This window comes from Cupressus sempervirens, chromosome 8 (assembly GCF_028749045.1).
Source record: "Cupressus sempervirens isolate cs-2001-9-10 chromosome 8, ASM2874904v1, whole genome shotgun sequence".
Lineage (NCBI taxonomy): Eukaryota > Viridiplantae > Streptophyta > Pinopsida > Cupressales > Cupressaceae > Cupressus > Cupressus sempervirens.
In genome coordinates, this window is record NC_143125.1 from 363,035,130 (window position 1) to 363,107,218 (window position 72,089).

Below are 72,089 nucleotides of genomic sequence, written 5' to 3' on the forward strand. Positions count from 1 at the left end.
TCGTGTGTGGCGCACCACCATCATGGAGATCATAACACAAGGATTGGATGAGAACACAAGAAAAAAATATCACTCAACCGAAAGCAACTCAGGAGGACGGATTATACACGAATCTCAAAAGCAATAAAACCATACATTATGAAATCACTCAACCAGCCTCAATCCGGGAGTATGGATTTTACAAGAATCCTAATGATGCAACAAGACCAAACATCATGGACTCGCTCAACTGGCCTTAATCCGGGAGTATGGATTCTACACGAATCCTAGTGTCCATGAAACAACAATAAAGGTCCAAAAGAAACAATAACAATAAGTATAAAATCACAACCGAACATGACGTCAAAAGTACAAATGCAGCACGCATCCCAATGCAAACATAAAAGTGAAACAATGGTCTAACTAACATCCTACGGATAATCCAACTTCATGACCAACATCATACCAAGAAAATTCCAAAAAACTGTGTGGCACGCAAACCGAGACAAAAAAAATTTAAAACTCTAAAACTTCAAAATTAAAACCCATTTGGTCTTAGGGCACAAAAGTCCCAAAAATCAAATAAAATTTGAGTTTGGAGCCTATATGCAAAAATGGCCAGCATAACAGTGCAAAACCCCAAACCCTCAACTTGAAAAATAGGGAAATGCTCATACCCACCGCACCGAGTAGAGACAACATACAGAAACAAAGGGGAACACTAGTTCTCAGCCTCCTAACAAATGGCTACCAAAAACAGAAACTGAAACGAAGTAGAAACAATAAAACGAGAGAGCCCTACCTCGCAATCAAAAGGGCAAAACGGAAATCTGAACTATAAAATAAAAAGCTCGCAGAAGTATCCAAAAATTGCAGCAATTTATGGTCTCCCTGAGCTGGATCCAACAAGCTCGATCTCATGACGATCCCACAGCCGTAGCTCCCACAACGAACAAAACAATCAATCCTCATGAAAAAAAATTTGAGTTTTACTCTCAAACTTTCTAATTTAAAAGTGAGAAGTGAGGAATTAAATTCCTTTTTGGATACTCATTCACTTTTCGAGTGAATAATCGATTAAGGCAATTAACCAGCCAACCTAGTTAAACCCCGAATCGACCCAAAGGAAAACAGGTTATTCTTAGAAATAGGAATTCATCTATGGCATAGCTGCTAGAAATTAAATTCAATAAAATTAAAAGTTCGAAAACCCAAAAACATAGAAATTTCCTTAACAACTTTCGTGACAATGCGAAACTCTAAATGCACAAACACGCACTAGTCTAATCACATAATGCAAATGAGTTTGGATTTAATAGTCATCGAAATGATTAATAAAATAATTAAAATAAAGATACATCGACCATACAGAGACGACATTGGTAAAATATGAATAGTTGAATCACTAACTCCATGTGTCACTGCTAGGGATATAAATCCTGCACACTAAACAACACAATCAAGTACAATTACATATAATAACATAGTCGAAGCAATACATGTATTAAATGACTAATTTAACCATTTATTTAATTATACCGAAATAGTCCATTTACATCACTCGCGTTTGCATATAACATAATGAAGCAAGAATGAAATAAATAACCATAGCATTAAATCCATCACATAACATAATCAAAGATATATCCAAATACCGGATAACTAGATATCATCATAAAACACACTGTCATCTCAAAATGGCATCATCATGCAATATGATCAACTGAACAACATATTAATCTAACATCTATGATACTGAAATCAACGTATAACATTTGACCCTCGAGTCATCTCAAATGTAAAACATAACATGAGTAACAAATATCTCTCAGATCAAAATATAACAAGGTAAATATCTGCAACACAAAACTATAGAATCCAACATGGACAATCCATTTCTAATTATTTAAGCATTTAATAATGGTAGTTTACACAACATGAAAAGGCACTTAAAACATATAAGTGAACACAATCATAAACATGACTAACCACTGCTACAAGAACCTAATCCAATGTAGCATGGTAACAATACACAGTGCAATCTCTGCACACATCTCACAGTAATCATGGAAAAACATCATGATACCACATCGATCCTGGTAACCACTGGCACAAACCTCAGTGAACCATAAATCACATCATAATCTCATAATCAACAATAAGCATAATCAAAGCAACTAAAACAGTAACATAAATCCAATCACCTCAACGGTGTAGACCACTCACGATCCCAATCACGATCCATCACAACAAAAGATCAACAAGGTTACATCCATCAGGATGACTTACAAAAGTCAAATGGGAGAGGCACTACATAGCATATGCTTCACATAAAGCATATGTGGAAGGTGCTTATCTATGACCTCTCTAAAAAATGACATTGTTCTCCTCGTTGATTCTAGACAAATAGGTAAATAGGGGTATCCATAGCTCCAAGTTTTATTTGCTCCAGCTTCCATACAGTGACTCACCTCTACCCCAAGCTAATATTATATAACCTTATCCCATATCATTAACCCCAAATCTAACTCTATATCACCGCACAATGTTTATTGAATATTAATTATAACATAAGTAAATAATAATACAATGTATAATACACCCTAAAAAGCGTAATAATATAATATTAGTAAATAATAATATAATGCTTATTCTAATTAAATATTAATTCTAAACATAAGTGACTATCATATCCTATTGAATCTTGAAACTATAATTTATTATATTTTAATTTTATATAATTTATATTTATATGAATTACAAAATACCAATTATTAATTGTAATATGCTTTTTGTTTTTTATTCGTATTATGTGCTATACAAATATGTTACTATTGATTTTTTAATATTATGATTTTAATTATAGATTAATCTTTAAAAAAACTAAAATATATTCACTAGTTATTTAAATCAGTACGAACATTATACAGTATATTAGCCATCCTAAAATTATTGTCTTGTTTCTACGTTGCAAATGACACTATATAAAAGGTTATTATTAGTAGGTAACGACTCCGCGGGCGTGCAAAGGTAACGGGCAATTTCTACAATGTCTTACTTGTATTCATAAAAAAGGCCTTCTCGCTCCATCAGATACAGTAATTTTAACTCGGTGGGACTAAAATACGTTCTGTAAAGATGATTTTAACAGGGAGAAATTGCAGATGAAGATGCGTATGTGGGTCAAAGCACAGCTGGATGAGTAAGATCATCATGGCCCCTGCTCCCATTTACATCTTCGACTGTCACACACATTCACAGCCCATGTTTCTTTCCATCATCATCCTTCACATTTCCATGCCTTTTCTCAACTTCAATGTAATTTGTTAATCTGTTTCTACATGCACGCTGCAAGTGGGTCCAGACTCCACAGTCACATCAACTTCTCTCGCACAACAAATTTCAAGGACATACATTGGATCCTATATTTCCCCTCGGGTGCTTGTCAGTACAATTTTAACTCTTTCAAAATAAGTCTAATCACTGTATAGAGTAGGATACCCCACCAACATTAACAGAACCAAAGTCATATATTCTGTTTGTGTAATAAGGATGTTCACTGTTTTCGGACTTGGAAAAAGAAAACCTACACTCCAGTATATCAAGGGAAAAAACACTTTGTTCAAGGGTTATGTTAAAAAACTCTTGAAACTTATATGACATGGGAATCACATTCTGATTCATCTTAATGATTGAAAATAACAATGGCAATAAAAAGTCTTAGGAAAAATACCTTGTTTTCTCCGATTGCAGTTTGGTAAAAGCGAGTTTCTTTGTTATGTAAAAACTTTTCTGAAAGTAAATGTCAAATTTTTATATCAACATTTAGAATCACTCTCTGATCTGTTATCACAACGAGAAGGACCAGTGAAAATCTTAAAAGAAATTTATATTTAAAAAGAAAAAATCTCTTGTTTTGCTGAAGGCACCCTCGTGGTTAATGTTTAAAGCTTGTGGAAACAAATGTGGAAGTAAACTAGATCTTTAACATCCCCGTATTCTCTGACCCATTTTTTAATCTTGCCAAAGGCAAATATATTGTTGCAAACGGAGAATAATATTGGAAGTGATAGATATGTTAACTCGAGTTAGAACAGAATGTATTTCTTTGAAATGGTCAGAGCACTCTAGAAGAGAAAACATAAGGGACTAAAAGCTAAATAACAATATGTAAGAAGAAAATGAATTTGAAGTAATGGGCAAAATCTAAGGCAGAGAATAAGGAGACATAATCTATTCAAGCTAAGAATTTAAAACTAATGAAAATCGCTGCAAAATGACAGAGGAGATAAGTGGATATCTTCAAAGAATCATTTCACATTGTACACCATAACTGCAATAGAAAAACTGTCACAAACCGAGGGCAGAAGACATAAGGTTTGAGTCAAATATAGCATGCCATATAAGATGGAATAAACATTAGTTAAGAAGACGAAGAGATCATGCTTGGAGAATGGGGTTTTGACAGATTTGTAACAACAATGGCTAACGAAAGGTGGGATCTGTTCGGAGAGGCACAAGTGAAGGAATTTTGAGGATAACACAAAGGTGTTGGTGCCACCCCGTACAAACAACAGAAAGCATATAGATATAACAATACGCCCATAAGGGCAATTATGCTTTTGCATCCCTGCAAATTCCATAGAAGGTAAAATTCAAAACTGAATGTAAAATAAGTGTTCATTGTTTATCAATCTTGACGGTGCACCACAGATTAAAGAATTGATGTAAGAAACAGTATACACCTTCCTGTACAGTAGATTCCTAGAGAAGTTTTGAAAACAGAAACACATTTAACAACGTCGATTACATATAGGAAACCTTATACAATGAGATGGCTTTAATTACATGGTGAACAGGAAAGCAAAATCTATCATTCTGCGTGTCAATTTGTAGCCGAGTCCAAGAACTGTCACTCCACCCCATAAGGGTACACATATTCTAAAGTGACACGCTGCTATATTGGAGAAAACTACAAATTGTTGCAAGCAAATAAAATAAGTTTGTTCTGGAGGCAGCAGAACTAACAAGAAATCACATAACAAGCCAGGCAGCTTAGAGCATACTATCAGAGCGAGTGGGTAGTCTCCTGAAGAAATTGAGAGGAACAGAAGGGAGCTTGTGCCGAAATCTTGGATGACGAAGAACATAGATGCCAAAAAGTACTGCAATCACCTGGAAGGGTGTGACATACAGAACTATGGCAGCTAATAAACAGAAAATAACAAATATTGCTGTAGCTCGGGGGTCTCTCCAGCTTAAGAGTGCTTGAAACCTTTCTCCCTGAGTAGCCATGTCTCCCACCAGGGTCTGCAGCCTCCCAGCAACACTCCTCAACCGATCATATCTCATCCTCACAACATCAGAGCTTTTTGAAGTAGGAAATGTATCAAACTCTTCATCAAGCTCATCAGGGTGAACAGCGTCTGCATGAGAAATCCGGGTGTCCATGTGGGGGGGATGTCGGGGGCGGAAGCGGTAATGCCATATGCCAATCAGGAACATGTAGAGAAAGATTGTTGGAAGTATCAACTCTGGATACCACACTAGAATGAGATACAGGATATGCACTAGGATGGTAGTGACAGGATTGTTCCACATGCATATATCTCCAAACCAGTTCCCTACTGCCACCAAGCCAGACAACACATTCATGATGCGAAAGAAGTTAGCTTTACTGCGGCGCATGCTCCAAATGTGAGAGCCCACATCAAGCATATACTCCACAACTTCTTTCCTGAGAGGCGGCTCGGCCCGGCTAAGCCGCATTGCCACTATTTGCATGGCATGGTGCCTAAGTGTTTCAAGCTGGTTGACTGATAGAGGATGTAAGTAGTGCATCTTGGGTAGCAAGGGTTGTGTATAGATATGCATCACATTGATCAAAGATGAACATGAGAAGCGAACAGCCAGTTGGATTTCACCCATCTTTTTAACTCCTGAAGGGTGTAGCACCAGCAAGGGATAAGAATGGGTGTACACACGATCCATCTCAAGAGTGGACAGCCGTATACGTACCTTGCCAATCCTTGAGTCTTTAGCTGCCGATGCCTTGTCACTAGCCCCTCCTTGAAGATGGCAATTATCAAAAACTCCAACAGTGATAACCGTGCAGGGATCAAAAACTTCCCAAGTATACTGCTCGTTCCACTTTGGATTCAAGCTATCGATTACTGTCCTTGTCCTAATCCACTTCTGCCCATATTTTGCAACACAGTAGGCATCTGTTGTCCCTCTCCCATCTTTGGTCTTCATAGGAAGCAGGTTATAAGCACTCAAAATCCCAACCTCCAACACACCTATAGAGGATTTCCATAGTTGTTTGGCAGTTGGCCTCAGATCACTACTGTAGTGTGTAGACTCGTCAAGGACATGATAACCCCCGTCTAAACACACTCTCAAATGAATCCTGCTGGCGAATTTCACTTCCTTCTTCTTTTCCCCTTCAGCTGAACTATGCTTTTCAAGATTATACCACCTACAAGTGACGGGTTTATGATCCAGTCTCTTTGTCACGGTAGAGAGAGGAATTGTGGTCTTCCCCAATATGTCATCTTTGTTAGGAGACACCCGTTCCTCGATCATAAGAACTATATGATCTTCAAAAGGATCTGCTGCAACAAACACTAAATCCTCATTCCAGAGAGGGCACAGAGACCTATTTGATGCTGGCCTTGTCTTCAACATCTGATTTCCGAGCTGAACCTTAACCTGGACATCAGGACATCTAATCCTATCGCTAGGCATCAAATCTTGAGCCTCAATCACGTTTACCCTGACATACCACAATTTGGGGGAAAGATAAACCTTGGAACGGGTATTTGTCAATCCCTCCAAATTCACAGCGGCAGCATCCGAATGCCATGCTTCGGAGAATGCCTCATCTGCCTGTGTGCCCATCCATACTGCCAACATCAATTCACCCTTAACCTTCCGCTCTCCCTTCTTGTCCTCCAACTTATACCACTGCGGTGCAAGGGGACTATCAGGTGGAACCCTTGTAGGCACTTCATTCAGATCAAACTCCACCCTCCCAATAAAATCATCTTTCACAAAATCCTTATCCTTCACCACAGCCTCCAAGAAGTTACTCTGGATGCGTTCCCTGGCGAAGGCAAACACTTGATTCCACTCTGGATTCAACTTCTTCTCGAAGTGCTTGGTAGTCCCTTTGTAATTCCCCACCTTCACCTCAACATAAGGGTCACAACTCCCACTGATGTCCTTGGCAGGAAGATCGCGGGCCTTGACAACACGAACATACAGATACTGCATATGCTCCACCAGATCGTAAGTGCTGCCGGCCTTCTCCCTCATCAGAAACCCCCCTCCTCCTCCACTGCCAACCCCCAAATGGGGTCTGGTCTCCTTCAATGCATAATCCACTGGCTGATTGTGAGTCATGTGCATTACCACCGGCCTCACAACCTCCACTTTCTTCTCCTCCCCTGACTTCCCCTGCTTCTGCTGGTGTTGCACATTGGTAGTGGTAGAAGTAACCACATTGGCTTTAGGTTTGGGCATGTGAGGGGACTTAGCCTTACCCTCATCGGATTTTGACGAGGGTATAGATTGAAACTTTCTCTCCTCGGAAACCACTTTCTTCTTCTCCTCCTTACCCTCATTTTGATTCTTCTCCTCCTTACCCTCATGTTGATTCTTCTCCTTAACCTTATCCTCCTTGCCCTCCTTTTCCTTGCCCTCTTTTACCCCATTAACGGGTTTGGCCTTCTTCTCTTCCTCATTGACAGTATAGACCTTAAGGGCAATCTCCCCCTTTATGTGAGAGAAGAGACTCCTCTTTTCGAGAGGGAACCGCAGAAGAGTCTCCTCTCCTTGACGCACAATGCTACTGCCATGAATCCTGACCTTGCCCAGGAAATTCCTGGGTCGATTGTCCTTCCTCTCGTTATAAACATAAACATCAAGAGTACGATTAGAGAGGGAAAGAGGGTCATCAAGAGAAAATACCAGCTTCTCGTTCCAGCAAGGGTTGAGGTCTTTGTCTCTGGTGCGTGTACGCTTCCTCTGCGTGTCGTAGACCACCTCCACAAACGCACTGGTGGAACCCTGACCATCCTTGGGCATCAGATTGCTCGCCTCCGCCACATCCACCACCAGCTTGCTCATCCTCTCTCTCCTCTTCTTCCCCTTCCCCTTCCCCTTCCCCTTACAGCGCAATGTACCTAGACAGATGCCTTTTACACATCTTATTTTTGGCTCGCAGACGAGCTGTGAAGCAATTATACAGGACAATAATAGGAGGGGCAGAATGATAGCGGAATTGGGAGCGCCATCGTGGATAGCGACGGCACTGCGAAATAAAAAAAATTTAAATTTCGCATATTCACCTAGTGCCAAATTAGCCAATTATTTTATAGGAATAAAAATACACGACAAGATACAGTAGGTAGGGAAACCTCGGGAGATACTGACGCTCAACACAAAATGAATATCCGTAGTTCGTAGTTCTGCATTACTTTTCGTTTGACACGAGTGCGATCCATGTAGACGGCTTCTTGCGGGCATTTCAAGATTCAGCCTCCACCGTTTCCTTGTAATTTGCTAATGCTCTGAGTTTGCAGTGGTACCCATGTTTACGTGGCAGCATCAATTTGTCATCTGCTTTTTGAACTTCGTGCGCGGGATAATTTGGTACTCCTCTCTAGCGAGCTTTAGGGCCCGCCGTTATCAGTTGAAGTCTTCAGGGGCACTTCTCTGAAACAAGCCGGGGGCCCGGCCTTAGCGGTTTAATTCAGTCTTCGTGGGTGAAATTTCTGTGTGAGAAACGAAAGGCATTTATCTTCCTTGGCGGTTAAGTGAATGAGGTTTCTGCGCGAGAGCATTTGGGGATTTGTGGGGAGTGCTCTGTACTGTGTACTCTCTGTCAATGGCGAAGGTGGGGCTGTCCCTGCAATTAGTGGGTGATTAAAATACTAAAACACGTTTGGTATCGGAGTTAGGGATCGGGGCTGCAGCGAGTAGTAGCGTATGGAGGTACAGCGCATTATGCCTTCTTCCATGGCAACGGCTACCCAGCCAGTTATTTCGACTGGCTGGGTATGCCATCACCCATCCTTATGCCATCCCCAAATTTTAAATAAGTTTTAAGGAAGTTTTAAGTTAGTGATAACTATTCAAATTTAAATTTATATATTTTAAAATATTTAAATATTATCATATTTCTTTCCAATTGTAATTCACACTTAATTGGATGATATTTACTTATTAGATTATTGTTTAGAAACATTTAACTTCTATAAAATTTATTACTTCTAATATAAAATTATCAAAATTAAATTACAAGATATGTAATACTTGACATTAAAAAAAATAATTACAATATTTTCATAAATGTTCTAGAAAAATCTTTTCATACTATTTCTAAATATATAAATATCCTTGATACAATTACATACACTAAAAACATTTACTAAAAACTTTTTTTTCAAAGTCAACTTATATTTAAAAATATAATATAATATATATTTATAATTTTTTAATAAAAAAATCTACATATTAAATTTCAAAAATAAATTCCACTAAACTAAACACAAGATATTAATCACCAATGAAAAATCATTTAATACAATATAATTTATACGATGAGTTATGAACACAATGCTGGAAGGACAGAAGAACAGGTCAGTTGGATTGTCAATATCCGTCAGAGTACAGCATTGTCGTACGCACCTGGAGTCAAATGGGGGATGGCATAAGGATGGGTGATGGCATACCCAGCCAGTCGAAATAACTGGCTGGGTAGCCATTGCCTTCTTCCATGGTTGTCCCTCTCGTCAGGCACCGGCTACGGTGCAACATATTGCCCGTGGAGGATTTGCACCAAACGTGATAGTTTTTCGAATTAATTAATTAATTTATAAATTACATAACTGTCACGTTTGGTGCAAATCCTTTGCTAGATAGACATCTCCCAACATATTTGCACCAAGTCGTTGCCCGTCCAAACCCCTAGGCTGCCCGCACTGTGATGTCTTATGCTGACAATACAGTCAGATGTCGTCAGCCAAATATATTCATTGCGCTGCAAAACATTTTAATTGGGTTCAAAATATATTCTTTGTCTCTGATTCTCTAAGGTGAGGCTTGGCCTCCTTGTTTTCTCTCGTGGTGACCTTTTTGGTTCTCCTCCTTTTTGTAACTCTTATATCTAATAGAAAAAAAAAAAAAAATTCATAGTTGTAGTTTAATGTGTAAAAATTATGAATTTTTATTAATCAAATCTCTTCATAGTTTTAGTTTAATGTGTAAAAATTATGGATAATATTTTTTTATTTCAATATTTAGAATCATGAGTAAAAATAAATAAATAAATAAATTTTAAAATAGTTTTAAATAAAAAATATTAAAAGAATTAAAAATAATTATTATCTTCTAGAAATAATTAAATAATTTTTAAAATGATAATAATTTTTTTTATCGAAAACTTATTTGTAAGTATTATTTCATAATTGTGTAGTTAACTAAAATAGGTAATATAAAATTAGTATTTAAATGATGCATTATAAGATTGTGAATTAAATTATTATTGGATAAAAATTAAACAAAGTAATTATAAAAGATCGAAAATTTAATTTTTTTTAAAGATTATGTTATACTAATATGTTTAATTATGATTTAAATAAAACTTCTTCTTAGTGCACATCAAAATTAAAAGAACTAATTCTTGTAATTTTTTTATTGAATTCATAATCAAAACTAATTTTTGCATCAATATGTACAAAGCTCGTATTCAAGTCAAAATCCACTTTTTGTGTGAATTTATATTTTAGTTTGAAATGTAGGTTGAAAGGTGCTACAACGTGGCAATAATATGGTCATAGAATGTAAAAAATTAAACCTAATCTAAAAATTTAAAAAAGAGATTAAAATATTTTAATAATATTTTGTTGGACGATTCATGTATCATTTCTTTTAAATTTTAGTTTTAAGTTATAATTTAGAAAAAAAAAATATTTAGTTTTCATAAATCTTAAGATTTTTGTTTTATTTATAAAGTTCTTAAGATTTTTTTGGTTATTTCCATGTTTTAATTATTTTTTAGCTTTAATTTGATTTGTCAACCATTTGACAAAATGTTATAATATAAAGATTTAAAAAATATTCCATCATCTCCTTAAGGGTCCAACAAATGTTATAATACTACCTAACAATCACACTTACATCATAACATACTTAAATCCCCCACATCCATATTCCATTTACCTTATCTAAACACTAAATAAGTAACCTTCATATAGTTGGATATTAACCAATTGGTTTAGTTTACTACACACACTCACATTCCTTTCTACAACATCATCCCACATCTTAAACTCTTGAGAACATCATTTCAACACTCTTAGTTGACTAAGTGAGGTAGTTAGAAGGGAATTATGTACATTGATTTGACACTTTAACTTGTCTTTAGGGGGTGCATTATTTTTTCCTCCACAATAATATATAATTTTACATGTTTGTTTGTTTTTTATGGTTGTAAGTCTTGTCTATGTTTTTTAAGTTATGAACTTATATCAACGATACCTTATTCTATTATGCCTCCCATTACCATTTTTGAATTCTTTTTGTTGATCTACATGCTTTGGAAGCTTGTTGGAAGTTCTATGCATTTAGGATGAGTGAAGGAAAAACACATGTCATGAATTTTGTCCTCATTATTATTATTTAAATGATATTGTAGGTAAAAATTGTCATAGGATGTTATTAAAAATGACTTTTATTCTTTCCTAAGAAATGCATAGCCATGCAAATATAACTCTTAAATAGAGAGAGAGAGAGAGAGAGAGAGAGAGAGAGAGAGATAACAAAAGGTTTGATTAGATATAGTTAATAACATAGATCCAAACACATTAATAATTACAAAAATATTGTAAAAATTATTAAACAGGCTAGCCTACACCAAATGTACTAAGCATAGAAAATGAACACTATTGACAATTAAAAGATGTGAAGGAAAAACACAAAAAAAAGACTCTTCTTGAAACCAAAATATAGAGCTCCAACAGTATAAAAATTAAATACTTTTTGGTGATACTTTAAATCTAGAAAATAATTGAATGATGAGACAAGAAATGAGGAGCCAAAAAATATAGCATATTTATGAACATCTAGCTGGAGCCAAATATTGGTGCGGGGGGGGGGGGGGGGGGGAGCGGTGGTGAATTTGTTATAGCCAATTATCCATTAGACCTTAAAAACACTTTTCATCAATTCAATACACTTTGATCTTTTAGATCATTAATTCGGTAACTAGATCTAGCATCAAAATCTATATTGATATAAAATTTATAATAAATTGTCACTTAATATATACTGAGTATCAAAGTTATCATTTAGCTTATACCAAGTTGCAACGATTAAAAAAGAGAGGAAATAAACTTGCAACTGAAATAGCCCCTACAGGTTATTGCCTCTTTTAACACCAAAAAACTCAAACTTTAAGGGTTAGACATTTCGTCAAACACTTTGTTGACAAGCTCTGATACCACTGAAATAGCCCCTACAGGTTATTGCCTCTTTTAACACCAAAAAACTCAAACTTTAAGGGTTAGACATTTCGTCAAACACTTCGTTGACAAGCTCTGATACCACTGAAATAACCCTTAGTGTGATAATCACTAATGAAACAATACTAATTTTCACAAATAATAAACTATTTAACAGATGAGCTAGCTGCCCACGGTCTAGTACAGATGGTTACTCAATGTCTTTGGACATGCCTACGCATGAATACCTCTAATTGGCACTCTTTCCCTTGTTTTGGAATACGATGAATCAATACTTTGAATTAATACGACTTCACCCTCCCCTCTGCGACTTGCAAATTTGTTTCCCTTCACACTTCATTGAAATGCTGCTGTAGGGGAAACGGGCCCAGAACTCACCACTTGCACACCAAACAGAAAAATACTGTCCTCCTGATATAATTCGGCAGTGATAAATATAGAATCAATTGTTGGCTTGCCCGCCTGCCAGTCCTCTGCCTGGTCTGGAAAGATCGTCTTAATCACTTGCGGAGAAGTTATTCTCACCCCTGCAGAATTATCTAGATCTGCGATTCTCTAAACACCAACAAGTGATGGACGTTGATGGTCTGGATTGGGTCTCAGATATTTGCCTGCCAATTTCGCTAGTCTTGTGCAAATGAAAAATGACTTCTATACAAAATATCTCCTATAACATGATCTTGCTGATCGGCCCAGGCTTCGGCCCTAACAATATACGAAAATGCTGGCTGAAAAGATGGTGTGGAAATTCGTTCTTTACCTCCGATTTGCTCACACTGCGACTTGGACTTGATAGTCTTTCCTGATCACAAACTGAACCCCGGTGTAAATGACCAACTGCCGCATGGATAGAATTTACTCTAGTTATTATGGTGATTAATACCACTCTTGCTGATCCAACAATGAACAGTGATGCAAGAACCAGAAAATTGGCCTTAAGCCACAAATAATCGTCTTGATGAAATGACTGAATGTCACTTCCAATCTGCAATAATTCGGATGATATTTCACACCCTCAAAATTGCGTACCAATTGAGAGTTATCGTTCTCAATGGCCAACTGTGACAATTGTAGAAACCCTAGGTTCCACAATGCACCTGTGATTAAATCACAATCTGAAATCAAAGAGATAAAACAACTGCTTGATTCGAATGGAGCCCCGGGGTGCCTATTTATTCTTTTCTCTCCACCTTCTCCAGAGACTTCTAGAACAATTTTGATCTTATCTCTTAAGTGACTTTATTAAATATTTTATAATCCAAGTCACTTTATTAAATTAATTAAATATAAAGTTATCTTTTAATATTTATTTATTTGATAACTTTATAAGTAATTAACTTAATATCATTTATTTATTTAATTAAAATAATTAATTAGTCGTCTTCATAAAATATTCATTATTTTGGACAACCAAGTTAATCAAATTAATTAATCAGACTGCCACCGAAAATTGGGGACATGATAGCAACATCATAAGCATTCACACAATTTGACACACATATCTAATGTGGAAACACTATAAATAGAAAAACCACCTGGGAACCGGTAACCTCAAATTTTCACTCTTCTGAAGTGAGCTATATTAAGAGACAACCTTTTTAAAGGTTATATACACATTGTTAATGTGACCTTGTTAGAGGGTTTTCACCAAAGATCATCTAGATCTTGTTCATTCTATGAAACTTCTAAAGAATGACCTACTCTAAAGGACTTACAACCATGCATAAGATTTCAAAAGGCTTTTAGGTCCACTATATTAAGAGATTTTTCTATTACAATGATTGGAAAGTAATAGTGAAATGATCTGTTAGGTTTAGCACTACCTTGCTTGTTCAAATCTTTGTTTTGCTCAAACTATATCATTTGATCTCTTATTGGCTGATTTGCACACTTTACACTTCAACTTAGTGTTGGTTCTCATAATTGTTGGTTAAATTCCTACGAGCCTTGTATGCTTGATGGTGGTAATCTCAACACAATCTTGGCCAACTTCGAAGATAAAAAATGAATATCTCAATCTCCACACTTTAGGCTCTGTGGACCTAGGTGGGTTTACCTTCTATCTCAACCTTTGTAATGGGGAGAAAATCAAAAAACATGGATTTTATAATAGACGCTCTTGAGTTGGCAAGTTTCTTCTCAAGGGGAAATAAATTGTTGGAAGATAAGTTTCTTACAATATTTACTGCAAATGTCAAATAGTTTGAAGATAAGTGCACTACCATCAATTTTTGGAAAGAGAACTTAGAGTCATGGAACCCTAGTAAATTGAATTTAACTTCAAAAGATGAAGACAAATTAAGCAAAATATTCACATGCATATGAGTTTTTGCTTACTCAAGGTTTGCCCCAATTTCAATCTATCAACAACAATATAGTTCCAAATGGACAATTTATAAACATCAATATTAATGATCAATTCTCAATCTTTGGAGTAAAACTCAAGATATTTTTTATTAATTCCAAAAAATAAGTACAATTGGGTTGTGACTGGTTGTAATGTCTATCATATACTGCATATACTATTTATTTGTATCTTTTTTGTTCGAATTTCTTGATACTATATGCTATATCCTATAAGGTCCTAGTAGCCTATCTTATAGAAAATGAAAGGGTGCAAAAATCTTCAGACCTTTACAAAAGAAACTTACTAATAGCTAATTATAACCATTCACCAAGATTTACAAAAAAAAATTTAGAAAATTTTAAAGAAAACTATAATTCTTGCATCATGTTGAGAATTTCTTCAAAATGCTTATTTCCCTGAAGATCTTGGAACTCAAAAAGAATGGCTCAAACATCATCCCTATCTTCCTCAAGCTCTAACTTGTGGGTATCACTACCATAACTTGCATAACTTGTCCATAACTCCTAGGCAACTGCATACATGCTATTGAAAATGTTCAACTAGTATTTTTCCATTAGGACTAAATCTAGTTGCATTATGTCATCTTCTTCATTGAAGGCTTGAGTTAGTAATCTCATAGTGAAATATCTTGTAAAACTTGTACATAGAAAACACAAAAATCTTGCATTGTAATAATGTTGCTAGTGAATGACCTCACAATGTCCTTTTAACAATGATAATAAGGAGATACATTAAATTCAAACAACTATCCACAAATGCACCTATAAAGAAATTGTCACATCTTATAATTCAATGAGAGTTTAAGACATGTGAAATATACTCAGCTATCTTGTGTACTTATCTTGTCATGAAGTTGAAGAAATAATTCCATATTTCTTTTAACATCAATTTTCACATTTACATCTTTGAAGAATTCTCCCTTACTCGAAGTCATGAAATTGAGACAATACATCTTCTTATTTCAAGAAATTGTGAAATTGAGATGTCAGTATATTTTGAGCTGCGAATTCATGAAATTGGACTAGTGAGATTATATTTGATGTGAAACTGTGAAATTGGAAGGTTATCATTTGATACACCATATCTCCAACCTCAAAAGTTCATTCAGTCCTCTTCTAGTCTGCATACTGCTTTTGCTAATTCTGTGCATTGGTTATATTATCCTTGAGAGTCTTAACAATGTCTTGACTCTCTTGTACCAAATCACCTGCACTAGGCACTCTACTGTCACTCAAAAGTAGATCCATAAAATTGGGTGCCTCATAGCCATACAGGTCCATAAAGGGTGACATCTAAATAGACATGTGATAAGTGGTATTGTAGCAATACTCACAGAGATAAATCCACTTTACTCATGCCTTCTATTGCCCTACTATATAATTTTTGAGATATCCCTCCACCCATTTATTCACTATCTCCATCTGAACATTTGTTTGAGGGTGGTAGCTAGTACTTAGAGTGAGCTCTATCACACACAACCTGAATAGCTCCTACCAAAAGTGACTCATAAACTTGATATCTTTGTCACTCACAATGCTCCAAGGTAAGCCATTTAATCTGGATATCTCCTTGAAGAACATCTCTACCACCTGTGTAACAGTGTATGTAGTAGTGATCAAAAAGAAGTGTGCAAACTTCGTAAGGCAATCCCCAACCACATATATGTAGTCTATGCCTTGGGCTCTAGGAAATCCTATGATGAAGTCCATAGATAAACACTCCCACTTCCTATCAGGAATTGGAAGTGTTTGAAGTAAACCAACTGTTCTTGCTTATTCTACTGGCAGATGGGACACTCCCTAACATACTAAAGTACCTCTGCTTTGAGCTCTTTCCATGTGAAGTGGTCTCTAATATGTCGATATGTCTTGTAGAAACTAGGATGTACTACCATAGGTGAATCATGAAAAGATTTCAGAACCATCCTCCTCACTGTTGAGCCTGGAACAAAAAATATTCATCCTTTGTAAATGATGAGCTCATTCACAAGGGTGTATCTGCTATCCTGAATAGTTCCATCTACGAATCTAGTTGTCCACACATCCTTTGCATACTCTACAAGGATCAAGTGTCTCCAATCCTACAATATGTCTATCAATAAGCTCAAATGGGGCCTATGTGATAAGGCATCAACAACTACATTATGTGTCCCCTTAAAATATGTAATATCAAAGTCATAGGACTGTAACTTGCTCACCCACTTCTACTGCCTATCATTGAGATCATGCTGCCCCAAAAAGTGTTTTAGGCTATTATGGTCAATTTTGATACAAAATTTGCAACCTACCAAATATTGCCTAAATTTAGCCAACACATGCATAATGGTTAACATCTCCTTATCATATATGCTGAAGCTCCACTCTGGCCCTCTTCCTGCTCTCACAAGCAATAGGGTGCTTCTCCTACATAAGCACCACTCCAATGCCCTCTCCAGAAGCATCACAATGTAGCTCAAAAGGTTTGCTAAATTCTAGTAACACCAACACTAGAAAGGAAGTCATCAACTCCTTAAATTTCTCAAAACACTCTTGTGCCTTAGGAGTCCACAAGAAAGCTCCCTTTTTCATCAAATCTGTCAAAGGTGTTGCATGCTTGGAATATCCATCCACAAACCTCTTGTAGAAATCACATAATCCCATAAAGTTCCTCAACTATGTAAGGTTCACCAATGAAGGCCACTCCACAATGGCACAAATCTTTTCAAGATCCAGGCATATGCCTTCGACACTAATAATATGACCCAAATAAAACAACTTTATCATCATACCCAAATCACATTTTGACTCCTTTTCATACAAGGACTCTCTGCCCAATATATCCAATACTATGTCAAGGTGAACCAAGTACTCCTCCCAAGATCTACTATACACCAAGATATCATTGAAGAAGACAAGTACAAATCTCCTCAACTAAGGATGGAAAATCCTATTCATTGTTGCTTGAAAAATAGCAGGTGCATTAGTTAGCCCAAATGGCATAACTACAAACTCAAAATAGCCACAATGACATCTAAAGGTTTCCTTCTTGATGTCTTGCTCTCTAACTCTGATCTGGTGATAACTTGATCTCAAATCTATCTTTGAGAAGAAGCGAGCTCCATGAAGCTCATCTATCAACTCATCAATCTTGGGAATGGGGTATTTTTTTTTAATTGTCTTCCTGTTAAGCACCTTGTAATCAATTCACATCCTCAATGTCCCATCCTTCCTCTTCATCAATACCACTGAAAAAGTGAAATGAGGCTTACTTAGTCTAATGTGCCCGATAGCAAGTAACTTCTTTATGGTTTTTTCAATTTCATCCTTCAACCTCTTTAGATGCTTGTAACGTGTAATCATGATGGGCTTAGCCCCTTTCACTAACCCAATGATGTGCTCAATGCCCCTATCTGGTGGTCTACCTAGTGGAATGTCACTGAACACCTTAGAGTGTTTAAATATAAGCTCTTGAATATTAGGAGGATATTCAATCTTCTATTGTCCCCCCTATGATGGCATTAACATGCACTCTGCTGCCTAATAATTTCAAATCCATCTAGCCATCCTCCAAAAAGAGACCATTCTAAAATCATTCTTTGATTGCCTTAAGAATCTGTGTCTTCCCATTCACTTTAAACCTCATCTTCATCTCCTTGAGATTAAGAGTGAACTCACCAATATCATGCAACCAACTCATCCCAAGGACCATATCTGCATCTACCATAGGCACAACATAGAAATCTACCTTAAAGGTATAATTATTAACTTCCAATGGGAGTCCAATGATCTTATGATCACAATTGAGGACATAGCCATCAACTACCCTCACTCTAATTCCCCCAAACTCCTCTATTTGTATGCCACACTTCTCCACCAACCTAGCATCAATGAAGTTATGAGTGGCACTAGTATCAACCAAAGTTATAACTCATTGTCCAGCAAGTACTCCTCTCATTCAAAATGATCCATCCTACTTAATACTTGTGAGAGGAGCTTCCCTAAGTTGCTCATCTCCTTCCCCATCCATAGACTCCATTTTAGACAAGTTTTCAGACCTACCTTCCTTTTTTGCACCATCTATTTCCTCTATATTAGACTACTGGTCTAAATTATCTTATTTTAATTCCTCATAGTATGCCCACATAATTCTATTAGCTTTGCCCTTTGGTCTAGGAGGACAGTCATGGTTTGCATCAGAGGGTCCCTTATAGTAGAAGCATAATTTTTTCTTCCTCAAATCATTTAATGTTTCCCTGTCAAAATGTAATTGAGTTTTATCTATATAATCATTTTTAAAATCAGTCCTCTATGTTTTTTTTATAAAATGGTTTGTTATCCTTACAAAAAGATACTCTTTTGGACTGAAATTTATTTGTTGGGACTACATGTTCCATACTTCTTGCCTTATTCATAGCTTCTTGTAAAGAAATGCCCGATCAAATGTCTTTATCCAACCTCTTAGTGGTTTGGATAGGCCCTCAATGAAAAGAACTATCAATCTACACTCTGAAATATTTGGCACCAAACTCACCAATGAAATACTCCAAGTTGCCTGTTTGTTTTAGCTATGCTAATCTTGAAAGTAAACTTCTGGATCTTTCTTGTCAAATCTTTCAACCAACCTATCCATGAAGTCCTGGTACTCTGTCACCTGATTATACTGAAGTATTACCATACCATGATACCACTAATCATGTGCTACTCCCTCCAAATGCAAAATGGCATATTTGATAGCTTCAATATCTGTCATTAGCCTCAATGCCAAGAATGTGTTGAGCTTATGAATCCAAGCTTGAGCTGTCATCTTACCACTCCCATCAAATGTAGGCATAGTAAGCTTGCCTGTAGCCCTCTTTAGCTCACTATTTTGACCCTAGGCCTTCTATCTTGTCTGAGTGACCTTAATGTTCTCTCTTCTGATTTACGAAGTGTTCAAAGGTCATCCTCTCATGAACCTATGGTGCCAATAACTCCCATTCATGATTTGTAGCCATAAGGATATCTGCAAATGTCTCATCCTCAACTTCCTTTGTTGGTTCCTATACTAGTTCCTCTCTAACAAAAGTAGGACGTGTGGGCTTGTCTGTTGTTATGGAAAGAGTTCTATGAGCTCTAGGTGATTCCATGCACTCCTATTATCCCCTTGTTCTAGATTCTGTTTGTCCTATGGGTTCATGCATTCAACCATGGTGGTGAGTGCCTACAAATCTTGAGTCATTTTCTCTTGTTCTATAACCATTTCTCTAAAAATCCCCTTATTTTCTGATCCTCATTCCTATTGTCGCTTGGTTGGCTATGCTCTTGCCTGTCACCCATGGTGTCTGGCTGCTTGATGAAATCTTGTTCCCTATCAAACAAAGCTCACCTGATAGTGAAAAATCTATGAGAGCCAACCCCAAGTAGCTTGTGATTGCTAAATGCTCAAGATGGCAGGAACTTGGCTCTGATACCAATGTAATATCCTTTGCCCAAACTGACTGATTTTAGCTCAAGGAATATTGTCAAACACTTGTAATTCTGCCTTTTAATGCTAAGAAATTTAGAATGTTCACAAATGATATTACAATGAACTAATATGCAAGTGCAGTTCTTTTGGTACTTTCAATGCTTATACATGAAAACTAGATATGGAATGCATACCTACAACCAACTAACATTTTGACAAACAATTGACATACAACTATTATGTTGATCATATATGCTATTAGATGGACATTTCATCAAACAAATGGTATACAACATGTATCTCCTTTATCAAATTCATTCTCATGTACAATGTTGCTATGAGTTTGCCAAGACAAATGGCTTACAATAATTACTACAGTAATGCCAAAATCTAATTTTGAATTATCACAACAAAAACATATGCCCTAAAAAATTACAATGTTAACTACTAATAGTTGCAAGAGGAACCTGATAATAGTGATTCCCAAGGATGGAGATGAATCAAGCATAAGTACTAAAGCACAACATCGTTCTTGTGTACTGTAGAATCCAACAATAAATGTATGCTCCAATTTAAGCACGAATAGAACTCCTGAGTTGAAGCTCTCTTGAATACCAAATTCAGTGGATATTTCACCACCTCAAATAGTTGCAACACTGAAGAGTTAACGTTCTCCAATGGCTGACTAAAATTAGAAACCTTGGTTTCTTCTCCCAAGTTCTTATCAAATGCAATTCACAATAATCAGATGATTAACAATGAAGCTCTCACCTCTATTTATTCTTTTCCTTCACCCTTCTAGAAGGAAGTACAATATTATTTAAATGCATTCTCTAGAAGCTTCCCCCTTTCCAATACAATAATTAATTGTCTTTCTAGAAAATGCACTTTCTAGAAGCTTCTCCCTTGTAATACAATAATTAATTGTACTTCTAAAAAAATAATTTAATTAAATATAAAGTCACCTTTTAATTATATATTTTAATGAGTTTATAAGAAATTAATTTAATCAATTTCTCCTTATTTCTTCACTTAGCCTTTGAAGAATGTAAAGGCTAAGAACTCCACTGACTTGCTAAAAAGATGGGGATATTACAGTGGCACCTAAGGGTAGGGTTAAGCAAACACTCGACATGGTTAGTAGTGGGAGTGATATTAGCACTAGGGCCTTATTGAAGGAAAATATTGTGGGGAGGGAAAAGGGCACAGTGAAAATTTTAAAGGAAAAGGATCAAGCCTTGATGGAGGATGGAAAAGTTTTTCCCTTGACTCCTTTCTCTCACCTCCACATGACCAAGGCTTCAAGGTGTTGGAGAAGAAAAAATGGGATAGAAATTAGATCATGATATAAAATGTGATTCAACATAGGGAAATTAAAATAGTAGCTAATCCCAAAGTGACCCTTCAAAGCAAGATACTTCATGATAAGAAAACCTACCATGTTCTAGGGTTTAGGGTTTTGTTCCATATCAAAGCCACTGTGCAACCTAGTGGTGGAGAACTTGTACTCTTGAAAGAGAGGTCACAATTTCAAATTTCACTGGGGGGTAGGGTATGTGCGCCTCATTTGTAGCGCCAAGCGCCTCTCGAAAAAGAGTACGAGGTAGTCCCATATCACTATCACCATATGTAAACCCAAAAACTATGGCATAGTGTCGTGGACTATAAAACTCCCTTTCTTTCTTTCTTTCTTTGCCTTGAAGAATATGTTAAGGTTGGTCTTGTCTGGCACATTAGTGACTTTTTTATACTTTTGTCCCTCAATTGAAAGGCTAGTGGCTTGAGTGATGACATCCTCATTGATTTCAAAGGTTATCCCATCAATGGTGACCTTCCTTTTTTTCTAGGTATTAACCAATTGCATGGAGTATGCCTCATCGTAGCCCTCCATGGAAGGACTATTTTGTTATGAATATAGAAAATTATAATTAATAGTTGTAGGTGAGATGGTAAATGTTAGAAAGCTTAAAATGTTTAATTAATCCATCTGGTTGAGTGCAATTAATAATGGCGAGTATATGTTTCATTCATTACATCTTCCAAAATGTTTTAAATGAGTGAAAAAGTGGAAAATTGAGAATGATGTTGATATTTAGTTTAGTTTAACCAAACAAATGCCTTCTAATCCTTATCTATTTATTGAAAAGATGTCTCCACATATTTGTGCTATTATGTCACATGACAAATTTTTTTCTAGATTATTAATATAAAATCTACAAAATTGGGAAAAAATCTATTAGATTAATCAATCATTACTATTGTTTTATAAAGAAAAAAAACGGTAAAATGAAAGAAAGCAAGAAAAAATTGGTTAAAATTAGTATATTGATGATATTTTTATTTCAATTAAATCATTCTTTTATTTGTCAAGAAAAATGATCCAAAATATAAGGACCCTTCTTAACATATAAAAATAATATCCTAGATATGCTAGACAAAATGCATTTAGGTGAAAACGTAATTAGAAAAATAGAAAAAATGCTAAAAAGAAATAGACCATCTAAGAAATTTGTTTTTGAAATGGTAAAAATATTTATTATTCAAAACTGAAAATGTATTGTCATTTATAATGTATTAAAAATAAAAAATTAATTATTTTATATTTAAAAAAAATAATAATACCATTTTCTTATAACAAATTACAACATTCTATTATAATATTAATATATAAGTAATAATACTTTTAAAAAAATCAAACTTTTTAATATATTAGAATTATTTAATAATATTAAGAATAATTAATATTATTTAATTTTTTCTAAATATAATTGACTATTTTATATTATATTTATGAATAAAATAAATATAAACATTGAAATTAAAATATATAAAATTTAAATCTAAATTGTCAAATAAAAAGTGCTCATATAATTTTTAATTAAATTATGAGAAACATTTTCCAAAACATGGTTCATATTAGTCCAAGTTTTCAACTCATCAAATTATAGAATAACAATTTCCAAAATATATTTTGTCAAAAAAATTACATATATATTACACGAACAATAAAGAATAAAACAATGTGATTGGATGAATACAAATGCTTCTTTTATTAATGAGCTCTTAACATGTCATTTCATCTAGATATGTTAAATAGGATATCTACCAAAACTAAGAGTCCATTGCATATCATTTACATGGTATTATATTAATCACATAGCTCCATGCAGCTTTTATTTTAGTATCAAATGCATTTATGATAGTAGATTTCGACAATTCATGAAAATTATTTGAAATGTTTTTAAATTAGATTGTGTGTAATTTTTTTCTTTAACATTTAGAAGAAAAGTACATTCCATGATCCATCATTGAAATGAAAGAACATTATTTCTTTATTTATTTTCCTTAGTACTTTGAGACACATTGGAAAACAAAATTCCATATAGTCAAATACATTTATCAAGAAAACAGGCAAGGATGACAAAGTTCTCTATCTAAAAACTCGATTTATGATAAAAAAAATAATATGACTGTCATTCATCATCACATGCAATGGCAATAATCACAATGGTACCCGGACAGTTAATCCAACGCAATCATTATATCTCTGATCAGATTGTATCCTCTTACCAAGCGTCCAGTTAAAAAATTGGAGCTTACTGGTTTTATCGAAGTAAGTAATGCATGGACATTGGACATTGGACACTGGACACCCAAGTACGAAAGACATACAATCAACAAAAGTCCATCTTTTCTTATACCCACTTGAGCATCAACAAAAGTAAATAACTCCTTCACAGAATCCAATGCGCCTCACGTTTTATGAGAGGATTGTTAATATTAATATTATTGTTATTGTTATTCAATGAAGTAGACATCAAATGTGAAAAATTCGGTACTCTTGTAATCCATTTTCACTGACCTACCCGCTTTTCTTGGTGCGCCATAATCAATAATCTTTAGAAATTAATTTTGTATTTTAATTGAAATTTAATCTTAGTGCAGGAACTTCATTTTGACATCTATTCAAAATCTCAACTTCATAGATTATAAATCTTAGATGTTAAAATCTTGCCTTCTATTCTGTTTTACATCAACTTATAAATGTTATGTTTCTATGAATGCTAACTTCTATTTCCTTTTTCCAAAGCATATTTCTGATTTGAACTGTAAAAATAAATGATCTTTACTTATATACAAATTGAGTTCTTATGCTCATTTTAAAAATCTAATTATGGTATCCAAGGAAGATTTACTTCCTTGTTATATATACTTTTCTTCTGAGAACTTTTCTAGTATTGATCTACATGAAGGAAGCACTGATTTGATTCATCTCAAATTAAGCGGCTATTTCCTTACTTAACGTTTCTTAAAATATCTTTAACGCTGAGCTGCCAGGTGCCATCATTAGCTATTCTGTACGAGGATCTGACAGTTTTCAATAGTTAATATTTATATGTGGTAAATTAACTTTATCAAATCGTTTGTCCACTGAAAATGAAGAGTACAATGGTAGGACAGCACCTTGTCTGAGAGTCTGAGAGTCTCAGACACACTTTAATTATTAGCGCTTCCTCGTTTGCTCGAGAATAAACAACTGCAAAACAAAAATTCGGCACAGGGAAAACCAATATATATTAGCAAGGAGACAGTAAGATGGATTTTTATGAAAAGTTTATCTTGTAAAATCGTCTAGCTATGCATATGGCTATGGTTGGATAGTTACTAGGGAGAGGACTTAGTACTTGAATGCATCCTAATAGTTGTGAATGGAGTTATTCACTTGATACTTACATTTATTGAATTAAAGTAGAATTTTTTTTGACAACACTGTACCAATAATTGTGACTTTAAAGTTGTAAAGTACAATGTTAACCACTCAAAATTGAATAAAATGTACTTTTAGTTATAAAAATTAACCAATGATGTGATGCCACATCAGCTGTTCAACTATGGGTACTTTTTATGCACGACCATTGGTCTCACTTTTTTTTTGGTCTATTTTGGACAATTTGGCAAAAAGCATGCTGATGTGGCACTAACGGGTGACAAGGACTTGAAACCTTAGTTACAAATAGGTGACTCGCCAAGTAAGCTCTTATAAAAAACTTGAAGCGATTTGAAAGTTTTATGTAGTGTTTTGATAAGCGCAAAGTTAGGGTGTTCAAGTACTGGGTCCTCTCCCCTATGCACTTATACATAATACATAATAAAATTTGGAGAACCCATAATGAATGATTTTCAAGTTTCAATATTTATTGAAAGCTTTGCAAATGAAATAGTCAGTCAGTCAAGTAGAATTAATTTTGAATAATAATAATAATTAATTAAGAGTACTTAATTTGAAATTTGTAATAATATTAGATAAATAACCTTGTTAAATGTCAGGATAGTGATGACGTTGACTTTTATATTTATATAAATAAATTAGGAATTTTTAGTCAAGATAAAAGGAAAAAATTACTTTAAAAATCTTTTTAATATAGAACTCTTTTAAGACTTACACAAATGAGTGAAAACCTTGTTAATGAATAGTTGGATATTGAAGATTTTGTTTTTAGAAAACTTTAAAAGAAAAAGCAATTAAAAACATTCATCCATCTCTAGTTTTAATCATATCAATTATGGAAATTAATATAAAAAAAAACATAAATCATAACAATTTAATAACAATTTATTTTATCATGAAAATTATGTGTTATTTATCAACTGATTATGGTTTTCAAAGTAATTACTCAAGGTTTTGCAAATGAAATAGTTTGTTAAGTGGGATTAATCATATCAATTGCTAAAATCATATCAATTTAATAATAATTTATTTTACTATGCAAATTATGTCTTATTATTACTATTAGTACTTGTGGGTGTAATCACCTAAAAATGGTCATCTAGACTATTAGCCCCCTTTTCAACATTTTGGCTAAATTAATTTAATCACTTACCTAAGCCAAATTGCTAATAATCAATTTATTTGATTATAACCTATAGTTTGACTATGCTATCCTAAGTTCATTATTTGATTAAAAGAACATGTCCCCTTTTAATTAAATAAAATACCTCATTCTTCTAACCCACTTAAAGTGCACACATAAAGTCCTTTTTCTATTTTGCAATTAAAAGAAAAGGCTTTGTGACTTTTGTCTTATATGACAAGTCAACTTATATTCTATTGGTTGATTTGTGTGTGCACATGGATCACTCCTCTTTTCAAATTCCACCGTTGATCATCCACCATCTTCATCTTGATCTCCACCGTCTGTACATCTTTAAAAGGGAGAGAGCTTTCCCCCTCAATCCATCCTCATCTTTTGAATATTGTTATGCTGCAGGTTTTCTAACAGGTTTCTTTGGAGCTTTGTGGAGAACTTCTATTTCTTGTCTACATTCTCTCATACCATAGCATTTTAGCTTAGATTCATGTTGCATGTTAGTTTAGCTTCTATTTTGCAATAATCTATCTCACATAGCTTATTAATGGTATTGTAACACTCTCATCCATGCTTAGAATAGCTTCATTTTTCATATTCGTTCTAGTTTAATCTTTAGTTGCATTGCATTCTTGAGGAACTCCTTGGGACATTTGCATTCTTGCATCTTGTCTTCGGAACCTCCCATTGCATGGTTTACTAGCAAGAAGAGTATCTCTAAGGCTCATCTGAGAGCCTTCTTATTCTTAAAATATACTCTCTTGCACTCCGTGGATAGGGAGCTCTAAGCCGGCATTCAAACATTCCAACTCATGGAATCGTTTGGATAGAATGGTTTAGAGTGGGACACTTTCGAGTGTACATTTTTGGCGCCCACCGTGGGGCTTGAATCAAGTTTTAGCTCCATTTGCTTTCATTTTTTATCTCTGATTTTTTGCAGCAGCATATTGGATCTAATCAAATGCTGTTGTAGAATTATCACTTTGGTTTTAAGGCCAACCCATAAGTAAATTGGTTTGAAGGCCAAAAACTTAGTTGGTTTAAAGATTTGATCATATCTTTTAAACCGCTTAGAGTTTGGTTCTGAAATTTTGTTTGCAGGTTGGGTATATGCTCAAAATGTCTCAGTCCAATTTTCAGAGCATTTTGACATGATTTTCGGAAGTTATGATTTTTTCTTTATTTTTCATAAAAAGCCTTTTTTGATCGCAAATCAGCGCATTTTTTTGAAAAACTTACATTTTCAGAAATGTTTTTGAATTCTAATGGGGGTTCTTTCTTTGTGTTTTGAATTTTGAGATCGTATTAAGGATAAAAAATTCGATTTGATAAATTTGGCCTGTTTTGACAAAATCAATCTCTAGGGAGCAAATGAAGAGATTTTTTAAAATTTCTTGCATTTTTGGAAAGCTCTCTGATTTTTAACAGAGGTCTCTTTTTTTCATTTTCATTTTTGGATACGAAATCATAGCAAAAAAGTCCAATCTTGTTGACTAGGTCAAAACCAAAGAGTAAAAATGAAAGCATTTGTGATTAACTTGCACTTTCTTTGCATGTACTTGGTTGGAGGATAAATTAGATTTTTGAAGCAACTCACCACTTTTTATTTCATATTTTTATGTTATTTCACACTAACTTTTGTTGCTAACAAGTTGTGATTTCAGGTTGCCATCCTTGTGAAAAAAATTGAAACATTGCATAAAAAGAACGCATGTCAAAGCTTCAAATGCACAAGGGCTACTAACGATTGTTTGCAGGGCTGCCCAAAGCATAAAAACCCAAATTTCTTGCTTTTTTGTTTTCATGTGTGGCATTGAATAATTGTTCATTTTTCATAGGCACATAAAACTTGTGATTGGAGTCTTTTGGTAATAGGAGAGTATGCTCTTCACCCTTGTGGTGAATCATAAATCTTGACTTGCCATTTGGTTTCAAAAGCAAGGGGTAACTGAATCTTCTTGGCGTGTTTGGGAGAAAATGATTGGAATAGGAGAGTATGCTCTTCACCCTTGTGGTGAACCAGAAATCTTGACTTTCAAAATTTGATCCACTTTGTGTAGTTAGAATCCTTTAGAGGGCCTGCTCTCGGACAACCTGAGAGGAACGACCCAAGTGGGAACAAGCCGATTACCTGGCTCTTCCAACCCACTATAAACTCAAGGCTATCAAGGACACAAAACCTTGGTAGACGTAGTGTTTATCTTCGTCTAGTGTGATCGCTTATGGGATTTCGACCATAGGGAGATCACTAGGCAAGAATGCTTAAGGTACTCTTGTGATCGCGAGATCGGTTACTCATCGCAAGGTGAGGTGTCCCGTAATTGGGAGCAAGAGGAAAACTATGAACGGAAGCCCTATCTAAACACTCTAAGTTAGTAACTACCCTTTTTTAGCCGCTCAACTTCTTGGTGCAAGGATCGATCCTAGTGGACTACCCGGATCACCCCAAGATTTACACTCACCATATGTGTTCCCTTGGTTATGCTTATGGCATTTCCATGACAAAGCCAATATCTCTTGTGGGCAACCACTTGGTGTGAGGCGAAGGAGCATCAAGCGTGGGCTAAGTTGTTGAGTAATGAACCATGACTCTAAGGTAGATTGCTTGGCTATTGTTTTCGATGTTTTGACTAGTGTTAACGTTCTTGCAACATAAACATTCCGATAAAGATTTGTTAGGAAGGCTGTTCTGATATCCCAAGTGCGTATTGACAAGGTTGTTTTTACCCTTGATCAATTGTTTTGAAGACATGTTACAACACTTACTGTTTGCAAACCTTGCTGTTTACTGATACAAGTTGAGACGAAATGCTGTCTGATTGAAACACCTATCTGATTGACAAATTGAAACGAACTCCAAGCCAAAAAATTGATTTTTTTTTTTTTTACACAAAACTGGCACTTTGTCGCACGCTTTCATGAGAAATATTGCGCGACATTTTTTTCAAAAATTATGTCGCACGTCAGTAGTAAATTATGTCACACTATGTCTTATATTCTGTCGCACTTGGTATAAATATATGTCGCCTGAACAAAAAGTATCGCACTGTTCCTAAAATTCTGTTGCACGACATTATTTGCTGAACTTATGTCACCCTCCTTTTGAGAAAGTATCAGAGTCATTTTGGGTCAAAAACAGAGTTTGCCGTCGGATTTGTTTGGTCTAAGGAGCGTCACGCTAGTCACCCTTGATCCTGGCCATGTATCAGTGTGTGAAGAATTCATCCTAAGTTGAAAAGATGGGTTTAGTCCGTCGAATGTAAGTCTTGAAACGTCTTGATAAATCACTTGTCAAAATTCAGCTATTATTTTTCTAGCTATCCACTATTGAGCTTCTCGCTCGTCCGCTCGGCTCGAGTCACCCGTGCTGTAAGATCTTGAGCACTGTTTGACAAGCCATCTAATCACATTTTGACAAGTGACTAGTCCTGATCGTAAAAGCTTCAAATTTGGCTCGCTCTTCTTGTCCTACTAAACAAAGACAACTCTTTACATGCCGGTCACAACTAGATATCAAGGTGGTAACAGTAGCCACACGCCTTTCATTTTCAAACAATTGGAAACACCACCCAAACGTCCTCGCAAACAACCTTGTGATAAGAACCTCGAATTTGATCAAACACAAACAGCTAACGTTCGACACAACCCACTTTATAGTTTTGAAAATCCCTTTGGCACACCCTTTGAGACACCCGAGGGTACGAGTGGTATAGTCACAATGGTGCATCCTGATGAAATTAAACGTCGCTTAGAAGAACAAGCACGTGAAACCCAAAAGACTTTGGAGGCTATATACGCTACGGAGAGAGAAAATCAACAAGCTGAAACTGACAATCAGGCACACTACGAAGGATATAAAGGAACTTGTCCTCGAAATCCCTTTGAAAATAATGATGGTAATCACACACCTCCAAGGACTCCTACAGTTGCCACTGGTGCATGTCCTTCACCTAAACCATCTCATCATGATAGTGATGAAGAAGTAACTAGCGAAGATGTGATCAAATTTCAACAAGATGGCTTCGCCAAAAAACTAATGCTCAGAGCTTTAGAGGAAAATGGAGACCAATACTTCCGATACATGGCAACTAGGGGATGGAAACTCCCTAAAGGTTTTAATGTTGAACATATTATCCCAAAACGAGAGCCCACTGAGGCTGAAATCTTAAGGGAAGAAATACAAGAACTAAGAAAACAATTTACACAACTGCAAACTTCAAAAGAGCCACCTAAGACATCATTTGTTGAATCAATTTGCGCTCTTCCATTTGATAGGGGTCTATACATGCTACCATTTTCTAAGGATATAGAGGTTCCTAAGTATGACAAATACGATGGAAATGGTGACCCTCATGACCATGTGAGACATTTCTATGCTATTAGCATGGACTTTATGCATGAAGACACCTTTCTTATGCGTTTGTTCCCTAGAAGTCTAAGAGGACAAGCTATGGAGTGGTTCACAAAATTGAGTCCTCCTCTTAAAACATTTGACGAACTTGCACAACGTTTCATCCGACAATATTCGTACAACATTCAACATCCTGTGACAGTGCTAGACTTATGCAACATCAAACAAAGACCAGGAGAGTCTTTTGCAATATACCTTCAACGATGGAGATCTTTATACTCTCGGTATCCTCGGCAAGTGCCCGAGGCTGAAAAAATTGACATCTTTGTCAACACGCTTGTACCCAAATTATACTTTGATCTAAGAAAACAGTTATTCACATCCTTCAACGCCATGGTAGAAAGTGCATATCGCATTGAGGATGTTGCTATCAAAAAAGGTGATATTACCATAAACAAGGATAGAATTAACAATGGGAACAATAAAGACAAAGGCAAACCTTGGAACAAAAACAAGTATGTTGTCAATGACGGAGTAGTGGACACTCCTAAGACTAAGGAGCTTGCGTTTAACCTTTCCAATGCCATCTATGCAGCAAAGCAACAAGAAGGTTCAAAACCACAACCCTTTGACAAAGGCTCTAAATTTGCGAAGAAGCGACGTGTTTACACACCTATGGTCGAACCTTATGAAGTGGTTTTAAAAACCTTAATTGCAAACAAATTGCTTACCTTACCAGACAACTCACGTCCTTACGATCCACCTGTTAGACCTCCATGGTGGAGAGAAGATCATACTTGTAGCTATCACCAAAGTAAAGGACATAACACATAGAATTGCTTCAAACTCAAAGATGTAATTCAAGACCTCATCGAAGCTGGAAAAGTTGTTACAGATGGCCTTGTTAAGAATACTGATCATAAGGCTTTCCAAAAACCATTACCTAAATACGAAAAGGGTGAGACCTCAAGGGTAGCTGCCAAAAAGAATCATGACGCCAAAATTAGTTATGCTTACGCTAACACTGATAATGTTATAAGCATGCTTGAGCCTGTTGAATACATATGTATGGCAAGCTCCAACAATGACAACTGGTCAAATTATGACGCTAAAGATGAACGACCAAGAGTGGTCTTAAGGACACGATCCACTCCTCAAGATCATACTGATACTAGACCCAAGGTGGTACTCCAAGTGGCTAAGTCTTCATCTTCTCAGGGTGAACCACTTAACGCTGTCACTAGGGGGCAATCTAAGGTTGTCCTAAAAGTTGCTAATGATCCTAAAAATGCTTCATCATCTAAGCAACCAATTACTTCCAAGATCTCCAACTATGATCTTGTTAGCCAACTGCAATGCACACAAGCACAAATCTCCATTTTTGAGTTACTAGAGTTATCTCCTTTGCACAGGGATATCCTTGAGAAAGCTTTACGTTCTGCCAATGTTCCCACAGATATTGATGCGGAACAATTCCAAGCTATGGTGAACCACATCTCCTCGCCCCACTATCTCACCTTTTCTGAAGAAGATGACCGAGCTCTTAGTCATCCCCATAACCTTGCTCTTCATGTCGAAGTTCAAATCTTTCGTACCCGTGTTCGTCGAGTCTTGATAGACAATGGTGCAGGGTTAAATATCATTTCATTCAATGTAATCCAACAATTGGGCATGTCTGAATTTGCCATCGATCCTAAGCACAAGATCACTATAAAGGCCTATGATGAGGTTGAAAGGCCTTCTAAAGGTCTAATTGTACTTCCAATCAGAGTTGGTCCAGTTGAGAAGAATGTCATTTTCCAAGTCTTAGACATACCACTTGCATAAAACTTGTTGTTGGGACGACCATGGATTCATGATATGCAAGCAGTACCCTCTACATACCATCAGTGCATTAAGTTCCCTTTTAATGGTACTTAAGTGGTTGTCCCCGGCGACAACTCCATGTCTATCAACACATTATCTACTGCCGAAACGCTAGTCCCGCACAATCGCTCTTCTCATGAGCTAGCACCATCTTTCACAGAATGTGAACAAAAATTGAAAATGATGAGCCTTGGTATGGGCGAGTACACTTTGGACTCTATTGCTGCCTTACCAATTTCCCCTCGGTCTTATGGGAAACCAACTATTGCAAAGAAGTCTTCTGCTTCTGCTATGACACTTTTTGGCACTTTTGTGCAATCTTCCATACCACTGGAAGCAGAGAAGGAAGAACAAGCCATTAGGGATTGGATCTACAGAGAAGAGGAAGACGAGGAGGTTACAATGACTACCCCTATTTCTCCCAAAAAATATGGAAAAGGCTATAAATTTTTGACAAAAATGGGCTACCAGGGCCACGGGTCCTTAACTGGTTGTAAGAATGCTCTAGTTGAACCTTTAAGTCACACTCAAGGTCATGATGCTTGAGACACCGCTGGTCTAGGCTTTGGGCTAGACAATAATACACCGAACTGTAGTCAAATATTACTCATGTCTAGTGAATCGGAGGATGATGACTCTCCCATAATTGCTACTACTACACAAGACGAAGACTTTGTTCCTCTCACTTCCCTCCTTTGGGGAGAAGACATAGTTATTGCTAATAATGAAGAAGCTTCTACCTCCCAACAACAGGAACAAGAAGGGTCTACTTCTGAGGACATAAATAGAGGACGAATTAGGCAGAATATTGCTCATCTCATAAATAGGGGTCAAAGTACAGATTCTCATGAGTATGAATGGGAAAGCCTCTCTGATGCATCTTGTGAGCTAGGGGTGGATGTCATTCATGCCTATGCAACCCAACCCAATGTAGTCGAATGGTCTAGTATGAGGTCAGATGAGTTTGACTCACAACATGTCTTAATGGATCACGCTAGTTCCTCTAGGACTATTCCTGAGCTGAACTCTTTTGCGACATTTTCTATAGGCTCAACTTCACAGGTCACCAGAGATGACTCCTTCCATATCAATCACATTAAAACTTCTCCCTCACTCTCACTAATTTACCCAGAACTCATAGATTGGTCTATCCAAAATCAAAAACTTGAAATACGGTCTTTCCAAAATGACTATGAGATCACTTGTTATCTAAACGCAATTGAACCTGTCATTTCTTCCACCAGCGAACCCGCGGTTAACATGACGGAATCAGATATCAAGTACCTCAGTCAAAAAATTAAAAGAAAAAATAAGCGATCAGACGGCGAAAACCACATTGTGGCGGTGTCTGACCCTCAAAAAAGTAAAAATAAAGACGTATCTAATGGTGAAAACCTCTCTGAGGCACCTGCAGATGAGGTACTTGGTAGTCTGCCAAGCTACTTCCAGGATAGATCTTCGGTTCAAGTCGAACCTACACAGCCTATCAACTTGGGAACAGAAGAATGTCCTCATATTATCCATGTAGCTCAATCTTTGTCAAACAAATAAAAGACACAGTTTGCTCAGTTCTTTCAAGACAAGAAGGTCAACTTCGCATGGACATACTCTGACATGCCAGGGATTGATACAGATCTCATCATGCATCACTTATCAATCTCACCAGATGTCAAGCCTGTCAAACAGAAGTTAAGAAAAATGCATCCACATGTGGCTCTACTGGTCAAGACAGAGTTAGAAAAACTATTGAATGCAAACTTCATTAGGGCCATTGATTATGCTGAGTGGATTTCCAACATTGTACCTGTCTCCAAGCATGAAAAATCCATACGAGTCTGTACTGATTTTAGAGACCTCAATAAAGCGTGCCCCAAGGATGACTTTCCACTACCAAACATCGATATGATAGTGGACATGACTGCAGGTTATGAGATGTACTCGCTCATGGATGGATTTTCTGGGTACAACCAAATAAAGATAGCTCTAGCAGACCAAGAAAAGACAGCCTTTACATGTGCATGGGGTACCTTTTGTTGGAATGTCATGCCTTTTGGGCTCAAAAATGCTGGCGCTACATATCAAAGAGCAATGACAACCATCTTTCATGATATGATGCATAAAAACATGGAAGACTATGTTGATGACACACTGGTGAAATCAAAGAAACGAGACACACATCTCAAAGACCTTAGTTTGATATTGGACCGTATGGAACAATTCCAACTTAGGTTGAATCCAAAAAAATGTGCCTTTGGTGTCACTTCTGGAAAATTGCTAGGTTATATCATCTCAGCAAAAGGCATTGAGGTTGACCCTAAAAAGGTCCAAGCTATCATGGATATGCCTCCACCAAAGACTATCAGTCAACTTAGAGGTCTGCAAGGACGGCTACAATCCATAAGAAGATTTATCTCTCAATTAGCTGATAAGGCTCAACCTTTCAATAAAAATCTGCATAAAGGATCTACCCATATTTGGAACAGTGATTGTCAACAAAGCTTAGACCAAATCAAAGGCTACTTGGCAAAACCACCAGTTTTGATGCCACCCATTCTAGGAAAACCTTTGATTCTATACATTTCAGCTACGGATTCTTCTCTAGGAGCACTCTTAGCCCAAAGTGATGAGACGGGTAAAGAAAGAGCCATATACTATATTAGTCGAACTTTGGTGGCTTATGAACTAAATTATACAAGTATAGAGAAGGCATGCCTTGCTGTAGTTTTTGCCTCCCAAAAACTTCGGCATTATATGTTGGCCCACACAGTTCACTTGATTGCCAAGATAGACCCTTTGAAATATTTATTAAGTAAAGCTGCACTTACTGGTCGCCTTGCTAAATGGATGATGATTCTTTCTGAATTTGACATTCAGTATGTTGAACGTAAGGCAATCAAAGGACAAGCCATAGTTGACCAGTTGGCTAACTTCCCACTTGAAGATGTAGCACCTCTACAAATTGAGTTTCTAGATGCCTCAATCATGAACATTACTAACAGAACATGGAAAATGTTTTTTGATGGATCCCATACACAGAATGGAGCAGGAGCAGGGGTGTTGTTTGTTTCCCCTCATGGTTATACGATCCCAAAATCCTACAAATTATTGTTCCCATGTACAAACAATATTGCAGAGTATGAAGCATTAACAAATGGGATCAAAATGGCCCTTGAATGGCGAATAACTGAGCTACACATCTATGGGGATTCTCAACTGGTTGTGAACCAAGTGAATAATGAATATCAAACCAAGGATGATAAATTGATCCCTTATAAAAAGTTGATAGATGCTCTAAGGAACTATTTTACCTTTGTAACATTCCAACAAATTCCTAGAGCAGAAAACAAGGTTGCTGATGCTATGGCCACCTTAGCATCTATCCTCCAATTATAAGAACATGAATCGCGATTTGAGTTCCTGGTGGAAGAATTGTGTCATCCAGCCTATGATTCTTCAGATAACCAGGTGATCTACACTGTTGTAGGTCATGATTCCTCCCGCTATGCGGCTATTTTCTCCTACCTACGTGATCAGGTTATTCTCGAAACCCTCACGCGCAACCAAAAATGCCAACTCCTTCGTAATGCCTCACACTACACTTTGGTCTCTGGTGACTTGTATAGGAGGGGTCTAGACGGAACGTTGCTTAGGTGTTTAGAACTAGAAGAGTCCGAGAAGGCACTTGCCGAAGTCCACGATGGCATTTGTGGGGCGCATTCTAATGGCCTTGCACTTGCCTGAAAACTGCTTAGGACGGGTTATTACTGGCCCACCATGCAAGCTGATGCTGTGCGCTATGCAAAGTCCTGTCAGAAATGTCAGCTCCATGGTAACTTGATACATGCTCCTGGGCGAGAGTTAATCCCTTCTGTGACATATTGGCCATTTCAGCAATGGGCCTTTGACTTGGTAGGAAAGATCCATCCAAGCTCATCCAGCGGTCATAAATTTATCATCACAGCAATGGAGTATTTCACTAAATGGGTTGAAGCTGTACCATTATCTGCTGCTACAGGCAAACATGTTGCCCTGTTTATACTGAATCACATCATTTGTCGATATGGTATCCCATCCTCTATTGTTACAGATAATGGAGGACAATTCAAAAATAAAGACTTAAAACAGCTGTGCAAAAAGTTTGGAATTAAGCAACATTGGTCTTCCATTTACTATCCCCAAGGGAATGGCCAAGCTGAGGCCTCTAATAAAATGCTGCTGAAAATCCTACACCGCACAGTTCACAAGTCTGGGAAAGATTGGCACTTGCAAATAAATCCGGCACTTTGGGCCTATAGAACCTCTATTCGTACTCCTACAGGGGCTACACCCTTTTCTCTAGTCTATGGCTCTGAGGCTGTTCTCCCATTAGAAGTCGAAATACCTTCTTTTCGCATCTCCTTACATGGGTTAATAACCGATGAAGACCATAGAGCTATGAGAGTACAGGAATTAGAGACTCTGGATGAACGGTGCAAGGCTGCTTTTGATCACATGAGAGCTTATCAGAAGCGCATGTCTACACAATATAACAAAAAGGTTCACCCCCGTGAGTTCCAAGTTGGTGAACTCGTGCTTAGAGAGAATCCCAAAAATCAGCAAAATCGAGAACAGAAAGGGAAATTTGAACCTAACTGGTTAGGTCCTTACATTATCACAACATCATTTGGGTCTGGTGCTTACCAGTTGTCTACTTCAGAGGGTGAAGAACTTGCAGAACCTATCAACATCCTACACTTGAAGAAGTTCTATACTTAGAGGCTTGCTGCTCAGCTATCTTGTATATATCTATGAGTCTGAAAAAATCTTAAAAATCAGAAAATGTCCTGAAAAAATGATCATCTTAGTGAAAACCTCACTTTGATGTATCACCAAAAAAAAAAAAAAAAAAAAAAAAAAAAAAAAATTTGTCAAAGTGGTGAAAACCTGGAAACAGGCGCTACTTGAAACCCTTGCACCTATGTCTATCAATCTCAATCATCCACTTTGCTACACATCTCCTAGCTTGGAATTGTTTCTTGTCCTCATCTTGGGGGCATAGCTACTTAGCCTATTGAGGTATTCTTGTGGATTAGGGTTTCTTTGACAACTCACAAAATAGTGTTTCTCAACACTTCCCCCACTTTGACATCAAGTGTTTTTTTTAACACTTTACAGATAGTTTACCTACGGTCTCCGATGTCGCGATATCTCACTATCAGAATCAAGTCTGGAAGAAATGGCCAAGTGACTTACACACACGCACTTTAACACTTAAACGACTGAGCTATGCTGACATTTATCTACTTTGTGTGCTGTCTATGATGATTTCTTTGCCATGTATTCCCTCCCTAATAGTCTTTAAAGGATGTCATTGACTAGAAGACTGGGGGCATGGGACATATTTTCTTGATTTCTGCTTGTGGGTATACTTTTGTTTGTCTATAGTGTTGTAAGCATTCATGCTTGTCCTATTCAACACTTTGACTTATAAATGTATCATCCTTGATTGTTTTGCAAGATCGCACTCAGGGTTTATCCTGGCGCTTATGCCTTGATACAGGTGTAATCTTGCTAAATTAAACTTAGGGAATCTAATCGTGTAGTTATCTTGACTTACATGTCTCTGATGCTTAGATTGGATTTCCACATACCTATCTAATATCGATCATATTCATATCCTCATAGTTATACTAGTGATGGTTGTATGATCTCATGATGTCCCTAATAAATGCTCAATGATGAAATTAAGAGTCTAAATGTTATGCGCTTCTTGTTGGTAAACCACTTTACATATTAGCTTACATTTTAGGTTCATTTTCTAACTTAGTCTTGCATTCTTGCATATGGGGAGAGCTCTCTCTTCATCTTTTTGTGGACATATCAGCTAACTCCTTTCATATATTTCTTTACTTTCTTCTTGTTCATGTCTTTTCACCTTCTTAATCTTTCGCTTCATCTCTTTTCTATCTTGTCATCACATTATCTAAAGTTTTGACCTCTTAAATAATTTTGACGTCCTAGATTTATTTTCGGGATCGAAATCCAAATTCGAGTTCATCTTGATGGTCAAAATTGTCTTTTAAAATTCTACTTTCTTCTGAGCAGTTAGCTGACCTTTTGAGGTCTAATCTCTGAATCATCACTGGGGCATCTTCATTTCTTCATGTCTTCATCATTTTCATACTTCATATCTACTTAAATTCACTATTTCATGTCTAAAATCACCTTTCTACTCATTTCGACCTTATTTTTATGCTATATCCTTCAAGGTCAACTCTAGTCAAACTGGGGCATTTTATCAATTTTTTTATATAGCCATTCTTGGGTTCTAATCATCTATCTGTCATCTTGGACATTGCTATACTCTAATTTTCTCATTTCTAGCTAGTTTTTGCATCCCCTTACCTCATTTCAATTTCGATCCCGAGGGGGCAGAAATACTTTATCACTGCTTAGGAGCATTTGTTTGATCTTCTCACTTTCTCTCACTCTATTTGCTTTTCTAAGTGTCAGTATTCTTCTTGAATTCTGACATCATCTCTTCCTAGTGTTCAGTACTACTGCTATCAGGCTGTGCATTCAGGACTTGCTATCTATTTCTGCATTTCACTCTTCGAAATTAGACATCTATATCTATCATCGCCTACTTGGCTTCGAGTTTCTTTGACATAATGTGTTCCCAGATCGATCACACATTAGTCAAAGAGGGGCAAATGTAATCACCTAAAAATGGTCATCTAGACTATTAGCCCCCTTTTCAACATTTTGGCTAAATTAATTTAATCACTTACCTAAGCCAAATTGCTAATAATCAATTTATTTGATTATAACCTATAGTTTGACTATGCTATCCTAAGTTCATTATTTGATTAAAAGAACATGTCCCCTTTTAATTAAATAAAATACCCCATTCTTCTAACCCACTTAAAGTGCACACATAAAGTCCTTTTTCTATTTTGCAATTAAAAGAAAAGGCTTTGTGACTTTTGTCTTATATGACAAGTCAACTTATATTCTATTGGTTGATTTGTGTGTGCACATGGATCACTCCTCTTTTCAAATTCCACCGTTGATCATCCACCATCTTCATCTTGATCTCCACCGTCTGTACATCTTTAAAAGGGAGAGAGCTTTCCCCCTCAATCCATCCTCATCTTTTGAATATTGTTATGCTGCAGGTTTTCTAACAGGTTTCTTTGGAGCTTTGTGGAGAACTTCTATTTCTTGTCTACATTCTCTCATACCATAGCATTTTAGCTTAGATTCATGTTGCATGTTAGTTTAGCTTCTATTTTGCAATAATCTATCTCACATAGCTTATTAATGGTATTGTAACACTCTCATCCATGCTTAGAATAGCTTCACTTTTCATATTCGTTCTAGTTTAATCTTTAGTTGCATTGCATTCTTGAGGAACTCCTTGGGACATTTGCATTCTTGCATCTTGTCTTCGGAACCTCCCATTGCATGGTTTACTAGCAAGAAGAGTATCTCTAAGGCTCATCTGAGAGCCTTCTTATTCTTAAAATATACTCTCTTGCACTCCGTGGATAGGGAGCTCTAAGCCGGCATTCAAACATTCCAACTCATGGAATCGTTTGGATAGAATGGTTTAGAGTGGGACACTTTCGAGTGTACAGTGGGAGACATATTACTATTGTAATCAATTTTCTATAACTTGTGACTAAAATTTATGATTTCCACCAATCAAAATTAAGTATTTTCAAATATTATTATATGATTAATATTTTCTATAGTTAAGATACACATTTCTTACAGTTACAAATTAAGAAAATTAATTTTGAGCTATCTGATTGGCTGAAACAATTGGGGTCTTATACACCGATTATTAAGTATTAAACATTTGTTGTAGTATTTGATTTTGTGACATTAACCAAAACATATTGAGAGAGAAACTAAAACTTGCATTGACCTTGAATCTAGCCAAAAATATTGCATTATGGAGACTCTCCAAAAAAAGGCTCCTATAACACAAAATAAGTTCACCCAATCATATAATTTATACAAAAAATTAAATTTATAAATGAATAAATAAATTTTAATTATTCAAAAATCATTACTTGTGATTGGTAGATACATTTTGAATTAATTTAGTAATTGTGCAAATTGAATACAATAGTACATTGCCTATGGCAAGTACTAGCCACTACGTGACACTTGTTATATACTAAGTACTATTGTGATAATTTTTGGATTTCATGTCTTAACTAGTGATTAAATCTTTTCAATAATTGTAAAACTAATACTTTATAAGAATTATTTTTTATTAATATGTGATTTATTAATTTATACTTTTTAAACTGTAATTTTTATTAATTTATAATGTTAAAAATATAATATATATACTTATATTATACAATCTTTTAAGAAATAAAATAAAAATTAATATTAGATTAATCATACTTTATAATCATTCTATCAATATAAATCTAATAATTGAAAGTAAGCAAAAATGCTAAGAAAGAGTGATCTGGAGATGACATAAATTTTCTAAGTTAAATATGAAAAACTAGAGCAGACTGCTATTAACCCAAAGCTTTGCTTCTCTTTGGGTTATGTACGCCTTTGTTTTTCTCAAAATATGGTTTATGAATTGTACCCTCGTTCTTTGTCTATCACATTATTTTTTTGTTTTTTGATCCTTACCTTCTTTGATTTGGCATTTTCTTTATGCTATTACATATCTGAACTATGAGTGTTATATGGGTCTTTCTATGATAAGACTAGCAAGCAATAAAAGTTTTAATGCTTTCACCTATGGGGAATGTTAATATGATTTGAGAATTTTCACAGCTTGTTGCCATGGTTCTTGTGCCCGTTAAATTGTGAAAAATCCATCTCTATTTTGAGTGAAAATAAGTTTGAATGTATCAAACTTCAAGTTTTGAAAGGATTAATTATCCACTGTATTTTTAATGATTTTTTCATCTTGGTGCACTTGTTTCGTCTCCAGCTCCAACACTATGAATTTTTGAAATCCGATTTTTGAATCAAAAGTTGTCGTAGGTTAACAAAAAGAACCAAAATACGTGTTTTCCACTTGATCATTAACCATTAACCTTTAAAAAGGTTAAGGTTCAGGGTCCAAAACACATGTTTCACTTTGAAATCTTAACCTCTCCATCAAACTCTCCATCAAAAAGAGGTTAAGATAAATTTCCAAAACTTAACCTCTCATCCAAAAAGGTTAAGGCTAGAGGCTCAAAACACGTATTTCCTTCCCCATCATTAACCTTAACTTCTTGTCTCAAAGGGTCAGGGAAAGCACTCAAGTCATAGGGGTTGTTCAACATTTTAGAAAAGCCGATGCTAGGGCTACAGATGAATTGCCACCAGCAAATGGCTTTGGATTGGGACCAAGGAAACTACAACATTTGGTTAAAAGGCAAGAGCTAAATTACTTGCAACAACTTGGTGGGGTTTCAAGTGTTGTTAAATCACTAAGATTAGATTTGGATGGTGGACTAAATGAGGGTGTTGATGACATGATAATGTAGAAGAAATATTTTGGGGAGAACAATTAGCCAGAAAGCATCCAAATAGCCTTTTTTGTCTTTGCATGGGAAGCTGCTAAGGATACAACACTTATTATTTTTATGCTTTGTGTAGCAGTCTCTATAGTAACTGAGATGACTTCTAAAGATGAAGGAATCAAAGAGGGATGGTATGATGGAACAAGCATAACAATTGCCATATTAATAGTTGTTCTTGTGATAGCCATAAGCGATTACAAGAAATCATTGGAATTTCAGGTTTTAAATAATGAGAGAAAAAAAATATTGATGTCCAAGCTATTCAAATGTGTCAGACAATCAAGGTTTCAATATTTGACCTAGTTGTGGGAGGTGTTGTATCCTTGAATATTGGAGACCAAGTTTCTGAAAATGGATTGTTTAACAAAGGACACTCACTTTCTATTGATAAATCTAGTCTTACTGGTGAAAGTGAGATGGTACTTAAAGATTCAATGCACCCATTTCTTTTGTCTGGATGCAAAGTTGCAGATGGATATGGATTGATGTTGGTGACAGTTGTTGGCTTGAACACTAATTGGGGTCAAATAATGGCTGCTATAACTGAAGATATAGGGGAGGAAATTCCTTTGCAGGTTTGTTTAAATGGAACTGCTACTTTCATCGGGAAGGTTGGATTGATTGTTGTAGCTCTAGTTTTTGTTGTGCCTTTCATATGCTACATTATTGATAATTACAACAAAAGTAAAAAGCAAGTGAAGTAGCATCAAGCTTGTCACAGATCTTTGTCATTGTTGTTGTAATTGTTGTGATAGATGTTCCTGAAGGCCTCCCACTTGTTGTAACTCTCATGTTAGCATACTCTATGAGAAAAATGATGGAAGATAAATCTCTGGTCAGACATATGTTAGCTTGTGAGACAATGGGATCTGCAACAATAATTTGTGGTGACAAAACAGGAATCCTAACCTTAAATGAGATGATAGTTGTGAGAAGTTGGGTTGCTAGAGTATTCACAGAAACTAAGGACATAAGGATGCTTCCTGATAATGTGATTAGAATCCTTATTGAAGGGATTGCTCAAAATTCCACCGGCATGGTGTCCTCACTTAAGGGAAAAGACCTAGAAGTATCGGGAAGTGCAATTGAAAAGACTTTCTTAACTTGGGGAGTGGAGATTGGTATGGATTTCAAGAGTGTCAAATCACAATCTACTATATATTAAATGGAAGATGATGCAGGGGCATTTAAGGGTCAAAGTTGTTGACTCAAATGTGGGTTTTGGTCAAAATTTACTTCTAGGGGTCATAACTTTTGACTCAAATGTGGGTTTTGGCTGAAATTTTATAGACAATTGCGGTAGGAGGAGTTATTTGGATTGCCAATGGAGCTCAGTTTGATAGATGGCCGTTTTGACATTTTTTTGGGAGCTTGAAAGATTGTCTTGACCTCCAAATTTGGCTTTTCGTGTTTTTTCCAATTTTTTTAGAAAGTTGTTTTTGTAATAAATCTGAAATTAATTTCTTGATTTCGTCGATTAGTTGGCAATTCATCTCGCCTTAGTTGGGGGCTTTTTTTGGAAAAAAATGGGATTCGTAGGAAGGGTTTTTAAAATTACCAAAAATGGAAAAATGTGTTTTTCCCCAAAAATTGCCAAATATGGTAATTTTTAGAATTGTAATAAGTAAGTGTTTTATTTCATTGAAGGGGTAGAGTAGAGTTACAAAAGTTTAATGAAAGATTATGGCGTTCTGAAACTTCTGTGTTGTGTCATTTTCTGATCTATTCTTTGAAGAGTTTAAGGTTACATCATTTGGTATCAGAGCAACAAGATGGCTGGGATAGGAAGAGGAAGAGGAGGCGTCATGCCAATGCAAAGATTGGTGTTGGATATGCAGAGGGAGATTGAACAACTCAATAAGCAAATGAATAATCAAGGAATACAAAGAGGAAATGAATCTGATGAAGAGGGAGAAAATGTACATGAAAGGATGGGAGAGATGAGCTATGAAGATAGAGTTCTCAGGGCTTTAGAAGGAAGAAGTGATGCAATAAAGATTGACGTTTTTGAGTATGCTGGTAGTCTTAAGCCAGAAGAACTAATATACTGGCTAAATGAGATGGGGAATTTTTTTGAATGGAAGCCTATGACAGAAGAAAAGAAGATGAAGTTTTCATGCACATAGTTAAAAGGACATGCAATGACATGGTGAGATCACCTCCAAAAGGAACGAACTAGAAATGAAAAGGAAAAGATTAAGACACGGATCAAGATTGATAAAAAGATGAGAGAAAAGTTCTTACCCATGGATTATTCACAAACCCTCTTTCGCATATTCTAGAATTCGAAGCAAAACTTGCTTTCAATGCAAGACGATATAAATGAATTCTACAAGTTATCCATGCACATAGAGCATCAAAAAAATAATGGCTAGATGGATGCTAGATATGTGAATGGCCTAAAATTCTCTATTCAAGATGAATTAAGCATGCATCGTATTAACAATATGGAGGAAGCCTACCAATTAGCTCTGAAGGCTGAAGAAAAGCAGAATAGACAATATAACCAGAGGGATAGAGGTGGTCGAAGGGGTACCTCAACTCCATTTTGGGGAGGTTCTAATAATGGTCGGGGAGAGAGTTTTCAATGTTCTGAAAAAAAATATAGACACTAGGAAAGATCCTCCAAATCAAGAAAGAGGAAGGGGGTTTTAGCGAGGTCGAGGCTACGGAAGGGGAAGATGCTGGGAAAACTAGAGAAGGCCTCTCACTTGTTTTAGGTGTGGAGAAGAAGGCCATAGGGCTTTTGAGTGTTCCAATTATAACATGCAAGATAGAAATCAAGGAGGGCCATCCATAGTGAACCTAGTCCAAGCTAATAATGAATCTAATCAAGAAGTATCTCCGAATATGGGAGAAAGTCTCATGATGAGAAGGACAATGATTATTCCAGCCAAGGAGGATGTAGAGGATAAAGGAATTGATGATTCATGCCTCAGAACCAACATATTTCGGACAAGGTGTGCCTCAGGAGGACAGGTATGTCAAGTAATTGTTGATGGAGGTAGTTGTGAGAAAATGGTTTCTAGAGAAATGGTGGAGAAACTAAATCTTCAGTGCGAAAATCACCCTCATCCTTATCAAATTGCATAGTTTAAAAAGTGAAGTGAAGTCATAGTAGACAAGAGGTGCCTTGTTAAATTTTCTATAGGAAAGGTCTACAAGGATGAGCTATGGTATGATGTGACTCCGATGGATGCATGCCATGTCCTCTTGGGTCATCCCTAGTAATATGATACAAAGGTTATTCATAATGAAGAAAAGAATAATTACACCTTCTGGAAGGATGGATCTAAGGTAGTCTTATTACCTCTCAAGGGTGATGGGAAAACTGAAAGTATGCTATCTAAAAAGGAAGTTTTCAAGGAGATGAAAGTAACAGGGTGTTTTTATGCATTGGTAGTACAAAAGGGGAAAGAGGAAGACTTGTGTTGGCGCTCAAAATTGCTTCCCATTTTGAGTGCCCATTCAAAATTTTGAGCCCCTGTGAATGTTTCTCATGCATCAGTACCTGGCTGTGAATTAATGCCTAAGTGGTGTTTTATGTTTCTAACACCCTTCATTTAGCTTATTCATGCATTCCATATTGATAGATTGGCATTTTGAACCATTCAGCGAAGTCCCATTTTGAGCTAGTGTCAGTTTTGCATTTTCTACCTAAGTGTCAGACATCGACAAAAGGCTGTATTTGCACCTGAATATCTTGCACCCATAAATATGTCATGACTCACCGCTTTGGGAGTGTCTAGCATCCATACTTGAGAACCTATGTTTCATATTTCAAGCCATTTTGAGTTCATTTGACTAGGTTTTGAATCCCTCAAAGTTGGTAGTTTACTATTTTCACACATTTGCAAATTGTGCAAAATTCTGGGAAGCCCTGTTTGGCACGTTATAACTTTGACCCAGTTGACCCAAATGCTAAAATTCCTTTTGTGTTGCATTGTAGACATCACAGACTTGTTATTTTTCAATTTTCAGCTCTTGACGAATCTGTTTGATCAGTTTTCAAACATGATTCCAAACGCAACTTCTATCTTTTTACTGGTGTCAGCATTTCTAGATTGATTCGCATCCTTGTTCGGCACGTTATAACTTTGATCCTATGATTGGTAAGCCTAAGTGAATTGTACCATTGTGTTGTGTCCTGAAAATCCTTGAAGTATTTATTGCCTGCCCTTGTTTACCTTTTTCTGGACACATTGTTGCTATTATTATCAGACTATGTTAGACTAGTTTTGTGTTGATGGATTAGTGGTATTGTTTTGAGACTATCAGACATTATGTTATGAATTCAGTTGATATATGATGAGATCATTTAGACTTTACATTTCATGTATGCATGATGATCATTACATTGCTTTCAGTTATTGATGATGATTAGTTAGATGTTTTATTATCTCATGTGTTTTATTATGGATACTTACCCCATACTTGCATGTGTATGGTGTGTGTGTTTGTTCATATTGTATGGCGTTTATGATGTGGTTAAGGAAGGGAGTCGTAGTCACCTGCTAGTCAGGATCTACACGATGCACCACTTCCCGCCATTGCCTGTTTAGCTTAGTATTAAATATATTGTATGTATATGCATGGTTTTTATGCAGGTTGCAGGTACCGGGTATCGAATTCCTTGAATTACCAGGATGAGCGTACCCTATTACACTATCTCAATTATAAGAGAAGGGAGATAAATTCTCAAGTCCAAATCCCAAACCCTTAAACCATTTGTCCTAGTGAGGTAGGACAAGTATCTGGATATTTTACCCACCGAATGTGTCGGATGACATATTTCATGATTTTTAACCCTTTAGACTGATTTTGTGTGAATTGTTCTATGATGGGTTTTTATATTTTATCTTGGAGGTCTATGGTGAATTTTCTATTAATTAAAGTCTTAATAAATAGATCTAATAAATAAATTAATTATTTGGAGAAAATTAATATAATATCATGATCTTTGATATTTTGATTATAATTAATTAAATCAGAATTAATTGAGAAAAAGAATTAAAAAAAAGAAATTAGAAATTAAAATTAATAATAATTATAAAATAATAATAAAGTAATAAATAAATAATAATAATAAAAGTTATAAAAATTAAAATAAAAATTATAAAAATTAAAATAAAAGTTATAAGCTTGTCTAGGAGTTAACGCACCTCTTGATTTCACTTATGTCAACAATACATGAGTTAGTGCACCAATTAAGCACATGGTGTCTACAACCTTATGACTCATCTAGAAGGTTGGAATAGACTCATGCTTAGTTGTCAACACCTTCTAGTTGTTTCTAGAGACATTATAGGTATTTCCTGAGAGTCCTTTATATTTAGGCACTCCTAGAGGCTTAGGGAGAGCATTTTGGGAGAGCATTTTTGGAGCTTTGGAGGACCCGACAACGCTGGAGAAGGAAGGAGCTTGCTCTGCAGATTCTGAGGCATAGCAAATTAGCATCAGTATCCAGGTGCACTCATGATTTTTGCATATTTCATTTACACTCTTTATTCTTCCTGTCGCCACTAGACTTCCTATCGCAATGCAATTCTGGATTTATAGTTCTGTATGTTATTTTCCTGTCGCCACTAGACTTCCTATCGCAATGCAATTCTGGATTTATAGTTCTGTATGTTATTTTCTTGTCGCCACTAGACTTCCTGTCGCGATGCAATGCTTGATTTATAATTCTGTATGCTATTTTCCTGTCGCTGCTAGACTTCCTGTCGCAATGCAATTCTAGATTTATAATTCTATATGCTATTTTCCTGTCGCCGTTAGACTTCCTATCGCGATACAATTTTAGATTTATAGTTCTGTATGTTATTTTCCTGTTGCCGCTAGACTTCCTGTCACAATGCAATTCTGGATTTATAATTCTATATGCTATTTTCTTGTCGCTGCTAGACTTCTTGTCATGATGCAATTCTGGATTTATAGTTCTATATGGTATCTTCCTGTCGCCGCTAGACTTCTTGTCGCATAAGCTTTCTATTCAGCCACTGCAGCAGGTTTGAATAGAATCTTATTACTATGCATTAGTTTTATATGGTTTATTAACTAATCTAATTAAATTAAATTAAATTAAGATTAGTTAATAGTAGATGAAGTGTAATTAATTATTAATTTAAGTAAATGGATTTTTAAATGAGGTCGATTTAAAAGAAAAGAGATATTAATAAGTGTTTAGTGGAATTAAATAATTGAATTGTTAATGAGATTGATTTTACTTAAAATCAATAAGGATTATTTTAAATAAATGATTGTCCTTGAAGTGTTTAAAAGAAATTGTAAACTAATTATTTGAAAAGTTGATTCTAATGTTTTGAATAGCGTGAGTGATTTTATCTAAAAGTCAATGGGTGCTAGTGCAATGATTTATACAAGTATATAATTATCTTATGATTATTTTAGAATAATGGAAGGATAATTCTATGTTGACTTGGAGATTAAATGAAGAATCTTGTACTCTTGAAGTATACCTGCAAACAGAAAATAGAAAACCTCTACACTTAATTTAGTTATGTAATTTTAGCAAACCAAAACATATGTTTGCATTGTGTTTTCTCTATGCTTCTTGTTTTGGGTTTTTTGGGTTGACTAGTGTTGACCAATTATAGGACGTCTACCAGAGGCTCGGGGGTTATGATTGTGATGTCATGATGATGTCTTATTTTTGATCTTTATAAACCCAACCATGGTTATGTGATGGAATGCTCTATGACATGTTTGTAATTGCTGATCGTTATTATTTTATAGTCTTCTTGCGAGAAGTAGAGATTCATATGTATGAGACATTTGACTTAACCATTTTTGAGTCATCGATCAGTTATCCTTGGTATATTTTCTAGTTGCCATGATGGGACTGAAATGGTGGTTTATGATGTCATATTGTGACATGTTTTGACTCAACCATTTTGGAGTCTTCGATCAGTATGATTTGAGATATATTTTGGTTATTGAGAACCAATGGATACTTTTGATTATCAGTGATGCTTCAGTTGCCAATAGAGAGCTGTTGTGGTTATGATTTTCTATGGATGCTTTTCAATTGCTCATGGAGATTTGATGCTTTTATTGTGGATATTTGATGTTCTTATTATGGATTATCTTTTGATTTTTCTTTCCAATCGCTTGTATAGGACTGGGGTGCTTTATGATTCCATGAGCTTAGGGTAGTTTATCTGCTTGTAGTGTCGGGAAGTGGCTTGCAATGGGGGTCGGGGCCCTAAGAGGCTGCCAGGGTAACTCATTGTAAGTTGTTTAATAAGTGAAAACATTCACACCTGATACTAACTAAATGAACCTAAAAAGATAATTGTTTTGTTCTCGCCCATGACTCGAGTGCTAATACAGACTAGGATGGGAGTAGAGAGAACGCATGGTTGTGACCTAGCATTCCATAGTATGCCTTGTCAGTATGAGAGGATACTAGTGGCCGCATGAGGATCAGTAGGGACTTGTGGAGTTTAGCTAACTGCTAGGGTAACTTCTACATGATATATGCGATGACACTTTCCTACTTGCATAGTAGGTTTCCTACATGTCTTTGTTGCCTCTGGGATTAGATGTCAGTTTTTGTGATTGGAACCTTCGAGTTAGTATACTTTTAGGATTCCTAGACTAGAGAGTATTCTTGTGCTATGTGATTTTGATAGCCTATTTGGGACTTGAGATTATCTCCTCAGCACGGTGGGAGTGGACCACTTAGGTACCACGCGGTCAGGTGGTAGTATTTTTCCACTCTTATCATTTGAGATCCATTGAGACATCGTGGCTGATGCATCCTTCATGATGGTGGATATGTATCCTTTCACTGATGATTAGCATATGTTAGATGATGTTATTTTATGCTTATATTTGTAGTGTATGTTAGGAGTGACATTCCTACTATGTTAACACCGATGATCTCCTCGATGATTTGGAATGTTACGCACGGAGGGATGGCTAGGATCCACGATGGTCTAATGATGCTATTAACGGTTAGGAGGAACCATGCACTTAGTTTATTATGTTTGATCTTTATGATGGATGTATATATCTTCTACGATGATGTCTCATGTGTACCATATGGTTATCCCTACTTTGATGTATCATGGATTAGAATAGGATGATGTACCTTATTCCACATATGTATATTCTTTTAATCTTTTCATACCCTGTGACATGTACAGTGGATGATTGAACATTTAGAAATGTAATGTATAAACATTGGACTTATCATTATTATTTCATGTGGTTGTTGTATTAGATGGATTCAATAATGTTAGTTGATTTAGATGTAATTCAACATTAAGGGATCCTTAAAGAATGTAATTTGTTATGTATGTTATGTTTACTTTTAGATGGACATTGCTATTGCTTCCGTTATTGTGTATAAGTTATAAGTGGTATTTACTTTCATGTTTAAAAAAAAAAAAAAATGCTTCCAAACTTAGTGATATTCTAGGTTAATTCTTTGGATCCCTTGGCGAGGCATTAATCCTTCTGCATACCTTCAGATGTCCGTACATTTTCCAAAAACCACTTTTTGACACATTTCCCAGTTAAAATTTCCAAGTGCCTATTTTCGAAAATTCGTCAAATGCATCCTGTGATTTGTCATGAGCCCAAACCATAGAATTATATTCTCTTCATGGCAAAGAACTTATATCCTAGTTTTCAGAACCCCAAGTGATCAATAACCCAATTTTATAATGCCAAACCCGAGCCCAATTTATGTTTTCTAACATTGTTTTCTTGCAGGATATTTGAAGTAAGGATGTTCAGCAATTAAAATCTTTCGACTGGGAATTCGTCATGGGCTAAGAATTTGCAGTATGATAGAGTGTGTAGAATTGAACACTCGTGCCAATTTTTGTGGCCTGGTTACCTGATTGAATCAATTTTTAAGGCCACCTGGCGAGTCTCCAGATGCAAATTCACAATTTGCAAAATTGACTAAAATTGGTCATGGCGAATGTCTTATTCAACAAAAGTGTTTTCATGCCAGTCACAAGTCTCCAGTTTGTGGATTTAAAAAGATATTGTGAGAATGAACTACAATCTTCTTCCTATTTTGCTACATCTGCAATAGGGAGAAATAGGTGGTGATTGAGCTCTCATATGGTATGGTATGAAATGCTTTGAGGAAATGACATTTTCATTTAAAGGCACAATATATGTTGATGGGATTTTAAAGACATTTTCTAATGCTAGAAAGTTTTAAGAACTTATTATTTAAACAACATGTTATATGTTTTAAGAATAATAAACTATTTGGATAAATGTTTTTCTTTAAAAATGTGCTAATGTTTATGATAAATAAACATTCAACATATACATTAAGAAGCCCTTTCTATTGGAGGATTTTTTAATATAAAGCAGAGTCCATAGGCGTGAGCAACAGTAAATCATGTTTTAATAGAGCAAGGAAAAGTTAAAAATGCAGGTCAAAGCAAGAATGAAGTAGGTAGTAAAGAGGCATTTACAGCTCAGAGAGCTCACACCAGTTTAAGACATGTCTCCACACAATAGTGAGAGCTCACACCAAGAGAAAGAAGCTCCACACGCAAGCGTAGAGATTTTCCCCTGGCTGGAGATGCCATAGAAGGTAGATTGCACACCATTAAAAAATAATAATAGAAAGAACAAGCTGCCAGTCCAATGAAGGATTCCGTAGCAAGGGGTCGACTTCAAAAAGAAGGAAGCCCTGCAAAAAAAATGAGTAAGGAAATCAACCCACGTGTAGGGGCATAAATATTATAAAGGAGCAAGCTGCTGATTACAAAAACAAGCGGCAGGTAGGGAAATGAGGCCACCTGTGTCTTTTTAAAAAAAGAGGAAGTCAGTAACGGGAACTCCACATCAAATGGCAATCAACAGGAAGCAGCACACATTCAATGCAAGAACCATAGATTCAAGCTGAGAAACAAAGAATAATGTCATATTTATCATGGTGCCTGTAGAAACCTGAATTAGAACTGTGCAGATCTACCTTATGACAAAATTACTAGTAAAGAAGAGGAAGACGGAGGAACCGCTAAGGAGAAAAGGAAACCCCACTCAGCAAGTAAAACAAATGCAGTTAGAAGGGAGCCATTGGTTCCAAAATGAAGAATCCGCCAAGTGAAGCCGCCCAGGCTGGAGAAACAGTCTAGCACAAAAATCCCACATTGGCCGGTGGGAAGATCTTTATGCATTATAATTACAATTGCACTCACCACTCAATGTGAATTGAAGTAGGAGGCATTGGGAAGCCAAGGTGCATGTTGTGGTCCCCATGGATGACTTTGGCAAAATGGAGATATAAGTAAAATTTTAAACAAAGATGTGAAAATGCTGACATGGCGCAAAAGGGGAAGATTGTAGCAGATGCAGACACGTGGCGCATCAGACGGATTTCACATTCTCGCAAAAATAAGTTGTGCACTGGTTAAATAATGTGGGAATGCGGGCAGTTGACATGTGGCACGGGCCCGGGGGAGATGGTAATGTGGCACTCCATAGCGCGCGATGATGTGACACAAGGCCCGCTCAGCGATGACAAGGCAAGTGATGTGGCAGGGCTATTCGGTGATAGTAGAAAGTGATGTGGTGGATTGTGGCAGGTTGATAGCCAATTAAGGGCCGCCATGTGGCAGCTCAGGTGGCACCTAGTGGGCCTAGAGATGAAGGAAAAGTTTCAAATTTTAGGAATATAAAAGCAAATAAATTTTATTATTCCAAATAGGCTATATGTCACGTTCAAATTTTAAATTTAAAAGGGTCATATTTTAAAGTTTTAAACTTTAGGCTCATTTAAATTTTTCAAAAAATTTAAATGTTAAGGATGCAGACCTGGGTTTTATAGCAAAGGGAGATGTTTTTAAACTGATATTTTGGGGGTCTTTAAGAGGCGAAATATGCAATGTTATATATCGCCGAAATCGGGAGAAGACGAACTATCTGATTATGCAGTTAGTTTTTGCACAGGAAGTAGTTCATTCAAGTTACAGGAGCTTTTCCTTCAGAATTCTAGATTGCAACCAAATTCAAGTATTGAAGTTCAGTTGTGATTTCCAGTGAGGTAATGACCTAAATGTGGTTAAAAGGCAGTAAAAATACAATTTGGGTAAAATTCTAATAAGGTTCACTCAGTAAAAACCAAATTTCACCAACATTTCAATGGGCAAATCAGATATTTTGGTGACTCAGCAAGTTTTCATCATTTAGAAACAGACATTTGCAAATCAGTTGCAAGAATTGATGAAGACAAAGATCAGATGAAAGGGGAGAGAGATTAGAGAGAGTCTTTTGATTGCAAAGGAGGGAATTTCTAAAGGGACAGATGTCAGTCGTAATTTCAATCTAGGAATTGTCTTCTCCATATTTATTCTTTCTTCTTCTCTGAAAAAAGGTTGTTGGTTGGTTTTCTATTTTCCAGTTCTTGGATCTCTGCTCAGGCTGTGAAAGCCACACACCTAGCATTTCTCTATTGTATTGAACAACATTTCATGTTTTATGCAGATAGTTCTAGTTTGTTAGATGATTTATGAGTTAGTTTCTGTACATCTCTCATGTATTCATTTTCAAGGAGAATGAATAAATCAAGTAAAGGTTTCCAAATTCAATTTGAATCTTGTCTCCTGTTTATGGATCTGTATGGTTCTCTAGTCTGTGATCAAAGACCATAGATTAGGTTGCATTCCATTTAGGAATGTATTTGATTGAAATATCTTGCTGATGGAACAAAGACCCGTGTAATTGCTTGGTGTTTATCAAAGGTTTTACAGATTTCATGAAAGGATTGTTTGAGTATGAGATTCATTTTTGATGCAGATTGTCTATTCACAAGGTGAAAGATAGATTAGAGATCTTGATGTAGGGATTATGTCATAGATTTCAATGAGATGTACGGTTGTAATTCATTTAATTACCCAATATATAAGGCACTGATCATAGATAGGATCACTAAATTTTGTTTCTCATACCTGGGTCTTGATGTCATCAATCTTTTAAATCATTTTTTTTAATGTTGAAAGGTATTCAAAGTAAAACCCGCACTTAGCTTTCTAGCTTTATGAGTCATGTTCTTAGCTATTTCGTGCTTGTGATCTCCTGGCTAAGCATAGAAGAATTAGGGGTTTCATCTGCTATCATAGATCTCGATTATGTTTATTACACTGGTTCCATATGTCAGATCTAAAGAGGTTCACCCGCCTAGGTTTTGCAGAGCCTGAAGTAGAAGAAGGGTCATGCCTTATAGTTGGCCCTATGTCTGAAATGATATGTTGATAATGGGAGTTAGCTGCCCCTAGATGTGTCATATTCTCATGGGGATAATTGAAAACCCTCCAGCATTTTCAAACACCAACAACTTGATTATACCACCAGAAGAAACTATAGTGTTGGAGTAATATTCAGATGTTATTCTAGAGGAGCTACCTGATGGACTTCCCCCAAAGCAAGATATCCAACACCATATTGATCTTATTCTAGGAGCAAGTCTTTCCAATCAAGCAACATATAGAATGATTCCAACACAACATGCAAAAGTGGACAAACAGGTGACTGGGCTCATACAAAAAGGTTTAGTATAGGAAAGCATGAGCCCCTATGTTGTTCCAACATTATTAACTCCAAAGAAAGATGAAACATGGAGGATGTGCACAAGCAGTCGAGTCATCAGTAGGATAACCATTAGGTATTGTTTTCCTATCCCATGTTTGGATGACATGATGAATGTTCTTGTTGGATCAATACATTTCTCTAAGATTGATCTATGAAGTGGGTACCACTAGATCCACATTTGAGAGGGGAATGAGTGGAAAACAACTTTCAAAACTAGGGATGGTTTGTACGAATGGAAGGTTATGTCATTTGGTTTACCCAATGCACCTAATACTTTCATGAGACTCATGAACACTATGTTGTGTCCCTACATTAGTAAGTTTCTAGTAGTTTATTTTGATGATATACTAAGTTTTAGTAAGGGAAGGGAAGAATATTTGCAACAACTAAGGATCATATTGGGGGTACTAAGAAGAGAAAAGCTCTATGCTAATTTGAAGAAGTGTAGGTTCATGCAAGCAAGTTTTGTTTTTCTAGGGTTTGTCATTTCTGTAGATGGTGTCAAGATGGATCTAGAGAAATTTTAGGCCATTCTTGAATGACGTAGTCCACGTAGCATCACCAAGGTGAGAAGCTTTCATGGTTTGACTACTTTCTATAGAAAGTTCATTCATAATTTTAGTAGCATTGTAGCACCTGTGATAGACTACACTAAGGGTTAGGAGTTTTCATGGACCAAAGAGGCGAAAGAGATTTTCCAATACCTAAAGAAGAAAGTCACTAAAGCTCCAATACTAGCCCCACTAGATTTTAATAAAGTGTTTGAAGTGGATTGTGATGCCTCACATGTGGGCATTGGTGTTGTACTCAACCAAGAAAGTAAACCCATTGCCTTTTTTAGTGAAAAATTGAATGATGCGCAAAAGAAATATTCTACATATGATATAGAATTCCATGCAATTGTGCAAGCTTTGAGGTATTGGAAGCATTATTTAGTAGCCAAAGAATTTGTGTTGTTTACAAACCATATTACTCTGAAATACTTGAACGCGCAAAAGAAATTGAACACTAGACATGCAAAGTGGTTCTCTTTCCTACAGGGGTTTACCTTTGTTCTGATGCATAAATTAGGGAAACAAAATCAAGTTGTAGCTGCCTTAAGCAGGCGAGTTGTTCTTCTGACCATTAGGAAATAGAGATGGTTGGATTTGATGCCATCAAAGGCTTGTATGAATTTGATAGTGATTTTTGAGAAGTTCTTGGTCAGTAAAAGATCCAGTACTAGGGCATGCAGACACCATTCAAAGTGAGTATCTAAGGCAAGATGGTTACTTATTCAAGGAGAAGCAGCTATGTGTTCCTATAGGCTCAATGTGGGAAAATATTATTAGAGAATTTCATAGTAGTGGTAGTGTTGGGAATTTTGGGAAGGATAAATCAATAGCTTTGGTGGCAGATAAGTACTATTGGCCAAAGATGAAGCGAGATATCACCAGGTTTGTGGAAAGGTGTTGAATTTGTTAAGTAGCCAAAGGGCACTCTCAGAACATTGGATTGTACATGCCATTACCAATACCAGTAGAACCATGGATAGACTTGAGTATGGATTTTGTATTGGGACTTCTACATGCACAATGAGCTAATAACTCTATCTTTGTAGTTATGGACATATTCTAAAAAATGACTCATTTCATTTCTTGTAAGAAAACTAGTGATGCTACTAGGGTGGCCAAGTTTTTTTTTTTCTTTTTGAAATAGTGAGATTGCATGGAGTTCCAAAAATGATCACCTCTGATCGATTTACTAAGTTCTTGAGTCATTTCTTGAGGACCTTATGGAAGAAGATGGGAACAAAGTTACAGTTCAGTAGTGCTTACCATCCACAAACTAATGGACAAACAAAAGTTGTCAATTGCAGTTTAGGTAATTTGTTGTGATGTATTATTGGAAAGAAGCCTAAACAATGGGATTTGGCATTGCTCCAAGCTGAATTTTCTTATAACAGCTCAGTGAATAGGTCGACTGGTAAGTCACCCTTTCAGGTTGTTTATGGTCATAATCCTTAGGGTGTTCTCGATTTGGTGCAGTTTCCCTTAGGTGACAGAGTAAGTGATGATGGAGAAGCCTTTGTAGAGCAGCTCTACTAGTTGCAAGAAGATGCGAGACAAAAGTTGTAGGGCAATAATGACCGGTACAAAGCTTCCACAAATGCTACTCGAAGGTATCAGGTCTTTAGTGCAGGCGATCTAGTGATGGTTTCTCTAAAAGGAGAGGTTTCCTACCGAGACTTATCATAAATTGAAATATAAGAAGATTGGTCCCTGCAAGATTTTGAAGAAGATCAATGATAATGCTTTTGAGGTAGAACTCCCTAGTGGTCTTGATATATCTCCAATGTTTAATATTTCTGATTTATATACTTTCCATGGTGATGATGCCTCTGTTAAAAAGGAGGATGTGGTAGATTGGACACACATTATCCCCATCAAGAAAAGGGAAAAGGTTGCACAAATTCTAGACAAGAAGACTTTTCAAACTCACCAGGGTGACTACAACAGATATCTCGTGTAGTGGGAAGGGTTGGTACTAATAGATAGCACCTGGATTATAGAATAGGATTTGTAGAAGCTAGATGAGCCTAAATGGAAGCAGTTTGAGGAACAAAACTTGTAGGAGTTGTGTTCTCTTCAAGTAGGGGAGAATGATGTAGGGGCATCCGAGGGTCAAGGTTGTTGACTCAAATGTGGGTTTTGGTCAAAATTTACTTTCGGGGTCATAACTTTTGACTCAGATGTGGGTTTTGGCTAAAATTTTATAGGCAGTTGTGTGAGGAGGAGTTATTTGGATTATCAATGGAGCTCAGCTCAATAGGTGACTATTTTGACATTTTTTTGGGAGTTTGAAAGATCATCTTGACCTCCAAAATTGGCTTTTTGTGTTTTTTTCCAATTTTTTTAGAAAGTTGTTTTTGTAATAAATCTGAAATTAGTTTTTTGATTTTTTCGATTAGTTGGCAATTCATCTTGCTTTAGTTGGGGTTTTTTTAAAGGAAAAAATGGGATTCGTAGGAAGGGTTTTTAAAATTACCAAAAATGGAAAAATCTATTTTTCTCGAAAACCACCAAATATGGTAATTTTTGAAATTGTAATAAGTAGGTGTTTTATTTCATTATAGGGGTAAAGTAGAGTTGCAAAAGATTAATGAAAGATTATAGTATTTTGAAACTTATGTGTTGTGTCATTTTCTAATCTATTCTTTGGAGAGTTTAGGGTTACATCAGAAGCATTTAACTCGATAAGGAAGAGAGTAGGGATAGCCCTAATTTTATCAAATGGAGATGCCAAAGAGAAAACTTTAGCTTGGCAAGTTTGGGATACTAGTCAAGTTCTTTCTTCAAAGACATTGAGGATAACATTAGTATTCTCTTTATTGTACTTAGATGAGTATTTGTTAAAAGTAATCTTGTTGCTTTTTGTCAAAGGTTGAGGATTAGATATTTTGGGTTTATTTTTGCAAGGTTAATTAACCTCTCCTAAATTACATATTTTGGAGGTAGATATTAACTATGAAAGAGTAGTTCTTAACCTCCATGTCTATATAAGGAGTCAGTTTTGGCTTTGTAAGGGGACTTCTTGGAGAGGGGGAATAGAAGAACTCTTATGTTAGAATTTTGGTGATAAGATAATATTTGGAAAGTATGTAAAATTTTTGTCTTTCTAATCAAAAATTCCTCTTAGGTTCTTGGTGCAAGAAAATAAAGGAACATGCAATTTGAGTTCTCTTCTTTCAAAATCTAAATTGTTAAAAATGTTGATTCTCTTTGCAGTAAGCATTTTTATGGTATTTTCTAGATGTTTATGAATCCTTCGGTCAACATTGTGCTAGTGATAAGTCTCAAGCGTAGATCTTGATTGCTGTTATTAGCGATTTAAGTTAGTCTAGGAAAGCTTTGAAGTCGTCTGGTGCATTCGTCATCAATGGCTTTCTATTGATATTTTAAAGTTTAATTTCATTTCTATTTGAAAAACTTCAAAATTATATCATACAAGGGAGCTGCCCCTCTAAATGCAGAGGAAGGCCATGTATCAAGGGCCTATCCAACTGTTGTGAACAATTGGCCACATACACTCCATTGGACCATTTTCAAGTGACAAATTTGTTTACCAACATAGTTCAATTAGACCTATGATTTCACTCTGTATTGATCTAGGACTTTTTGCAAACATTTCCAAGAATAGAAAATATTCACTCAATTAGACCTACCATATATAGAAGTTACAAACAAATCTAATAGTTCATAATTTTAGGTATGAATATAATCATAAATCTTTTAATACTAATGTTTTTGAGTGAGTTTGAAGTTGTAAATTATAGCCAAGAAGTACATGATCACATTTAAGGAAGTTGAAAGTTGGCACCCTAGGTTGTAAATGACAATTTCATCTCTTGGTTCTTCGCCTTTCACTATTCTCTTTGTTTTCCACCTTCATATTTACACTAATGTATAGGAAGGAATGCCTTCCTTAAACCCCAACTATATAAGGGGTACTTGTAAACTCACTCTTTAAAGATATATACAAAATTCAACTGGATATGCCCCTTTTAATTTTGTAATCTATAGAGAACCTTGGTCCAAGCAAGACTGGAGGTTTTCTTCCTCCATTTTTTTCTACCATGTTTGTTTGAATGGAGACTTCGTAACTTTTATTTATTAATTAATATAATCTATAGAGTTTTGGCCTTTTATCAAATTTTTTTAATAAAAAAAAATAGTAATTATTTATATAATTTTAACAAAAAATACTTTATTACTACAATTATAATTATACTTGACTATAATTTAGTTAAAATATTTAATAGACTAAAGAGATTAGAAGTGTTTTAAAATGTATGGTTTTCAAAGCACATGAATACTTACTCAAGGTTCTGCAAATGGAATAGTTTATTAAGTTGGATTAATCTTAGAAAAAAAAAATGACTAAGAGCACTTAATTTGGAGTAATTCTAGGTGACTATTTGTGCAAAATGTCATAATAAGATGATATTTTTATATTTATATAAATAGAGAAAGAATTATTAGCCAAGGTGAAGGAAAATATTCTCCTTAAAATGGAAGTCTATTAATACACAAATCCAAATGAGTGAAAACCTTGCATTGCAATTAGATTGTTAGAATAAATAAATTTAAGTTTAGTTTTGGTACATTCTTATTTTTTTAATCAGAAAAAATAGATATTCTTTATTAGAATGGAATGAATACAATAATTATGTTACTTGCATATTTACGAATTTTATTTAAGAAAAAATTAAAAGTGAAATTAATAAAAAAATCCATCTAGAATTCAATTGAAGTAGTAGAGTCAGTAAAAAAGATTCAAGATTCAAACAAATTTTCTTTATTATGTTTTTAATTGATTTTCAAATTGATTGATTTTATTTTAAAAGGGAGTAGATCTCTACAATTTAATTCTTATTGTACATATTGCGTGGTGTGAACTATTCAATTAACATGAACCAATCAAAATGTATTATTTTTTTCATTTTAAAAATGATCATAGTTTTTCATAAGTTAGAATTTATACTTTTTAATTTTATTGAATAAAAATATTATTTATTTCAAATGTGATTGGTTCTCACAAATTTGTGTTATAGGGACGTTTTTCTTCAACAAAAGCATTTTTTTTGCTGAATTTTAGTGCATTTTAATATTTATAATTATTTATATTTTAATGATTGTTTTGGTTTGTTAAAAATATTTATGACATTTAAATAACTCACATAAATTGTATACTTCCAAATTTTCCTCTATTTTTAAAATTAATTTAAAAGTTTTGTTATGTAAAATTTGAGTACTTATAATATAAATATAAATATACAAAATTAAATACAAATTTTAACATCAATATATTTATTTTAAGATTGTTTAAGTTGAAGTTATTAAAATTGGAAGTATATCAATATTATTATAAGTAAAAGTGGAGCATTAATTTGTTTCTTTTATTAATTATTTAGTTAAAATAAATTACATTACTATATACTTTTATTTATGCACTTATAAACTTAGTTGTGTCTCTTCTAATACAAAGTTTTTATTCATTTCTTATTATTACTATTGCTTGACACAATTAGGAGCCATCTTTTTTTTATTCATTTATTGGTTCTAATGCTTGACATAATTAGGTATGATAGTTAATTTGTTTCTATTACTAATCTTACATCTCTAGTTGTATTATCTATGGTATGAAGTAGGGCATTTGAGTTTAGGGCTATATCTTCAATTTAAATTTTTAAGTCCTCAACACATCAACAAGCAAAGTTGACTTGGGTGGTGAATTCACTCAGCATTGGTCTTGGGCATGACTCTCTGAATTTGAAGCAATGAGACGACTATATTAAAGAAAAAAAATATTGCTTTTATTTTTAAATTCTATAATGTATGAATTTATTTCATCACCATATAGAATTAAATAATTGATCATTGATTTATAATTTTTTAATCATTTTGATATATTTTTATTATGTATAAGAATATCAAGATAGTTAAAAACCAATGAAACTAAAATAAAACATAAGACAACATTAACAAAATAAAAAACAAACAAACAAAAAAATTCTATCATTATATATAAATGCGATTCAACATTAAAATGTTTAAAAACATATTTTATATAAAAATTAAAAATTAAAAAAAATTCCTCAGACACCATAAATTATAACGAAATATTTATAACAAATATAACTTATGTGTATTAACTTAACATAATTAAAATGACATCAATTCGAATCTTTATTTGATTCCATATTTTAGCATTTAATATTTAGTAATGGAAAATGTCAATACGTTGTAAATGTATAGGTGAGGAGACACATGTATTCCTTTCCATTGGATCAGTGGTCTGTTTGTATTTAGTGAGAAACATAAGCAAATGTTGAGGAAACTTTTGTGGGTACGTTGGCAGACAAGAAGAAAATAGGAGGCCACGATTGACGCTTCTATCCCTTGACCTCACACAGCCTCCCAAACATTACATTTTATTTTTCCCTTACCTCGTTTCCCTCCATTCCTCCCTCACAAAAACACATTTAATATTAATAATAGAGTTGGTCTTGTGTTGCACAAACTACAAAAATATTAATAATATAATAATTACTTATACGATTACGAGGGTGATTATCAAGGAAGATACTTATAATGCTATAAGGGTGGTTCTCAAGGAGGCTACTACGATGGATAAGGATAGATGGAGACTTCCAAAGCGAAGAAAACACTAATGAGATCGGACCTACATGTTATAAATGTGAGTTAGGAATGCTTCAAAGATATGTACAAAGTAGACGAGTTCAACAACTTACATAGATTTGTCAAGGGAAACGGACTAAATATGATTACTTTGGTTAGCTTCAATTATATTTAATAATATAATATTATTATGTTGGTGGAACTGTTTTACAAGTATCAGCATATAAGAAATAAAAATGTTCTAAGAGGGTCACAATTTCTAATAGAAATGGTATTGTTAATATTATAATAGAAGAAAATAGTAGTCATATTTTATAAAGTTGTGAACGAAAGAAGAAATATGAGGGGTAAAATTTTAAAAATAATTATTTTGGATAACAACATAAAAAATAAGTTTAGAGTACTATTCAAGTAGAGCAATATATTATTCAATTTTTCAATATATCTAATTTCTATTTGATATTTGTACAATTATTTAACTCTACATCTAATTTCTATTTGATATATTTACAATTATTTAACTCTTCAAATATAAAGAGACAAAAGAGAAACAAATAGACTAAACAATTGAACTTCGCCATAAGAACGAGCTATAATGAAGAAGAAAGTAAAACACTAATAAAAAATGAAGAGAAGACATATCAAAATAAAGATTAACATGATAAGATAATAATAATTTTACTATAAGATATCAAAGAAACTAATAAGAAAAAAAAATCTTTAAAAAAGATAAAATAAAAATAAATAACAAAATATAGAAAAAAAATTCCAATTCTACTAGTACTAGGATATAAACGAAATAAAAATAAACACAATGTATTAAAAATTAATACAAATGGTTTATAAATAATGTATTTAAAAAATAGAGAACATCAAGTAAGAAGGTTGTATTTTTACACTAGTACATTTGAGACCATTTTTCGACCATTATTGGTCGAAATTTTGACCCAATTTTCGACTAATTTTTGATCAAATTTGACCAACCCATTGGTCAAAAATTTTTCGGTCGAAATTTTGACCAACCTGTTGGCTGGTCAAAATTTCGACCAATATGTTGGTCAAAAAACCTCCATAGCCATGCTGCAAGTTCTGCTAGGAATTGGTCAAAATTTTGACTAATGAAGGTAGAAAATTTCGACCAATGAAGGTAGAAATTTCGACCAATGAATGAAGAAATTTTCAACCAATAAAGGTAGAAATTTCAACCAATAAAGGTAGAAATTTCGACCAATGAAGGAAGAAAATTTTGGCCAATAAAGGTAGAAGTTTCGACCAATGAAGGTCAAGAATTTTGACCAATAAAGGTAGAAATTTCGACTAATGAAGGTCAAAAATTTTGACCAATGAAGGTAGAAATTTCTACCAACGCCTGGGTGTAAATTTTTTTTCAGGCATTCTATAAAATAGCTCACATGCCTTGTGTATGATATGACATTTTGCATGCATCCTGCACTCTCTCATCCGGCTGATGATGGATTACGGAGAGTGATCTAAAACCATGATGCTAAAAAACACACAATCAAATCCAAAAAGAGCTTACATTACAAATGGATTGTGGAAATCTGATATTGTTGATTTATATTTTGTTGCCACTATTGATAATCAATTTGTTAAACATTGATAGGACTAGAAATACAACTATTCACAATAGCTAGTTTACGAGCCTGGTAATTATAATTTATAATTTAAATTGTAATTAATGTATCAGAACTACTCTTCCTTTAGGTGAGGCTTAATTTTGCTTGAGACAATATACTCCTATTTTCCTTATTTGGAATATGTGTGACAGTGAACAATACCAATATGTGTGATAGGGAATGACAATTTGTAATGTTGCCTGCTAGCATGCAACATAACAATAAAAAGACAAAGTATAAATTACTTTATATGTTACATAAATAACTGTTATATAATGCTTATTTCATTATAAACATATATCATATATCTACATATTAAATCATTCTTATAATTGAATATTAGATCATTCAGAAATATAGGATAGGATATCTAGATATATAAATTAAAACATTCAGATATATAATTCAAATATATACTATACAGACACACACAAGACTAAATAGTAAGTAATTCTTAGTCCCACTAGGAGTAAGATATAGCATTTGGTAAATCAACATTACTCATAGATATGCTACAAAAGTAATATGCTATTAGACAATGTTTACCGGCATTGTAAATACTTCGTTTCCTTATCTCTTTGTGTACTCTTCTTCCCATTGATCATAGTACCAATTCTATTAATATATGTAGTCCTTTGACCAGTATAATATATATGTAATTGATATTCTATGGTCTTTTATTGATTGCCTGATATATGTGCTCTGACTTCTGATCCTTCGATAAGTACTCAAATATATTTTCTAATCCCTAGTTCTTCCAAATATATATCTTATATTCCCCTATTCTTCCATCGAATGCCCATATTCCTCCCTTCTTATTCCTATTGTGTATCTTTATTATTATTGATATCTTTTATGAGCCATATGCTTTTAAATGACCTTTTCTTTGAAAATGTGTGTCTGTCCATTTAGTAATTGCAGCCTTCATTCAGAATAATTGTTAGTATTCACTTAGCAAAAAACGTCCCTCTATTCAAAAATTCATTTCCTGTAAAGAGTGAACAGAGAAAGGAACAATGGGTGACTGATGAACAAACTAATAGGAAGATATATAGTTCACATCCCTCCTATATATCTTTATAGGATTACAAGAATATTATATTAATTAATCAGTTTACTGATTTATATATAAATTTGTTATATAACATGATTTTGGGTTGCACATATTACACACATGTCATTGGTTGTCCAATGGGGAGTGTAGATTATCCAAAACATCCAATGTTATCACTGTCAACTCCATGACAAATTCCTCTGCTTCGGGTCTGTCCTACCAAACTCTAGCCCACTTGAAGCATTCATACATGGTTGTTAAGCCTTGGAGAAGCTTCCATAAAATTTTAAATGATGGGCACCCAGAATTTTTTTATTAACAACATTTTGAGCTCCTACTAGACCTACAACATTTTCTCCTTCACACTCTCCATGCTTTCTTTTTTGCAGATGCAAACAAATTTGTACTGGTCTTGCAACAACAACACCAAATAAATCTCAAATGCTTCAAACGTATGAGGATCACATGGATGCAATGAATGCTAAGTGGACTATTTATAATCACAAGAGATGAGCTCTTGTAAACCACTACTCTTGCAATTGTTTCAAGATTGGTACTAATTAAACATCACATAATTTGACATGATGAAAAATACCACCTAGTTGTTAATGAAGGAACTGAGTAGATCTATGATCAATGGTTCATAAGGCACATAACTTGTTGAAGGTTTTGAAAATGGCATGGCAAGCTAAGAAGGCTTAATCTTGGGCAAAAATTTATGGTCAAGGAAAGTTGGATCATCATGAAATTGAGTAGGCAGACCTTCTAGGAAGTTGCAATACTTCAACCTTGTAAGTGTCACCTCAATGCAATGGGTACTAAACAAAAAATTTAAGTTGATGAGAAATGGTTGTTATGAATTCAAATTGTAAGTGTCACCTCAATCCATTGGGTATTAAACAAACAATTTAAGCTGATGAGTATGGGTTTTTATGAACCACAACTCATGACATATGCATTAAGTCCATACTTGCTGTTTACAGTGAGTATGGGTTTTTTTTTAAGAACATACCTACTGTTTATAGTCAGCAAGTTTCTATATCCTCTAAGAAATTTGAAGCAATGAGCCAAAGTCACACGGTTGAAGATGATCATTGTCCCCTCAAAGCGCCACCATTTGATAAATTGTTGCATTGAAATATGATCTAGAAAGGGCCTTTTCACATAGTATGTTGGCACTATTTGGCAATCATCGATCATGTGGTTATTGCAAAGAGGCTAAGGACCAAACATGGAATCATGGAGATAGTGCACAAATGTACAAAGAAAATGCAAGAAACATCAAAGAGATTGTTAACCGTTCAATGGCCTTAGTAAAGACAAAGCTTGGCACTTGAAATGCATAGTGCAATGGGATTAGTAAGATATCAAATTTTTTGATAGAATGCCCAAAACAAAGCTCAGAATGCTGATTGATGGACATGCATATGGGAAAGCATGATATGCAATGTTTTATGTCAAAAAATGGCTTTGACTCTATTGGCTTAGTGCATGAGATACACCTGCAACTTCTCTACACAATCAACTTGGTATGAAATGTTTTAAACCAGATGGTCAAAACATGTACAAAGAACATGAATTGTTTGACTGAAGGCATTCATGACATTGGTGTCAATGGGTCTCTATGAAAGGCAAAGAAAGGATACCAATTCATTTAACAAAGTCCCAATTATCATACTTCCATCACAATTCAATTATGAAATATAACATGCAACACCATGTCTGATTAGATTGCTTCCATAACTCACAAGTTATAACTTTATTCCCTCTAGTTTCATAAAATGATCTGTCCTGAAGAATTCGGTTCTTGTGCCAAACACCCAACTGCTCTTGTTGTCCATTGCAGGAACAGACTCACATGCCTCTTGTTTTGTTGTTGAAGAAGCTGTAACGCCCCGCCAAGGGATCCAAAAGAATTAACCTAAAGTTTCACTAAGTTTGCTAAACATTTTTTTTAATTTTAAAGTAAGAAAGTATGACATACACATCACACAAATAGTAGCGGAAGCAATAACATGTAATCATCGACAAACATACATTGCAAGTTACATTTCTTAAAGATCCCAAGACGTTGAGTCACGTTTAAATTTAATTAATTCTAAGTCTAACAACTAACACATACATATAAAAGAATAATCAGAAACTCCAATGTCCATAATAAACATTTGTTCCGAATGCTCCTTGGCAAATTAATTCGGAATGCTCATTCATCCATTGTACATGTCACAGGGTATGAAAGGCTTAAAAGAATATACATATGTAAAGATCAAGATACAACATCCTCAAATCCATGATACAAAGTACAGTAAAATTATATGAAACTATTCACCATACATGATACATCCATACATCCATAATGATAAAACATCTATCATAAAATCTAACCATCCATCATAATAATCCAAGAACATAGTGAAGGTAAATGCCAATCACGAAATCTCCAGCCACGGTGACCACGGAACGGGTCTCAATGGTAAGAGTAAAAGCACTACCACCCGACCGCGTGGAACCTAAATGGTCCACTCCCACCGCGCTGAGGAGATAGTCTCAAGTCCCAAATAGGATAACAAAACCTATAATCATAAATATTCTCTAAGTCCAGGAAATCCTATAAGTATCCTAACTCAAGGGTTCCTAAAAAGATCGACATCTAAATCCCAGAGGTACCACAAGACACGTAGGAAACCTAATATGCAAGCGGGAAAGTGTCATCGCAAAAGTCATGTAGAAGTTACCCGAGCAATCCCTTAGGAATCCCGGGTCCCTACTGATCCTGCGGCCACTAGTATCCTCTCGTACTGACGAGGCATACTATGGAATGCAAGGTCGTAACCAAGCGTCCTCTCTACCCCATCCTAGTCTGTACTAGCACTCATGGCATGGGAGAGAACATACAATTATCTTGTTAGGTTCATTTTCTCTCATTTAGTGTAAATGTTTTCACTTATTAAAAACGACTTACAATGGGTTTCTCAAGGCAGCCTCTTAGGGCTCCGACCCCCATTGCAAGCCACTTCCCGACTCTACACATAGATAACCTACCCTAGCTCATGAACTCATAAATCAAAGAATCATAATAAAACCATCTCAGTCCTATACGAGCAACTGATAATATCATAAAAAGATAATCCACAAAATTATATCAGTTCTTCATGAGCAACAGATAACATCAAATAGTAATCATGTAATCACGACAGTTCTCTATCAGCAACTGAAGGCATCAATGATAAGTCACAAAAACCAATGGTTCTCTAATGAGCAACCAGAAAGTAATACAAGTATAACTGATCGAGACTCAGAAATGGTTATCAAATATAACTGATCGAGACTCAAAAATGGTTAAGTTAGGTATTCTCAAATACATACATCTCAGCTTCACACAAGGAACTGGAAAGCAATAACAAATAGTAAACACAATCATGTCATAGAGCACTTCATCACATTACCATGGTCGGGTTAAGAAAGATCGAGACCAAATCATCATGACATCACATTCAAGACCCCGAGCCTCTGGTAACAACCTAAACTGGTCAATACTAAAGCAACCCCAAAATACAGAGAACACAAGGAAAACGTCACAGTCTCACAAATTGGATTTGACTTCGAAAGTATATCATAAAGGTTTCAGTTTGTAGATTAACGTATATTTCAACAACTAAGTTTCACAGCTTACCCCAACGAATTAACCCGTTCTCATAATTAATCATAACGCAACTTAAAAGTAATAATAATCATTTCTTCATTTATTAAATAATAATAGTATTTGATTATTAAATAATAAATAGATAAATCCAAAACCCATTTAAAAATCGAAGTTCTAAAAGTTAAAAAAAATACCTATTTTATTTAAAAACTAATTACCAATAGCTTAAATCAATTCCAATTTCATATACATATTTAAATTAATAACTATCTAATAATTATTAATTTCCTCAATTTTATATTTATATACATATAAATAGTTAATTAACTAACAACTAAAATTTTGAGTTTAATCCTCCAATTATTTATTATAAAAAAAAATTATATATAAAAAAAATAATAATAAAATTATTATAATAAAATTATTATAAAAATAATAATAAAATTATTATAACAAAATTATTATGATACCATTTATTAATAACATAATACATAATATGGAAAACATATCACCTAGCGATTTTTAAATCGCTGGCTCCGTGCAGGGTTGCAGAGCACGACTGCTGCCGCAGTCGGCCTGCGTTAGCAGGTACGACTGCATAGCAGTCGGCCTGCCTGCCACTGCTGCAGCGCACGACTGCTGCTGCAGTCGGCCTGCCATCAAAAAAAAAGGGGCACAGGTGGGGGTAATTCCCCCACCAATTATAATTTTTTTAATTTTTTTTTATTTTTTTATTATAATATTAAATTTTTTTTTTTTTAAAGAATTCTATTTATTTAAGTAACAAAATATTACAAATAAACAAATTTTATTAAACAATTCTCTCTATTTTATTTATTATTATTATTTTTATTATTTAAAAAAAAAACAGATCCCACCCAAAATAAATACAATAATTCCTTAATCTAGAAACGAGGGTTTCAAATTGATTTATTTTACCAATTCTATTATATAGGTGAAATACAATATAGTATCATAAGGTTCATAAGAGAGCGAAAGAATCAAACAGTGAAATCCAGACAATTCGGATTGATAATCCACAAGCACGAAGAAGACAAGATTATCAAATTGCATAATTCAACCCGTGATCAAACACAAGGCCCTACCTCAATCTGATGCTATTATGCAATCTCCGAAAGCTGTACGAGAATTCGCTCCTCTTCAATAACCTTCTTTAGAATTCGCCTTCTGAAATTTTCTTCCAAAAGTTGTCTCCCCAAAAATTCCCGTCCAAATTCGTATATCCCAAAAATGAACCCCCAAAGTTGTGATAAGCAAATTCTCCTCAATTCGGGGCACTAATTGTGCGTTTACCCGAGAAGACTCTTTGCCCAACTCAGTTAACTCAAATTAACTTTTATTATCTTTTCTAATTCTTTTGCATTCAACTTTCATGCACATTAAGTTGAATTATTAAATAACTTTATTTAAAAATTCACTTGACTTCAATTCTTAATTAATTTATTACTTTAAATCTTATGTGCACTTTTAAGAAATTAAAATAACATTATTAATTTTTTTTATAATTTAATCTTTTAATTTAATTCTTATATTTAACTCATGTTTAGATCATGCGATCTAGAATTCTTAATAAATTAATATCTTTCAACTTTTAATTTATTTTAGAACTTAATTGATAACATATTTAATTAATTTAAATAACAATAATATTTAGCATTTATTTAAAAATGAACTCCAAATATATTATTATTAAATTAAATAAATATTATCCTATTCTAAATATATCTTAAACTTTAATTTCCAACTTTAATTCTTTTATTTAATTAATTAATTAATTAATTAATTAATTAATTAATTAATTAATTAAATATAAAGATATCATAATAATTCCTTATTAAATTAAATCATTAATTAGTCTTTTTAATTAGACTTAATTAATAGAAAATACACCAAGGACTCATAAAGCAACATACGAAAACCCATCATAGAAAAATACATACCAAATCAAACACAAGGGTTATAATCACCAAATTACATCATTTGATGCATTCGGAGGGTACTTAACTCAGATACTTGTCCTAATTATCAATTAGGACAATTGGCTAAAGGGTTTAGGATTTGGACTTAAGAGTTTATCTCCCCTCTCTTACTATTGAGACAGTGCGATAGGGTACGCTCATCTTGACAATTCAGGGAAGTCGATACCCGGTACCTGCAACCTGCATAAAATCCACGCATGTACAAACACAATATTCTAAGCTAAACAGGCAATGGCAGGAAGTGGTGCATCATGTAGATCCCGACTAGCAGGTGACTACGACTCCCTTCCTTAACCATATCAGAAACACCATACATAAATAAAACAGCACGCACACCATACACATGCAGTATGGGGTAAGTATCCATAAGAAACACATGGAATAATGAACCATCTAACTAATTATCATCGATAACTGAAACCATTGAATAATCATCATACATGCATGAAATATAGAGTACCAAGTAATCTCATCATATAATAAGCTGAGTGTAAACATCATCTGATAATCTCTAAAATAATAATACTACTCATCAAACATAAATTGGCCTAAAAGAGTTTGGCAATCATATCATAAATGTAGCTCGAAAAAATGTAAACTAGGGGCAGGCACTACAGAAGCATGATTGGTATTGAAGAGTCATTGAACTTCTTGCATGGTGTACAAATAGATTGAAAAAAATTGCTTATAACATAGTAGAATCATGACAGCTCCTTTCAAACTTCTAGAAACTTTTTTCTATCTCCTTTCAAACATCAAAAATTGATTGATGAGGACAATGCTTTTCCCAAGGTGATGGAGATATTAGGACCCTGTTATTCTATCCTTCTATATATAAGGAGCTGAAGCACTTGTCACATGCTTACACTTAAAATTAGTTTACATTACTCCCTTAAAGCCTATATATTTTCCAATTATTGGAGGTTTCCTTCTTGATGTGGTTTGCAATTTCACTAATTTTTAATATATTTAGAAGAAATATCATAGCAATTTAAGCTATGTATGTCAGTATTAGGGTTCAATTTAGGGCTACCCCAAACTCTTGCACTCATGCTGTAAAGGATCTTCACACAGCTACACTTGGGAATTCAAATGCACTAGTTAAATTGTTAAAGATAATGATGGACATCAAGCTGTTGATGCAATAAAAGAAAATACCAAGTGTCTATTTATTTTCCAATTATTGGAGGTAGCCTTCTTGACATGGTCTACAATTTTGTGGGTTTTTGCATTTATTCAGAAGAATATCATAAAAATTTAAGAGATGTATGCCTTTATTAGGGTGTGATTTAGGGTGGCGGCTATGCAGCCACCAAAATAGCTAAGTCATATGAATGGACTATAGAAAATGTATATAGAATACTGCAATTTAAGGCTACACAAAAATCCTACACTCACACTGTGAGGGATCTTTAGAGAGCTAAAATTAGTAATTCAATAGCAATAATAGTTTAACAAATTAGTTGTTTAAGGTAATGATGTACATTAAGCTGTTGATGTGATAAAAGAAAATGCAAGTGTTGATGTAAAAAAGGTTGCTATCTATTATCCATGATCCTTCTTTAGAAAACTACTTCTAAGATGTGTTTCTGAGTGCATGTTTTAGGTAGTATGCAGCTTAAGTGAATAATGTGTAGGTTCCATATGTAATTTGAAAAATAACATTGGAAAAAACAAAATAAATATGTCCCATTTACCTGCTGAATACTTATCTTGTTGATCTGCACTTGTGCATATGCTCTATCTTTTGCCAAAGCAGTAATGTCACTGTAACATGTGTATGCAAGGTTTTTAGTCAAAAATGCAAAATTTTGCAAAATAAAAACAATAAGAACAAATCATTTAAGTAATTTGCTCCTAACACACTGGCACAACTAACACCACTTTGTCGTGCATTTCCAAATCAATCACTAATAATTAAAATATTAATAAGTAAAAAGTGTACTGTGCAATAAGTATAAACACTGATGGAATCTCATTTTTAAAAATGATTCCAATGAATGGATACAACTTCACTAGTACAATACTTTTTCAATATAGATTACCTTCTGGAATAGATATCCACTAGTGA

The 72,089-nt window shown here is 34.9% G+C and overlaps 1 protein-coding gene and 1 pseudogene across 1 annotated transcript; one reads left to right on the forward strand and one right to left on the reverse strand.

The window, feature by feature from the left end:
* Positions 1 to 4,752: 4,752 nt before the first annotated feature.
* Positions 4,753 to 8,321, reverse strand: LOC149542831 (FT-interacting protein 3-like). The gene has a single exon (XM_089797719.1). It carries the CDS (start codon positions 8,107 to 8,109, stop codon positions 5,035 to 5,037), a length of 3,075 nt encoding a protein of 1,024 aa, XP_089653845.1. The 5' UTR covers positions 8,110 to 8,321; the 3' UTR covers positions 4,753 to 5,034.
* A 649-nt stretch (positions 8,322 to 8,970) lies between these two features.
* LOC149542832 (calcium-transporting ATPase 5, plasma membrane-type pseudogene) lies at positions 8,971 to 43,122 on the forward strand (annotated as a pseudogene).
* Positions 43,123 to 72,089: the final 28,967 nt, after the last annotated feature.

Coding starts and splice junctions, on each gene's coding strand:
- LOC149542831 (XM_089797719.1), bottom strand. CDS start 8,109: ATGAGCAAGCTGGTGGTGGATGTGGCGGAGGCGAGCAATCTGATGCCC.